This window comes from Ochotona curzoniae, unplaced genomic scaffold (genome assembly GCF_017591425.1).
Source record: "Ochotona curzoniae isolate NIBS_2020 unplaced genomic scaffold, NIBS_Ocur_1.0 contig_3819, whole genome shotgun sequence".
NCBI lineage: Eukaryota > Metazoa > Chordata > Mammalia > Lagomorpha > Ochotonidae > Ochotona > Ochotona curzoniae.
The window spans coordinates 44,434,290-44,506,378 of record NW_024466004.1 but is presented as its reverse complement, the minus strand read 5'-3'; positions in this window follow the sequence as shown (position 1 = coordinate 44,506,378).

The window sequence follows — 72,089 nt, the reverse complement described above, 5'->3', positions numbered from 1 at the left end:
AGGGCCCAGCATGGCGGCCTAGTGGCTAAAGTCTTTGGCTTGAACACACCGGGGTCCCATATGGGCGCCTGTTCTAATCCCAGCAGACCTGCTTCCCATCCAGCTCTCTGTCGGTGGCCTGGGAAAGCAGTCAAGGACGGCCCAAAGCTTGGGACTCTGCTCCTGTGTAGGAGACCTGGAAGAGCTCCTGGATTCAGATCGGAGCAGCTCTGGCTGTTGTGATCACTTGTGGATTGAATCATCAGATCTTCCTCTCTATTTCTCCTCCTCTCTGTATATATTTGACTTTGCAATAAAAAATAAATAAACCTTTAAAGAACCAGTAAGACGCTGAGGAGCATCATCTGGAAGTGTTAGAAATATTACAGTGTCTCTTACATTTTTTATAATTTCGTAAAGATTCATAAATTTGATGTAAATATTCTTAATCAAGAAATTCACATTACAACATTGAGTTGAAAATAACCTTTAAAAAACAGAAATATTGTACTCATGTAACTTAGTTGACATATTTTAAAGACCCCTGTGTTGCAAATTAGGTGTGTGAAATGCTGTAGATGATTTCAATACAGAGTGCAACGTGTGCAGAGGAGATGGGAGGTTTACAAAGATAAAGCCTATGGCCCGACTTGTAAAAGGGAAGCCTGCATCAGGTCTAGGAGTGTAGGCGGGGAAAGAGTGCTCTAAAAATTCAAATCCTATTAGACTGTTGTATCTTTTTTAATTGAAGAAATGAATCTATTTATATTCTCCATGTACCAGAAATGATTTTTGTCTTACTTGTTGAATTTATGTTTACATATTTTGTCAGAATTTAAATATTATGATTGTTGTCGATTATTGCTTTACTTTTGCTAAAATATACTACACAAATGTGGTATAAAGAAAATCTTTATCCAAAGAACATGGTATAGTCCTTACAGAAATGTTTATTCCTTTTCAGTTCAAAAAGGAAATGAGAACCAGAAGGGGTGTTAATACCTTTGTCTTTCTGTTATTTTGAGCAATGCTTTCATCACTGTATTTCAATTGACTTAGCAAAACAGAAAACTCAAAGGTATGTTCTACATTGGGTAAAAATTCATGTTGAATTATGTATTCCTAAATGCAAAAAAAAAATGAAAATAATCATAGACAATTTAATTTATTTGCATGGAAACTCAAGATTTTCAAATTATTTTCATATTTTTATCCATTAATACTAAAGCTATTTGAAGTGAAAGAATTATTTCACATATCTTTAAAATATATGGGAAACCAAGTTTCCCTGATTATTGCAGAAATGTCAAAGTTTTGGGGATTTGTCTTGCTGATTTCAAGAGACAGTGCCTCTGAAACAAGAATAAACAACTACAGAGAAAAGGCTTAGGAAAGTGCATAAATTTCTAAATAACTGATTGTATTAGTGCCTAAACTTTTGATCTGGAAGAATGGAACATTGAAAAAATAAACAAAATATGAACAATATAACACAGACTAGCTTTTTTAAAGCAATAAAAGATAAAGAATCAAGAGCAGATATTTGCAAGTGCATACAGATTCAACATAACCAAATTTAAAAACTGTTAGTAACAATATGAAGTATTACAGTCTGTGAAAACCAAAAATAAACACCAAGAATCATGATAAATAAGCAGAAAAAAATGGCAATTACATGTACAGAGAAAAGAGAGTATATAAACCTTTGCAAATATTGAGTTAGAAAATTGTCCTTTAGAACCATTATCTACTGAAATTATACTCATAAAATAGGCAGAGAGCTATCTTAAAATATTGTTATATTAATGTTGACTTATTGTCTATACATCTCCCTCAAGCTGACAGAAATATATAGGATAAAGACTATAGAGAACTCAGAGTAAGATTTCTTGATGTTCACCAGTGTCTAGTTGATTTATTTGTGGACACTATTGTGAGTCTGTCCTGATAACATGTGCTGTAATGATCAATGTGAATGAGATGTAATTCCTGACTGAACCGATATAAAAAGCCTGAAAGTGAAATATTGCAAAAGGGTAAAGTCATTTTTGCTTTTGTTTGAAAAAAAATACAACATACTTTACTGCCTTTGACCTTTTCCTGTTTTCTTCTGCTTAGCTTTTATATCATCCAATTCTATAAAAACGATCAATTTTAAAGTGCTATAAAATAAACCAGCATATCAAGTAAAGGATGAAAGCATTCAATAGAAATAAATTTGTAACAGAACAAAAGAATTTGTAAATAATATGCTACTACATTATTTTTTAATTATTTCTTCTTATCAAGATTTTAAAGAAGTTTTAATATGCTCTTTAAAAATTCCTATCATTACATCTGAATTTCAGTGGTTATATACTTCATGGGATTTACTTTATTTAACTAATCAAAAGAAATCATTAAAAATAAAAGGACACTAATGATTATTTATTTCCCATTTATCTTCATTGTATTATGACTCTTTTAAAGGGAGAGACTGAGATGATTAAGATATTTGCTGAAAGTTTAACCCAAATAAATTATTTAGTGAGGTCTTTCTGATAGTTGCATCTCCCTGTATCTCACCATAGATAAAATGAATAGACAGATAGAAATAGACTAGACATATATGATGTGTACTATCTCAAATTCTTCACTTAATCAATATCTTTCAAAATAGAAATGTATGGGCCATTCTGTCAAAGTTCCATCATTTTGTTTCAAGAAATTGAAAGGCTAAAAGATTCTGTGAGGAGCTAAATGTCAGCAGGCAGTTTTTCTGAGAGCCAGGACTGATGGCATATTTCCTCAAATTTTTATGGGGAACTGTTTGTTATATTAGGCTGTTTCCATATTGTTACCATATTTTTTTTTAATTCTACTTGACATGCTAATGTGTGTTTTCCTGAGGTGTGAAAATAAAAGACCTTCTATCACTTGCCTAACATTAACAATGACCCCAGATTTTACAGTTCATTGATTCTTAACCCCAGCAGTGTTCTAAAATCAATCATTACGTATAATTATTGTAAATATAAATATTCAAGTGTCACCCTCGGAATTTCCAACTTAGTTGGCCTAGTTTGCAGTGCGCAAATGGGTATTGTGATCAAATATTGTAGACATCATCACTGCATCAATAGCAGCATTAGTGATAACACATAACACACATTTAGCAAATATTTCTATGTGCCAGAAATATGGCAGCCCGTTTCAGCCTCAGAAGAAATACATTTTGTAGGCACTATTATTCAGAAATTTCAGATGAAGAAAGACAATTAGGTGACATAACAAGTTCACACAAGAATGGAGAGACAGAGATAAACATCACGTTTATTGAACTCTGTGATATAAACAAAGACTCTTCCAAATCTCACTGTGTTTCATTGAGAAGAAAAGAGATTTTTTTGGATAAATAACAAATGGATGCTATGTTTATTCATGTTAAAGAAAAAATATAGGTGTTAAGTGTCTTCTAGTTACAAAGTTAGTGAAATATCTGTTATGCTACTCCCGGTGCAGTGTTTTTTCTCAACCATCAATACATCAAGACAGCTGAAAAAGTTCTCACAAAAAATATAAATAAAATAAGTGGGTATGTTTACATTATTTCATAAAACATGTTAAAATCCATCCGTATGTTTTCACAGTGCACATGTCCCATGCACGTTTTGGAGATCACTTTCTTGTGTGTCCTGATTTAAAAAAAAAAAAAAACTAGTTTGCATCAAATTAAATTTGTTTATTTTTCAGTCCATTTTTATTTGTAACTCATGTATTTTAAATCTTTTTTGAAAGTTAGTGAGGCAGAGTAAGACACCTACTCATAGTTTCACTTCCTTGAAGGCTTTTTTTTTTTTTAATTTATCTATCTATTTACTTATTTAAAAAGGCAGACCAAAAAGATAGATAGATATCTTCAATTTTCTGATTCACTCCACAAATGGCTAAAACAACCAAGAATGGACCAAGCTGTAGCTAAGCTTAGGCCAAGGGCCACGATCTCCATTTGGGTCTCCCAAATGGTTTGCAGAAACACAGGTTCTTAGGTCATTTTCTAACACTTTTCCAGATGCACTAGCAAGGAGCTGAATTGGAAACAGAGAAACCAGCACTCAAACTAGAACTCCAATACAGAGTAATGTCTTGGTAAACATAGAATACCACATTGTCCCAACCCCATCTTGCCCACTTCCCAGCTTACTGAAACAAGCCTGAAGATCCTGATCTCCCACATGGGTAGCAGGGATTAAAGTCTTTGAGCCATAACAGCTAGCTTCAAGTATCTGTGTTAGTAAGAACCTGGAATAAGGAGCCACTGGCAGCCACTGAACCCAGGTACTCGTCTGTGGAGTTGGCATGTCTCAATGATTAGGCTAAATGCCTGTCATCCTCTCCCCATTTCTCAGAAAAAACTTTAAAACACATTCATACTTTCTATTCTTTTACTTTTAAAGATTTATTTATTTATTGCAAAGTCAGATATACAGAGAGAGGGACAGACAGAGAGGAAGATCTTCTGCTGATTCACTCCGCAAGTGACCGCAACGGCCGATGCAATGTCAGTTCGAAGCCAGGATCCAGGAACTTCTTCCAGGTACCCCATGCGGGTGCAGGGTCCCAAAGCTTTGGGCCATCCTTGACTGCTTTTCCAGGCCACAAGCAGGGAGCTGGATGGAAAGTGGGGCTGCCGGGATTAGAACCAGTGCCTATATGGGATCCTGGGGCGTTCAAGGTGAGGACTTTAGCCGCTAGGCCACGCTGCCAGGCCCCATACTTTTTATTCTTAGCAATATTGGTTTTCTCTAAGAATATGAACTTATTATTCCTAACTATCAGGTGAAAGCAACTGACAAACTAGATCTTTCTCAATAATGCAAAGTGAGTTCATGAGAAAAATATTGCGAAACTAAGAATTCTTAGTAAAGTGGCTGAAGGTACAAGTTTCAAAAACAGTGGACTTAATGCTTAAGGAAACACCAGAAATAAAATTGGGCTAAAGTTTCTGTCTGTGCTATGCCTAATGTGCAAGGACTTAACTTGACCGTAACCCAAGCACTTATCGACAATGCTATCAGTAAACAAAAGTCAAAACTGGAACTGCTACCAACACCAGGAATCTAATGTCAAATCTATCTTCCGTGACCACCAAATGGATTCTACTCAGGATAAATTTACTAAGTGGAATTGTTACCGAACCATGTTTATGTGAGGAAAAACAAAAGGGAAGGGGATGGAGAATTTATTGGCTTCTGCTTTAAGGAGCTAGAACTTCCAAACTAAGCAATTTAGAAAGCTGGTAAGAATTCTCAAAAGACATTGAGAAGCTGGAATAATACAGGGAGTTAAAGAGTCAAAAAGGAATTAAGAAAGAATGATGTTCGTTCATAAAAGCAGCTGGAATTTAATATATAAGTGTAATGCTGTTCAAGGCTAAATTTTATAAATATGTATTTATTTATATTATATATATTACATATATATATACAGAGAGAGAGAGACAAACACAGTCATACCTTTCTACATTTGCAGCGCTTACAGCATTCTGCCTTCACAATATTGCAAATGTAGAAAGGTATGAATCTATTTCATACATATATGTATATATATATATATATATATGATAAGATTTCTCTACAACTCTTCTTTCGTTTTCTCTCTATTCCTCTGCCTCTCAAATAAACTGAAGAATCAAGTAAATAGTAAAATATTAAAGCTAGGGAAACTAATTATCAAAAGTAATTTAGAAACAAAATAATTTAGAATAAAATATTTTAAAAATGAATGAATATCAAAATATAACTTTACTAATTTGCATAATATCCTAACTTCATTGTTTCTTTATATTTTAGTATAAGAAATCTCTATTTCTTACTGTAATAAGCTAATTTGAGAATAATCTTCCATAATTATTCAAATAAATGGTGGATATAATTTAGAGTAGGCAAATTAGGTCAGAGATTATGAGGAGAAATTAATAACTTATATGCAGATGATCCTTCATAATATAACTTATCTGGGGAATATTTTAGGTTAGAAGCTTTCATTGCTCTGGAGGTCTGTAATGGCATTAAAATACATTTCTTGATTATAAAGTAATTACATTTTTTCAGCACCATAGAAACACTTTACTGAAAATGTAAAAATAAGAAGGCATTGAAAGGTTTAGAACAGATACCTAAGTCTTTCAAAACTATCAAAAGGCAATCACTGAGTCCAATATTCAGCCAAAAAAAATCAGAACATTTATGAATAATATAGCAAGTAAATATAATAACTGAGATGATATTATTCCTTAAAAATTATGTGAGAATACATATTTTAGAGCAATGAGAAGGTAATATGTACTAAAACATTTCAAAGGCATGCTTCACTAAAAAATTGAAGAGCCCTAGAATGGAAAATATTATTCATTCGTCCCACAGCACTTGATGATAATCATTTAGGTATGGGGTCAAGTACACGGAAACAGCTTTTCTTATTCTTTCTCTCTGAATCTTAAATAAGCAACCGCTATAATACCATTCTGGATTTCTAAAACAAAGCATGGCAAATACTATCAATAGTACTATATTATTTGATCTCAAATATTCTCACCAGTGAAAAATAAGAATAATGTCAGATGAGTTATGTGTTAGTGTGAGTGTGGTAATCTCTTCACAGTGTGTCTGTATAACAAATCTTCACCTTGTACACCTTATGTAAATATAATTTGCATTTCCCGGTATTCCTCATTAAAGCCAAGGGAAAAGCAGAATATGCGATCGAATGCAATTCTGTGGAAACCAAGCAAAACAGTAAAGCTTGGAAAAAGATTTTGATACATCAAAAACATTATTCTTATCTCTCTTTACATATACGATGAATAAAGGTTGCATTACCTTAAGACTTAACAAGGTAACTTTAGAATATATCTTAATTTTTCTCAACCTTATGAGCATGTATAATATGACATATACCTGTAAGTCCAGTACAGACTTTTGATGCAGCGCAGTATGCCTCCTCAATTTTTTTATCTGAAGAGCAGTTGACATAATTTACCTCTGGCTTTTAAGGTATATGCAAAGAATTTGAGAGATCTTTGTTCCGCTCTTATTCATTTGTTTGCATCAGAGTTCTAATGCAATGGACCTCATGATGAGTTATATGGTTAAATTTTCTGAATATTATTCAAACTAAAGTATATCTAAATACCACATCTCATATTCAAACTCACTGTTGATGGGTATTTAAATACAAGAGTTTTATTGGATATTATTGTGTGAATTATGCTGCCAGTGAGAGTTTGGATTCCATCATTCTTTGAGGAAGAGAGAAATATAAGTAGAATTATGTATAATGCTTATAAAGACTACAGCAGAAAAACGTAGAAAAACGCGAGTGAGGATCCTCATGCTGTGTTTGGGATGACGTATACTGCTTGACTCATCGTGTAACAAACCTTCCTAAATTAGGCATTACACATTGATCAGTGGTAATGCGTTAGATGTACAGCCTGCCCAGGAGAATTTTTTTTTTAAGATTTATTTATTTTTATTGGAAAAGCAGATATACAGAGAGGAGGAGAGACAGAGAGGAAGCTCTTCCATCCCATGGCTCTCTTCCCAAGTGGCACCCAATGGCTGGAGCTGAGCCAATCCTAGGAATCTCCTCCAGGTCTTCCATGTGGGTGCAGGGTGACAAGGCTTTAGGCTGTCCTCGACTGCTTCCCCAGGCCACAAGCAGGGAGCTGAATGAGAAGCGGTGCCGCCAGGATTAGAACCGGCATCCATATGGGATCCTGGCGCTTGCAAGGTGAGGACTTTAACCACTATGCTATCGCGCCAGGCCACAGGAGAAGATTTTTAACTGATCAGATTCAATGCCACATTAATGGGAAATGTATTTTCCAAACTTTCAGGACTTTACCTTTCTGCTTTCTTTTCAGAGAACTCTGTAAGGCAGGTTGTCCATTAGCAAATGATGGGTTAGATGATAAAGAAAGACAGGGGATAAAGACAGTGGTGTTGAGGGCAGTAAAGAATGAGTAACAGATCTTTTTTTAGTACATCTTTGCCTTTTTTCTGCTTCCCTCTTCTGTTTCCATTAAAGTAATGATTCACTTTTAGGGAACTTAAAGATTTTTCATAAAGGATGTACCTTTTTTTCAAAACAAGGAGTATAAAAATCTTTATAAAATCTTATTTATCCCTGTCATGATCAGACACACCATTCAGAGTTCTGGAAGTCTCTAAATTTGGAAAGTAACATAATGAAAGTAATGTTTGAGGATGACAATATCTTCAGAGCAATCTGTTATGTCATTGGTTGATTGCAACTCAGAGAACGAAAGCTGTTAACTTTCAGAGAAGCACGCGAGATTACCAGGAATTATTCAGTTTGGGTTTGAGTTAATGTGAGGAGGAATTCAACTTTAAGAGATAGTTTACAGGTAAAATAGTGAAAAAGCAAGCAAGCAAAAGAACTTCCTATTTACACCGCTATCTATATGGAAAAAAAGATATATAAGTTAAAATAATTACGAGGTTTGCAGACTGGATGAATGATGCCATGCCAGTAAATGTAATTGCAAGACAGTCCTGACTTGAGTCTCTGTGGGGAACTGGGAAGTGTTTTTCAGTTGGTTCCTATCCTTTATGACTATATAGCCCATAAGTCTGCTGTCTCCATTTAAATATTCCATCTGTTACATTAAAATTTTAATACATGCAATGCATGTACTTCAAACAAATTAAAGTGATTGTTCTCTCTCTGTCTCTATCTCTTTGTTTCAAGTTTAATTAATAAGAAACATTTTCTTTTCTCCTCTGCGTCAGGCCTTTTATTTTTTCTTCTTATTTTCCCTTCCTGTTCAAACAGTAGTACAGAATACTGATGAGATAATACTGATTTAAAAACTGCTGTTTTTTTATTTTGAGCACAGAAAACCAGATCTGCATTTTCACCAGTGTTCTGTGAATCTGACATCAGCCTTGTGTTGATTATTGGTAGTTCATAGAAAAAGAATAAAACAGATTTAATATTCTGAGTTCTTCAGGACTGGCAAAAGAAGAGTTTGACAACAAACCGCTACATAGCAAAAGCATTGCTGGAAACTATATTATTTTTATTTCAAAATTATTTTTTAGTTACATTGATTTATTTTCATTATGGCCCTAAAAAGTAGAAAGATTTGGAGACATATCTTCGATATACTTATTTTCTGCCAAGTTTCTGGACATCCCAAGGCTGAACCAGGCCTTGGGTCAGATCTGAGAGCTCAGTCCAGATCACCCACAGGACACTCAAGTATTTTATTCATCATCTGCTGCCTCTCCAAGTGTGGCAGGAAGATGGTTTGTAAGTGCACGTTAACTCCACTGACACAGTTAATTTCTTTGCCATACACTCATTCTAGCCAAACTAGATATTCTGTGTAACGATAGGTCCAATTCTTAATGTAAATACTGATCAGTTAAATTTGTGGAGGAATTGAGAGGAAGATTCAATGGATGTGAATGTACAGTTGGTTCTTATTTTGTCTTACAGAAATGTGTAGGTCATTAGCAGGATGATACCTGTATTAAACTAAGAATGATTTGCTGTAGCATGAGAAACTCTGCACCTGTTTTGAAATAAATTTCAGACACAGCTAACATTCTTGCTTTAATTAACCTCTGTCGTTTTTCAAAGTCGAAATCAAATTGATGCATGAAGATAATTTTGTAGCATTCCAATTTAGAAACTTCTAAATTGTATATGGATTCTTTCCTTTATTTGGCAACATTTTCCAATATCTATCACTTTTGTCTTATTCAAAATATATTTAGAATTTGAATTGAGCAGATGAAACACAAAGAAATTAGCATTACGATTAAAGCATTTTGCTAGTAATGGACGATTTACTGTCTGAAATATTTCTGTTGCCTTCCAGAATTGACAGAAGCAGCACATTCAGTAGATTCCTGTTCACTTCAATATAAATAGTCCAGTGGGAGAAATTCAAGAAGGTTGGGGTTGAGTTGTGGCATTCAGTATGGAACAGCTGCTTGGGACACCTGGAACCCATATTAGAGTACAAGTTCAAGTCTGACAGTTCTTTCTTGTGTCATCCTCCTGCCAATGTGCCTGGAATGCAGCAGAGGAAGGCTGCCATGCTTGCATCCCCCCCACCCATGCTGGAGACATGCATGCAGTTCCCAGGGCCTGGCTTGAGCCTGTTATTGGCTGCCATTTGTAAAATGAAGCATTAAGAGAAAGGCTGTCTCTCTGACTCTCTCTCTTAAACCCCCACCCCCACCCCCGGACTCTCTCTGTGGCTTTCTCTGTCATTTCATTTTCAAGTAAATAAATCTAAAATAAAATGCAGTTGCCCATATGCATCTAAAAAATTGGCAACCAAACAAGAAATCAGGATCTGGTTATAGGCACAAGCTGATTTAACAGAAAAAGATGTGGCAGCCGTGAAATATTTAATATATTTATTCCTGTATAAAATCTGCTATTAAAACAGAATATTTGGAGCAGTAGGTTGCTAATTTTTGAATTGTTTGCAATACCTAATCTTATGATCTACAGTTTGAATACGTAAATAATAATACAAATTTGAATAAAATTTACCAGTTTATCATGGTTAGGCATGCTGTAGACACACATGCATGCACACTTTAAAGTCACCCATGGATGCAGAGAGGAATATGTCACAGGAACACAGGGGTATCTGAGATTTTAGCCAAGAAATTAAAGGTAAGAAGGGCTTAAGAGATACTCATTGCAGTTTTGGCCTACTTCACAGCTGTTCTTAGTCAATTAAACTTTTAATATTCATATATGTCATGTCATAACAATGCGCCAAATATTGCTAAGTAATACTAGCAAATAGTGTATTTACCTATATATTATTTATGTAAACTTATTTATTCATCCAATCAACAGGTATTACATGCGAAGTGTTTATGAAAAGCATATAAAAATAGATATGAGTATGATGTTCTTCCTAACAACAAAATGTTTCAATTCTAATGGGAAAAATTTTAATGTATATTTAATCCAGTCACAATAGATTATTTTTTTCCAATATGTGTGCATACTGTCCTGTAATTTTTTTCTAATGTGCTTTTAATCTTTTTTAATTGAACTCTGAGCTTGCAGATGTCAATTTAAATGATAAATGTTGCCATATTGGAGAATATCTTTCAAGGAGGAAATTGCCCTGAAAAGATTTGAGAATATTTCATGATAAGTCTGATGGTCCAAGTAGCTCTGTTAATATTCAATCACAAAATAAAACAACAGACTCTCGTACCTGTAAGTATATTCCGAAATTCATTATCTAAATCTATTTCACAAAATTGAAAGCTTAGATTCAGAAGATGATGTTTGCTGGGTGATTCATACAAATTGCTAGTGGTGTATCTTCACACATAAAAGTAAATGTATTTCATATCTCATAATGATTTCTAAAATATTGAATGATTAGGAACAGTTGCAAATTGAAACAACTAACAGAATTGAGTGGGGATTTTTTTTGGCAGTTCATGCATCTCATGAATACCTGATAATCAACACTGTGTTCTTTTTGAATTTGGAAGCTGATATGACCAAAATAAGTGAAACTAAATTATTTTTTGAAATATTAATTATAAGCATGTTGACTTGTTTTCTCAATAAAGGCACAACTCTAGTGCTAGCTACATGAATTTTGATTGAAACAAAGAATTAAGGTCCCTAATTAAATAATGAACGCACACTATGGGTTATACATTAAATGAAAAAAATCCTCTGAAAAAGTTACAAGATTTTGAACTAAGCAACATGCGGGAGTAAGTAGAAACGAGACACAACACTAAAGACTTGCAACATGTGATCCCACCAAACTTACAACAAAACGGAGTGTTGAATAAACGTGGAGATACATAAATAAATAAATGTGGAAAAGAATTTAATCGAGATCCTTTAAAAATGTAGGTATAATCAATTTTTAGTTGAAATAACAATGCTATTTTGACGAAAAGTCTGAGGGGAAAAGGAGTAGTTAGGAGGAGAGTAAACATTTTATGTGTACAAAGGAGACTCCTTATTTTTCTTCCCACAAAAATAAATATTTAGGTTTTGAAGAGTTCTATAATTTGCATATACAGAATGTGAGGCAGGAGTTGGATAGATAAGAGTCTGTAGCATAGAATATAATGCATCAATATTATTCTTATTATATCAGTAACTGAAATATTAATAATAATTTGTTCCCATTGCACATTAATATAATCAAATTCCTTCCCTTAGCATTTGATTCTGTAATCACCAAGAAAAGACATATGAAAATACTGATCTGTTGAAAATATTGTCAAATAATTTGTACACACAATTTAATGTAAACGTATAAGTTGTCACTTTGTTCATAAAAAATCAATTTTTTAAAGGAGATTATTTACTTGAAATGCACAGTGACCAAAAAAAAAATAAAAAAAAGAAAGAGAGAGAGAGAGAGAGAACGAAAGAGAGAAAGACAGAAAGGAAGAAACCTTTCATCTGTCCCTTCAATCCCCAAATGCATGTAACAGCCAGGTCTGGGCAAGACTAATGCCAGCAGGCAGGCAGCATTCTATTTCAGTAATTTTGTGTGTGGTAGTGAACCAAGCTTCAGGGTCATAGTTTACTGCCCTGCCAGTCTCATTTGTAAGAAACGTGATCAGAATCAGAGCGGCCAGGACTTGAATAATAACTCCATTGTAGTATGCTGCTTTGCAAAGCAGCACCCACACAAATAACCTTTTTATTACTCATTTTAACATATTAGTTTTCATTTATTTGAAATACACACATGTGTGAGAGACACACAGTGTCAGTAAGAGAAAGCTTCCTTCTGTTGGTTACTTCCCCAGATGCCTGTAACAGTGAAGTCTAGGCCAAGGTCAAACCAATAGTCTAGAACTCAATCCAGGTCTCCCACGTGCCTGTCAGGGACCAACTGCTTGGCTCATCATTGGTTGTCTCCCATGTGTATGTTTTCAGGAGACAGGATGCTAGCAGAAGAACTGAAATTCAGGCCCTTTACGTCAATATGGGATGTGGGAGCAATACAAGTAATACATTGACCATTGTGTCAAATACCTACCCCCCATTATTTGATTTCTTGAAAAAGTATTTTCAAGTGTTGGCTCTCCAGTAACTCTTAGGTGTCAGTGATATAGACTTTCAAGTATGTGTCATCCTTGCATCATAAGTGAGACAGGCAGCCTGGGTAATAGCAACAACAAAAATAACTCAAGCTGACAATTATGATGAGATTTTATTCAGAACAGAGTCAGGAAGCACTCTAAGTCAGGGAATCATGTGCTGCTTGTGCTGAGCCCCAAAGGGATCACACAGTTTGTCACAATTCCTAGGAGGAAGTATTCTGGTTAGAGAAGAGTTTATGTGGAGTAATGAATACCTGAGCTAGCAGAAACTATAGATATTAGAATTTCCCCAGAGGCTCATTTGTGATTTTGTAAGCATATTAGGCTCTTAGTAACTTAATGCATTTGGTTGTAGCAGCCAAATCACGTCTTTGCACCTAAAATAATTCAGTCCCTAAACCCACAGAACCACCAGCTAAACAGCATTGTGTGAGACTTTGCTTGAACATCAGCTACTGCCTAGAGTCAGCCTCCCTGCCTTCCTTCCTCCTTCCTTCCTTGATTCCTTCCTGTTTTCCTTCCTTTCTCCCTTTTTTATTTATGATTTTTGATGGTGTTTATGATTTTAGATGATAGTTGATTAAGGTGGGAAGTTTCCAGGGTTAGGGACAAGTGACTGTGATCATTGTTTCCAAACTGTCTATCTCCTCTTCCTGCTTCTGGGGCGGGGGCGAGGGGGCGGATAAAGGCAGAAGCCATATCCAGCCACCAATCACCCCAATACCCGGGGATGGTGAACAACCACCCAATATCAACCCAGGGTCCTAACGTGGTGGATGCTCCAAGGGTTCTGCCCAAGTGGATGTAATAGTTCTGAAATGCTGTCTATTTTGCCTAACCAAGGATGGGGAAACACTTCCAATGTCCATTAGCTGACACAGTAGACTTTAGTGTCTCCATTACCCCAGATATTTGCTGTAATCGTTGGCTAGGGTAGTTGTCCAGTATGTTTTGTTCTCCCTTCTCTGCTATGGAATTAGATGTCTTCTGTTGGCACAATGGGCTACCACCATATCCTCTATGTACTGATGCCTGCTATTCACTGCTCTATCACTGACACTGAGGAGGCCCTCTCTCAGGTGGGTCCAAGAACCCTGCACCTGGGGCTCATGGACCCAGTACCTACTAACCCCAGACTGGCATGGCTCTTCTCACCTTGGCATCTGTTTACAGCCTGGCTATGTCCAGCCCACCTCTAGTTCCAACTCCTACAGGTGAATGCTGCAACTTAGCCCAGACAAGCCAGACCCCTGTCCCAGCCCCAGTGTGAATTGGCTGGTGTTACGGCCAATTCTGAAACCTCCTACACCCTGTTTTGCTTCTCAGATCTGCCAGTGAATGTTATGAACAGGCCCAGCCTGGCTTGCACCCAGACCTGACTCGTATGTATGCTGGTGGGTACTGTAACTTGGCCCGGTCTGGGTTGCTCCTTGCTTGGCTCTTGCTCTCTCCTGTAGGGACTGTGTCCTGAAAAAGGAGTTCCCCAAGAAATCTATCAGATGTGCTCCAAGTGGCAGATCTTGTGCACACTGGTGGGTCCTGGCCCAGCCCACTGTACGCTTTCCAGTGCTCACCAGTGGGAACTCCAACTTAGTGCATTCTTTTAGTTCCCCAAGCAAAGCCTGTTCCCAGCCACAGATATTGTGCATGCCAACAGAGATTGTTGTTCCACATTGATGAGTCCTCTTACTCCCCCATACCATCTTCCTGCCCCTCCCCACCAGACCTGATTCATTCATTTCATATTTCCTGTTCCCTGTTACAACTCTCACTTGTGGATTTCATGATTTAGCTTGGCAAGTACAGTGGCCTTGTCCATGCAAGTCCCTCAGGAATCATTCTTCAACTGGACATGAAACCTCAGGTCCCTGCTTGCCCTCACCTGTGCCATCCCTCAGACCCCCTGTGACCCCATACCCTCAAGTTGTCAAGGGCGTCTCCTAACACCATTGTCACCCAGTACACCAGGCCTGAGTTTTGCAAATGGCTAGTTCTGAGTGGCTAGTAGAGCCAAAATCCTGAGCATGCAGCCCAGACAGGGCTGAGTTCTGTAGGCCGTTCTCAGAAAAAAAAAAAAAAAAAAAAGGAAGTAAGTAAGGAAAAAAAAAAAGAAAAGGAAACACTATGGGCAAAAGCTTGCTAGAGAGTTGAAGTATGGAGCAAAAGGGGGGATTTTAGAAATGTTTAAAATTATTTCACTGAGATGCACACAAACACAATTTCATGTTCTAATCCAGTGATTCTCAGACAGTGCTAGGGAGTGGGCTACATGAAACAAACACCGGTCTGTCATTTTCTTCTTTTCACATGACACTATGAACTCTGCATAATAATCTCATAAATTCAAAACTAATTTTGTTCATGGGATGTGAACATCACTAAGCCATCTACACGTAATTAAGTCACTAAATGAGTAGAAAGAAAAGGACTGTCAAATTTATGTGGAGTTACTTCTAAATACTGCTGTTGATATCCGCTTACTACATAGGCATTCGTTTTGTCAAATGTTCTTGTTCTGTATCAAGTGGCATTTTCAAAGAAAGCTACTGGAAATCCTAAAATTGAGAAACGTTTGCTTACTTCATTTTTTAAATAACAATAGCCCTTGCTAGGAATTAGTTTTACTTGATCAGTGTAACAGAACAGAAGTATCTCAGTTTGTCAGTTTTGTTTTGTTTATTTGAAAGTTAACAGCAGAAGAATGAAGAAACAGGAAGAGATGTGTAATAAGAAAGTGACGGAGATATTGATCATCAATCTGCGCATACAATTTTCAAATGTTCTCGACAAGCTGGTTGCACTGCACTGGAGTAGGAAGGCCAGTACTCACAGGATGGTAACAGGGACCCAAGCACTTCAACAATTCAGCCTACATCCGCTGTCTCTCGTAGTCCTGTTAGCAGGAAAAGAGATCTGAAGCAGGATTGGGGTTGGAGCCCACATTCTCTGATAAGAGATGGAAGCATGCAGAGTATCTCTTGAATCTGGTGTTTAGCAATGCTAATTAGTAATATTCCAGTTTCAGGACATCTTTCCTTTTAGCCTATATTTCAGCCTATATCTGTATTAGAAATTAATGCCTTGTAGACAAACAACAGAAAGGGTTAATTAATCATTTCGTTTTCAACCTTACTGATGCTGATGATTGCACTTGACCTGGCCCTGGAACTGCACACAGATTTGTACATGCATAGATTAAATAAAAGATATTTTGTGCTTTCTTATACTATTTGTGATATTGTTTCTAAATGAATAGTCTGAGGCAAAGCATTAATTCCAGGTGGACAAGTCCAAAATATTAATTAGTTCATTTGTGCATTAATAAATTCAAGCAATATGCAATATATATTAGTATTGATCAGAAATAATAAAGTTTTTAAACATTTCATTTGTGGGGCCCGGTGCAGTAAACTAGTGACCTGGGAAAGCAGTAGTGGCCATTGTGACCTTATTCTTTTATTGGAAAAGCAGATAAAGGAGAGACTAATGGTAAGATTTTCTGTCTGCTGGTTTACTCCCCAAGTGGCTGGAGCTTCTTCCACTTCTGCCACATGGGTGGAGTGCCCCAAGGGCTTGGGCCATCCTCTTCTGCTTTCCCAGACCACAAGCAGGGAGCTGAATGGGAACAACATTGATCTGAACCAGTATCCATATGGGATTCCCACACTTGCAAGGTGAGGAGTTAGCTACTAAGTTACCACAAATCTTTAAAAAGAATTGTCCCATAAAAGATTATCTCTCTCTCTCTCTCTCTCTCTCTCTCTCTCTCTCTATCTATCTATCTATTCCAAGGGACAAAAAATGAGGCAGACACTGAAAGAAATTTTCCATTCATCATTTAGCGCTGAAGATGGTTACAACATTCATGGCTCAAATGGCCAAATTAAACCCAGACTGAAGCCAGGACCCAGCAGCTTCTTCCAGGTTTCCCATGTAGTTGGCAGGGACACCAAAGCTTGCACCATCATCTGTTGATTTTCCCAGGCCATTACCCAGCACATGAACACATGCTCATAGGGGATGCCAGCTAGGAAGGCAGCAGCTTTATGGCTAGGTTTGCAATAATAACCCCAATAATAAATTTCTGATTGAGGTCTTTGTCTCCTCCCAATTTGTGAGTTTATTTAAAATACAATGCAGTTTCCCTTGTGCAGTTGATAAATCTCCAGACCAAAAGGAAAGAATGAAATAAAAATTATCTGTTTATGTTTAGAAGCAAATGTACCAAGGTGTTCAACAAAGTAAAACACCGTGTTTTTTTTTAAAGAAACTCAACTGTTCATTTTTAAAAAGTTATTTTTCACTTTTTTATTTATATATAGGGAACACTTTTCATGCATTTCATACAGTTTTATGAGCATAGTGACTCTCCCATCCTCTTTCTTTTCTTTTTGTTTTTAATTTTCACATAGAAATGCGTTCAATTTAGTTTAAAATTACAAGCTCAAGAAGACTGCACTATGAAAACATTGGCTAACTGTTATGGCAGTTTCTTCCACAAAAATATTGTATTTTGCTTTTATTCAGAATTGACCACAAGTTTGTGTGCAATAATTTTAATGTTTTTATCAAGTTTTATCACTTTGCTAAAGTGATACATTTGAATACATTATTAATTTAGCTGCACCATGCTGAGTGGGCAGTATTGTTATGCCTCCTAAGTTGATTACGACACACAAGAAGTAAGCATCACAACAGGAAACACATCGGACACAAACCATTTCTTTTACATTTAATTGACATAATATACTAGTCTACATAATTATATAAAAAAAAGCCAGTGTGCATGTATTTTATTTCAACGATGTCAAAACTAGTGCTAGAGGAATAACCACGCTAATAATAAATTACCATATGTCATTTGTACTGAATTGAGTCAGATATGCTTAAAATGTGTCATTATAGAACAGGGGCATGTTGGGTTATTAAGGTGGGAAATGAGATGTCATTAATGGGGACAATGAAAAAGAAAACCAAATACAAATGTATTATTCAAACAATGTAAAGTAATAAAATATCTCAGGTAGAGCAAAGATTCAAGCAAGAGTAGTTGGAGGAACAGGGTTTGTGAGAGCAGCATTAAGAAGTATATGCATTTAGCAAGGATAGGATGTTTAAGAACAGACTTAAAATAACCTTGGGTGGACAAAATTATAATAATGATTGTCGAGAACAATGTGAGAACATTTAAATTTAAAAATTCTTCCAGGAATGAATTGAGAAGGAAAAGCAACATTTATGAATGCAGTTAATGAAGAAAAATAAAATTCAAAAGTGTTTTGTTTTGGAGAAGACTGTTCATTTTACCAGTTATATACTTCAGACAGTAACTAGAAAAACCAATTTTTGAACTGGTAGTTGAGCCAGTGTCCACTGATCTATTCCTTTATTTGTTAAGAGCCACTGGTATTGTCAGTGTTCTACCTGACCATTTATGTAATACAAATACCTGAAAAACACTTGACAGTGTAGCCCTGTGATGTACTTCATTATCTATAACACTGGAATGTATTTCTGCTTTTTATTATTTTAAGTTAAAGGCAAAATGAAACATTGCTTAAGATTGCGTATATTGAAAGCAGGAAAATAAAAACATGGAGAATGATTGCTCTTTAATAAGATGTGGATACAAAACTTCGACTTTTGCACTGCTGTATATAATACTACAACACATTAGTCACATAATTGTGGTGATTCTGGCTTTAAAAAAGCCACCCAATCACACCACCAGTTATATAGGAACATAACACATGGAAGAGTGTTTGGTTCAGCAGATAAAATGCTGTACATTTATACTTGCCTGATAACTTTTAGTAACTGAAAGAATGCAAAACATAGAGTGCAATCTAATTCCTACAACTTGAGGCTTTATGTAAAATATACTTTGATTTGGAAATCAAAATAGAATCATTCAGCTAATGAAACTGATATTGATCTGGTAATGTGAACAGGGAATCATGAATGTAATTAATTTCAGTAATGTTAATAGTAGAAGAATCTTTCTAAATCTAAACAAAATAAGACTTAGGTACTTTACACAAATGTAAGATAACAACATTTTTCTTTCATAGTGACTTTTGAACAAGTATTTATTTTAAGCATTCAATGTAAAATTCCTGGGGATTTCCATGATCTTTCAAACAACAGCTAACACCTTAGAATAAGCAGCGAAGAGCCTGTGTACTGAGTTATTGTAATGTACAGTTATTCCAATAGGTACATACCACCGTGTGGAGTAAGGCAGGAATAATTAGATACCAGATGGTGACATCAACTGCAAAAGAGACTGCCTATGCATTATGCATGAGAAGTGACTTTATTGTCACTTTATCCATTTGGTACCATTATGTTGCTCTTGGACCTCAATCCATGTCTCAAAGAAAAAAACCTTCTTTGGATTTGGAAATTTCCTGTTCTGAACAATTTGTAATATCACTTTGGCATATTCTGATCAGTTATCTCACTACTCAACTTGTAAAAATTTCTAAGAGCACGTTAATTTTCTGGCAGCATTGTAGAACTGTGATAATCCATTCTCCACATCTTCTGAGCTCTCTGGGTGTAATTTTATGTGTCTGCCTGCAGTAAAAGTTTGAGATTACTATCTTTGAAAATTGAATCTGATTTATGATGATTTTAGAGTCACATTTCTGAGCTGGGATACTTTGAAAATGCCATTAGTAGATATGTGTGCAATCATTTTATGACTTTGGACCACAAAAATGCATTTTGTTTTCATTTTATGTACAATGAATTTCAAAGTGGAAAAAGAGATGGAGTATAACGTAATTATACAGTAGTTTTCATTAATATTGTTCATTCTTCAATGTGGACTCAGCAAGATGGTTGTTTACCTTGATTTGTTTTGGATTAGAGCAACTTTTATGATTTTTCAAGGATACAGTACCATCAAGGGCAGGTTGACCTCCCATTCTCAGGGTCCATGATTGATTTTAGGTTACTGTCACATCTTGGAAGAAGGCAGCAGAATTTTAGGAAATTATCCCAAAGTCTACATATTTTAGCAAGCAAGAGTTGTTTGTTTGTTTGGCTGGACAGAACACTGTCATTACAAAATATATCATCTTTATATGAATTTTATCTCACACCTTTTGAGAATGCCTTAAATAGCTAACAGTGGTTAGTTTCTTTAAGTTCTAATTTCAACCGAGAAAGCAGTGGGGGAAGGAAGAAGAACATGGAGTAAGGAGGAGTATTGGTGAGCAGAACTACGAAAAGGGCAAGGATTGATTGATCACTGCCTATAAATCTTCCACCTCAGTGCTGGCAGTGGTGTGTGGGAGAATCTGATGCTCTGTATCATGGACTGAGCACAACCCTGGCTTGGAAGTCTGAATCTGAAGAAGGGCATTGGATGGAATCTAGTGGTGCTGCAGAGTCATCTTTTGCTGTGTTGACAAGGTGAACTAACAGCTAAGTAGCAAAGTCTGTACTTTTATTAAGTAGGGCTTTGGGTCCAATTCTCACCATCAAAATGATTCTACCACTAAATTTTAAAATTGAGGATATATATTATATTTTAATTGCAGAGAGTTGTGAAGATACTTTACAGCTTCCATGGAGTCCACATCTGGTTTCCCACATTGCTGATATCTCATTTAGTTTAGTGTATTTGTGATAGTTAACAATTATCTGTTATTAGGCACCAAATTCAACATGTCAGGTTTCCTTAGTTTTCTGTAGTAGTTTCTTCATGGCTCAAAAGCCCTTCCAGGACACCATGTTACATATAGTAGCCTGTATCAATAGATTTTGTGTGGCTGCAAAAGTTTTTCAGACCATTAGTTTTTGATGACTTTGATAACATTAGAGCTTGTTCCGTATTTCACTAAAATGTCCTTAGATCATGTTTTGCTTGATTGCTTCCTTGCAAAGGAGTGAAGCTTAAAATAACCCATAATCCTAGCACCAAGACATCACACATGCTAACATTTTGGAGATCTCCTACCTTTAATATTTACAATCTGAAAATTTCAATAATGTATTTTCCTTTTTTTTCCACAACATTATTTTCTTCCCATTTCCATACCATTGGGAAAGGAAGTTAGGACATGTAGCAACATTCTGACATAAGTGTGTCATGTACTTAGGAAGTATTTTCTGTTACTGTAACAAAAAACCTAAAATAAAAGTATATAATAAGATAGATAATTATTTCTTTCTCAAATAGAAGATAAGTGAGAAGTGACCTAGGAATTTTCTCCCTCACCCAAGTCATCAACAATGTGTTTCATTTAGTTGGTTCTACTGTAATATCTGCTGTCATTTCAAAAACCACAGTTTTTAGCCAATTTTTGGCCACAATTTTAATAGATCAGCAGTGTCTGAGAAATCTGAAAATATTGTTTTATTTAATTACCACAGATAAGCTGGTAAATCTAACTAAGACATGTGTTCTTTGATTTATTGGGGATTAACCTAATCATTTAATATATTGTGCATTATATTTTCTTATTTAGCAACATTTTACTATTGCAAGTATATTTCTTATTGTTCATCAGTGAGTTTAATAAATTATCTAAAATCTCTTATGTATTAAATTTGAGAAAGACATGCAATTATATATCAATATATTATTCAGAAAATCAACTTATAATTTATCAGGGACATTACAAAACTGAAAAGTATGAGCCATTGCTATATCCAATTTTAGTGATTTATTTCATAAAATTTGGAGCTATGCATGAAAATGTTTGTACAGTATCATTTATACATAAACTTCAACAGCAAGAATTTTTGACTATAGAAAAAAAAGTTAAAAATTCAGTATGACAGTTGATTCTACAATCATGAATAATATTTTCAAAGGATAATTGAATGTAACAGAAACATATTTATGCTGTAAAGTCAAAATGAGAATGTGCCTTATAAAAATCCAGGATGAGATGTAATGTGCAGAAATTCATAAACATCTCATGATACAAGTCTACATTTCCTCCAGCATATTTGAGGTTCAGCGCTAATGAAGAACATTTGGTGGTAAATAATAAGTGCTTTCTTGTGGCCATTTAATGAGGTTTGAGACTTCAGCACTGACAATTGAGGAAGGACATGGAAGAGTCTGAACAACTCACATGAGAATCTGTTATATCGTGTTTTGTTTCACAGGTTAAGAAAATAGTCAAAGCTGGTTCTTCGTCCTGGATATAAGAGAACTTTAACAATTTTCTGGAAGAATATCATTAAAGCTAAGTTTATTTTGTATAAAATCTTTTTGAAATCAGTTTTAAGTTCACATTGCCACCCTTTTCCTTCAATTTTTTTTCTACTTAGGATCTCTCCTTCCTTTTTTAAAATCATTAATCTACTTTCTGGCATATTTATAAGCCAGAAATATAAGGCATAGATTACTAGTAACGTCAGTAAGTTTACTTTTCTGGTGTGGAGTTCAAAGATCATGCCTACAAATATTATCTCCTGGTTAGATTTTTAAAAATTGGAGATGCTAATAAAAATTTGAGTTTTTCTAGCGCCATATAATTATTGATGTAGAATAAAATTAAAGACCCAGGTTTACAAAACTGATATAAGAAAATGTAAGGAATACGCTTCAAGAAATTGATATAAGTGATGAATTCTTGAGTAAGACCCGTAAGTCACAGGCAATATACGCAGAACTAGACAGGGATTATACCAAACCCAGAAGCTCCTGCACAGCAAGAGAAAATAGAGAGAAGAGACATCCAACATAACTGGAGAGAAAACTTGCAAATTATTTATTCAACACATGATTAATATTCAGTACATATCAGCAAAATAAAACTCAACCCCCACCCCTGAAATAGCTAGCACAGTTAAAAATGTACCAAAGATGAGAATAGACAGTTCTCTAATAAACAGATACAATTAGACAACACGTATATGAGAAAAAATGTTCCTTGTACCTGGCCACCAAGGAAATTCAAGTGAAAACCAGAATTACGCATTATCTATCCATGTTACAATAGCTGTAATCTGAAAGGTAGAGTAATAAATTCATGAAAGCATGAGGAGAAAAGAGAAGATTGATATGTTCATGATGAGAATGTAAACTGGTGAAAGCACGGTGGAAACCAACATGTATGATTTCTTTTAAAACTAGAAACAGATTTGGGCCTGGTGCTGTAGTGTAGCAGGCTGAAGGCCTTGCCTTGAACATTCCAGGATCCCATACGGATGGTAGTTCTTATACCAACGGCCCTGCTTCCCATCCAGTTCCCTGCTTGTAGCCTGGGAAAGCAGTGGAGGACGGCCCAAAGCCTTGGGACCCTGTACCCATGTGGAATGCTTAGACAAAGTTCCTGACTCCTGGCTTCAGATTGGTGCAGCTCCAGCTGTTGAAGTCACTTGGGGAAGGAATCAACAGATGGAAGATCTTCCTCTCTGTCTCTCCTCCTCTCTGTATATCTGACTTTTCAATAAAAACAAATAAATTTTTCTAAGATATATATATATATATAATTTAATATTGGAAAGGCAGTAAATAAATAGAAGAAGGGACTGAGAGGAAGATCTTCTGTCCGATGATTCATTTCCCAAGCAGCCGCAGTGGCTGGAGCTCCAATCTGAATCCAGGAGCCGGGAATCAGGAGCCATGAGTAAGAAGCCAGGAAGCTCTCCCAGGTCTCCCACAGGGGTGCAGGGTCCCAAGGCTCTGAGCCATCCTTCACTGCTTTCCCAAGCCACAAGCAGGGAGCTGGATGGGAAGGGGGGCTGCCAGAATTAGAAACGGCGCCCATATGGGATCCTGGCAATTGCAAGGTGAGGCCTTTAAATACTAGGTTACCATACCAGGCCCAAAAATAAATAAATGTAAAAGAAAAAATGAAAACAAAACCACCACCACTAGCAACAACAACAAAACTTGGCATCGCCCAAGATGTCCCTTTTCCAATGAGTGACAAACATGTCACACACACGTAATATCATTTTGGCTTTGAAAAAGATTGGGATTCTAACCTTTTCATCAAAATGATTAGAAAATTAGGTCACCATGTGGAATAAGCAGGACACCGAAAGATGAATACTTCATGGTTTGCTTATGTGCAAAAGAGAATGTTTATAAATCCAAAGCAGAAACAAAGGGAAAGATCAGTTTATATCTATATTACTGCCGATGCCATGATCTTTTTTAAAATTTATTTTGAATAATTATCAAACTATTAAGGATTACATACTATTATTATCTAAATAATTTTGTGACTACTTAAAAAATGTATGAGATGTGAGGTTGAATATCTTGTCATATAATTTCATTTAAAACCCTTGCCTACACTTCTTAAAAATGGTCTTTTGATTTTATTTGTTGAATTATGCTTAGTGAATCATTAGGTCTTTGCTATAATAGAAGTTAATAATATCTCACCTCAATAATAATAACATTATATTAATAAATAATATAAGAAATAATAAAAATTGGAAATGATGAAATATTAATTAAACTTCTATTTGCTAATTTAAATACACTGCCATATTTTTACATGTGGGGAGATTTTTCAATGTTTGATAGCTTAAAGATTGTTTCCAGTTTTTGAATGCTCTTATTATTGAATAGTTAAAACCATTTCACTAATAATAATCTAAAATTTTGTATTTGTGGACTTATTATTTTAAAATTGATTTTTTGAAGTTCCAAGCCACGCAAAAAGAGGAAGACCTTTGACTCACTATTTCATTTCACAGATAGCTTCAGTGGTCTGGAACAGGACAGACCAAACCCAAGAAGCAGTTTTTTGGACATCATTTGCTGTTGTGTCAGTCTATTAACAGGAAGCTGAATCAGAAGTGAAACAGCTGGAACAGGAAACAGTGTCCAAATGGAATGCCTGCATCCTGGCCAGACTCCAACACTACCTGGTGCTCTGGAGGACCAGGGTAGTTGTGTGACAGACTAGGCTAGGTCTCAGCTCTTACTGAACCATGTGTGAGTGGTATGTGGGTATGGAAGAGCCATGGCTGGGTTGAAACATCCAATAGTAAGAACCAGATTGGGTTGAAGGCCAGTCAGGAAAAGCCACTGTTCCTTCTAGGACAGGAGGCAAACTGAGTAGGGCTGGCTCATGGACCCAATGGTATGCGCAAAATCTGGCACTGGGAGAGTTTCTGATGGAGGAGCCTGGACAATTTCTCTGGCAGGACACAGTCCCTGCAGGTAAGTGTAAGAAGCACAATAGGAAACAGCCCAGAACAGGCTGCGGACATTATCCCACTGGTATACGCATGGCATAATTTGGGAGCAGACCAGGCTGAATCTGTTCACATCACCCGCTGGTGAATACAAGCACCAGAACAGAGTGTGAGTCGAGCCAGGTTCAGTTGCGACACATAGCAGTACACATTAAGGAATGCCAAGGCAAGATGAGCTGTACCAGATGTGGTTACAGTGCCCAAACAGCACATGTGAAAATCGGAGGAAGGAGGTAAAACCTACAGGGGAATGTGGGCTCCCCTGCTGGACAACTACTTCCATTGGAAAGCTTGAGTTGGGATGGGGGCAGATCAGACTAGGAAGGGCTATAAAACCTGTGGGCCTCATGTAAGCTAGATTGGGGAAGGGCCAGATTGGGCTGACTGTTCCTACTGATGCAATCTACAATTAGAGGGGTGAGGGTTGGTTGGGCTTTGCCACATCAGCAGATGGCACAGTCTGGCACTGGGGGCTAATTCTGGTGAGTTAAATGCCAGAACCACACGGAGAGTATACAATCCAGAAGTTGGAGTGGCCTAGTAGTGAAATAGTGGGCACCTCCCACGTGGGTAACTGCTCCCACTGGAGAACATGAAAACCAGTACAGGGGCAGGGATCGCTAGACAGAAAAGCACCTGCCAGTATGTGTGTTGGCTAGATAGTAGGTTTGTTGGGTTGAACTAGGCTTCAATGCCAGTTGACATATGTGAGAGCTAAATGGGATGTGGGACAGACTAGACAAGCTTCATACTGGCAAGCATGGGAACCGGGGTAGGGAGCAGATCTGGTGGGGGTGAAGGGGAGTCACCCCAAAGAGGCTCAGCTACCACTGGTTTGTGTGAGGACCAAGTATGAAATGGATAGGATCAAGCTGGACTACAACACCCGTTGGTTCACAAGGAAGACAGGGCTGGAAACAGAACAGACCCAGCAATAGCAACGACCAGCATGTGCATAAGCTGATTGGTGCGACTGATGGTGTTGGACCCTGTACTAGCCAATTCACGAAAGAATCAGGTCTGAGATCATCTCAGATGAAGTTTCTTTGGAGATCCCTCCACCTGAACTGCTGATCTTAGAACCCCAATCATGAAGAGACTGTCAGCCAATGGACTCTGAATAAGTTTCATTGCGATTGGGACTACGAGATTGGCAGCAATCCAGAACTGATGAATTATCAAAACTGTTTGAGCAGCACCCTGGGAGCGTGCCTCCCATTGGGGATTTGGGATGGGTGGTAAGCTGTTTGGGGCTTTTCCCTTTGTTTATCCCCTCTCCCCAGATACAGGGGAAAATGATAATATTAGTGTGGAAATAATGGTATTACCCACTTTTTCCCTGTAGCCCTTGACCCTTTGTACCCTAATCAACTAAGTAAAATCATTTAAAAATAATTAAGAAAATAAAACAAATGCAATGCTTGCATCACAAGGAGTGGCTTTACATTGTGCCACAGTGAAGAATTGCCCTCAAAGGGCTAGAATATCACCTCTAAAAAAATACCAGAATTCAATGAAAATGTATGTTTGACAAAGAAAGAAAATATGAAATGACACTATTAAAACACCATTTTCTGTGGAGATATTTTCCAGAAAATATAGAAAGCAGAAATGTTCATAGTGACATATTTGATATTTAATACGTAATTATGATGTTCTACATTTTAAAATCAATGATCTCGGTCAGATCAATATAGTGTAAGTACAGATGTGTTGGTGTGAGTATGAAAAAATACAGTTTTATTGATCCTTATAGGCAGCCATTTTCCTCTACACAAATAGTGTATCACATCATAACAATTTATATACACAAAACTAATAATGATACTAAAATTAGTCATTGAAAAAAATTACCATTACTGCTTGAAATTACAAAGCCTCTTATGGGCATTTACTAAAATAATACCTACCTGAAATTGACAATCTTAGTAAAACTTCTAATTATGCAGCATTTAAAATGGCAGTGTTTCATTTTTTACTTCAGTCTATTTAAACTGCAGCCTGCAGCTCATATTATGAATTTTGTTCACAAATAAATGAAAGCTACTGACATAGTTGACATAAAATGTAAATTTTACATTACAATAAATTAATCAGATGATTTATCCAGAGTATTCTATTTTTTCAAATTTAATGAGCTTTTTCCAGTACTAATATTCAAGGATGAAAGCATATCACCAGAGAACAATGCTGTCAAAGTGTATTCATTTGCATGAGACGATACATTGTCCACTTACTCATTCACCTGTGAGTTAGTATTCTGCATCCTGGAGCGATTTTCAGCCTCATTGTAACATGCTCATAGTAGATGTACAGAAGTACAAGCGGCATATTCCCTCAGCAATATGTTTTAGAATTGTAGCATCCTTGTCTATGTTCCTGAACACCTGTTTATCCATCACTTATTATAAAGCACATTATGTACTTTTTTTGTCTAGAATTGTACTTTTGTCATATTTATTTTCCCAACTTTGTCTTCCATTCCTTTCCTCTCTCTCTTACACATGCACACACACCACAACCTTTGTATTTTATACACATCATTCTAGTACTCATTTAAAATTTATCTTGATTTCATACAAATATCACATATGGTTATATTTTTATTTAAAACACACTAAAATATTTTTCCCCTGATCCCATAACTGAAAATAGATATTTGAGTTTCCCTGATAGTTATTTGTATGACATATTAGCATAAGCTATTAATTGTTATAAGGGTCCATGGAGCCTCTGAAAACCAGTTACACCACCAACCACATGTCCTTCAAATTCACTCAGATAATTTGTGTCATTTAAAATTCAGGTTTTCAAGATGTATTTAACTATTTTGAATTCAGAAGCCTGGAAATCCATCTGCATCTCTGCTGCAGGTAGTTTGACCTTAAGTATTTTGATCATCATTTGTTATCTTCCAGGAATCTTAGAGGTGGGTTTCAATCTCAGGAACTCTTATGCATGCTGTGGCTGTCCCTACTGTCAGTATTACTGTGTTAGATCATTGCTTCATTAAATATGTACATTTGAGAGATTGGAAGACAGGGATAGAGACTAGAAGGTGCTCACATTTATAGTTTCATCCCCAGATACTTGTAATTTGCAGACAGGATAGGCCAATTAGGAAATCAGGAGTTAGGAACTCAATCCAGGTCCACCACATGGAAGGCAGGAATCCATTCACTTGTGCCATCATCTGTTGCCCCCATGCTGCGGATCAGCAAGATGTTAGAATTAGGAGCAGAGCAGGACTGGAACTCATGCCCTGGGATATGGAATGTGGGTATTCCAAGTCTTAACATGCAGGCACAATACCTACACATGTCTTCTTTTAAAATAAGAAAGTATTATGAGAATAACCTACATTTGCAAATGTCTTCTTTTATCATTCCTCAAAAGCACACAAATCACCAGGATTTCATTTTTCTGAAATGTACTCCTAAACCTTGCAGCTGCTGTGATGTTCACTAATTTGCAAATTATTTTCCAGTGAAATTATGCCATTAAGCCTGGAGTTTAAAAGGGGCACCTCTGTGGTCTGCATTCTGGTACAGCTGGTCAAGTAGGTTCCATATTAAGTTGCAGTTGGTCCACGTCCCATCCAGCATCCTGTTAATGTCCCTGAGACAGCAGTGGAGACGGCCTCCGTGGGATGTATTACTACTGTAGGCCTGACACGCCCCTAGCCATCATAGGGATTGGATGAGAGACCATTCTCTGCATTTCTGTCTCTGACTTTCAACTAAATATTAAACGTTTAAAGGAAAGAGAAAAGAAAAGGAAAGAGATTCTCTAGAAATTCATGGAGACTTTTTGCCTCGATGATGTATCAAGGATATTGCAAAACTGAAATTTTGAACCTGAAGGCTACAAATAGAACATAGCACTAACAATATAACCACAACCTAGTCAGTAGCTATGGATTTTCATATTAAAAATTAAAAATCTATTTCATTGGGAGTAATATATTCGGAGTTGATCATAGTGGCTTGATTTAGAATGATAAGTTGTTACATTGAACTGTTTCTTTTGATTGTGTCAAGGATCATGGTCCTATTTGCATTTTTGTTGTAGTTCTTCCAAATAATTCATTTTGCCTATTTTAACAGATTCAATTTTGTTGATGTCAGTGATCTGTGGGGAGAAAATGCTCAGCTCTGGAATTTTAAAAAAATCCACCATAATTACATGCACTTCTGTCCATGGAGAGTTAACATATTGTGTGTGAATATTTTCTTATGGGAGTATATTTACTAACCTCAATTGAGATCTATTATTCTTTAAGTTCCTATGATTTAAGTTATTAAAATTTAAATGATGTGTAAATAAATGGACTGATGATCAGACAAAATCAAGGCTTGCTGAACAAACACATACGCCAGGGAATGAAAATAGTGGTGGATTAAAACAGAAAGAGCACATAACAAATTGACAAATTTCATCCTAGTCAGTTCATTTGAAAAGCTTTTATGGATGATGTGTTATAAGTCAAAGAGTTTTATAAAGCAAATAAAATCAAAATTAAAAGCTATAAATGAATGAAAACTTCTATTAGAAGAAATACTGTGCTGATATACACACAGCTGATCACACTCTTCAAGAGCAAAGCCTTGGAATTGCCTAAATGCCCAGTGGATATACATGATCTTATACCTTAGCTGAATCAACAAAGGAAAAACAAAACATAACAAACAAACAGGAAAAAAAAACAGATGCCACAAAACCACTGCATTGGAATTAAAATTACACATGTGCAAAGATGTCAAAATAGTGGTTATAAAGAATTCAACAAAATTCAAGAGAACACAGAAATGATTAAATATTCTAGCAGATTTGACAAAGATGGAAGTAATTAAGCAAAGTCAAACAGAAATATCTCAACTGAGCAGCATCCATTGTTATGGTGTGTTGATGTCTGACAAGATTTTATTCTACTGTGATTGCAACATCTATATTTGTCCTTTAACTAAAACTATTTTTCACATTGTGAAGTATTTTCCTTTAAGTTGCAATTAAGGTATCCCAATCGGAATAGTGATTTTGGGGCTACTAGGATTGGACATTTAGTCTGCTGGTTCGGATGCTCATCCATGGCCCACACTGAAGAACCTGGTTTTATTTCCAGCTCCAAGTCCTGCTCCAAGCCTCCTGCCAATGCTGATCCTGGTATAACTGTGATGTTTCAGGTGATTGGACCCGTTTACCAATGTGGAAGATGTGTATGGAGTCTGACTCAAATTACAGCCAAGACAATCAGCACGTGGGAAATAGTTCTCTTTCTGTCACTCTCTCTCTATCCCTTTGCCCCCTAATTCTCAAATTGATAGGCTTTTAAATAAAATGTAATTACTGAACTACGTAAATTGCAAAAAATCTTAAAAAGATTCTGAATTAAAAAATAATGTATAAAACTAAGTGGAAGTGATTTACCTAGAGATAACAAACAAATACACTTAAAAATAAGTAACTACATTTTAATTTATGGAATAGTAGGAATTCATGTAAGTGTTTCCCTCATTTTCTTGTTTTATAAACATTTATCTATTTTTATTGGAAAGTTATATTTGCAGAGAGATGGAGAGACAGAGAAAATGATCTTCCATCCATTGGTTCACTCCCCAAATGGCCACAAACAGCTAGAGCTGAGCTGGGCAAAGAAGCTTCTTCTGAATCTCCCTCGCAGGTGCAAATTCTCAAGACTTTACCATCCTGTACAAATTTCTCAGACCATGACAAGGAGCTGGATGGGAAGTGAAACAGCCAAGACACAGTGTCCATATGGGATCCTGACATGTGCAAGGGAAGAACTTAGCCACTTAAGTCAATGTGCCAGGTCCTTCCTTGTTTTCTGATGTGACATTATGATTTGAAACAGTGTAACTTCACTGGGGGGAAAGTGGTCATTTGATGTTTTTTTCTCTATCCAACTGCAATATTTAAATAACTGGCGATATCCCAGTTTGACTGCCAATAATTATAAGTCATAATTCACTGCCAATATCAAATAATAGTGATGGTTCTTAGTGTGTTAAAATTAGTTAGAACTTTCTGTTCATTTTGTGTGATTTTTCAAAGTTTCTAAAGAAAAAATAGAAACAGAAAACAGTCTTGCTAATGTAGCATGTAATCAGAGAATCATTATTATATTGAATTTACTCATAGTGTAAATCACAATAATGAAGGGAATCACATTGTTTTCAACAGTTTAACTGCCAAGATGAAGACATCTAATTCTGTAGTGGGCAACAACCCAAAGGTATCTCATTTTCTGAAGAGTTTCACAAGCGTTCATTGATAAACTAAGACTACTTAGTGTAGACTTGAGGGCACAACTAGAATAGAATGTTCTGAGAAACTCACCTTAACAGTCACTTTTTTACAAAGGAAAACAACAGGAGTAGGCATTATGATGTAACAGGTTAAGCCAACACTTGCTTGAAAGTTCCCATCTGGTGGCCAGTTAAGTTCTGTTTGGGGAAATTGAAACATTCTTAGAAACAACCAAACATTCGCTTTTTCCCAGTCTACAAATTTCTCCTATGTTGTATCCAAAATGCCTTCAGCAGATATAAGGAACTGAAAAGTTACTTTCATCTGATGCGTTTAAAAATTGAAAGTATTGGCCTGGCCCAAGAATGTAGTGGATAAATCCTCACCTTGCATCTGCCAGGATCCCATATGGTCACTGATTCATATACCAGCTGCTTCAATTTCCAGCTAGCTTTCTGCTTCTGGCATGGGAAGGCAGTAGAGTATGGTCCAAAAGCGTTGGGATCCTGCATTTTAATGGGATACCTTGAGGAGGTTCCTTGTCCCTTGCTTCAGATCAGCTCAACTCTAATCCCTTGCGGACACTTGTGAGTGAGCTAACAGATGGAAGATCTCCCTGTCTCTATCTCTTTCTCTCTGTATAGCTGACTTTCCAATAAGAATAAAGTAAAAAATATAATAAATCCTAAAAGAAAATATGTAAGTGATCACCAAAATTTTATCATTTATTTTTTTAGATCAAGGAACTGGCTTGTGTTCTGACTAACTTTTTCACTTTTTAAAAATAATAATGTATGAAAATGACTATGGCTATGGTATTTTGTGATTTGTAATTTGTACAAATTTAGTTTGCATGATACAAATTTGTATACAGAGCAACAACCTATAAATCAAACTACTACAGCAATCATGACTTTAATTTAAAGAAATATTGAACTTTATTTTTATGATTTGCCATGATTTCTTAAAGTTTCTCCCAATTCTATAATGACTAGCTTAAAACATTGTCTATACAGCTAATAATACCAATATTGCTTCATAAAGTGGCTAAGAACTTGCAATGTAACAAGAATGAAAGCATATATTTTAAAAAGTTAGATAATTGATTGAAAACTTTTGGTCTTGAGATCATTACATTATTTTTTCTTATTTTTGTTTTGAATGGTAGAGTGACAGAGGAGAGACAGCGGCATCTCCATCTGTTGATTCCTGTATCAAATGTCCCAAACAGCCAAGCCTGTGCCAGATCGAAACAAAAATGTGTTTAGTACCTGAGCCATAACCTGCTGCCTCCCTGAATATTCATTAGCATTAATCTGCATTATGTAAGTCAGGACTCAAACCTAGGCACTCAATAAGCAATGTATGCATTCTTAGTAGCATCTTAACTAAATACTGTGCAAAATCCATGCCTTATTTTTTTTCCCCCTTGTTTTCACTACTGGATGAAAATTGTTTTGAAAAGCCTAAAACACAAATGGCTGGAATATCATTATAAGATGATCATGTTACACAGAGAAGTTGACTACATAGATGGATGTCATGTGGCATTAAGTGACAGTGATTTGCTGTATACTGTTTGCAGAGATGAATGATAATTCTGTGGGTTGTACAGATGCTTTATTCAATGGTGCATATCATAATTTTGAAAGTGCCATATGATTTGGACAGATTAGGAGGCCATACTGCTAAGGATATGACACATGTAATCAGATGTCAAAATTGTATCCATTTTCCCATATTTTGTTTTCTGGCATTCTAGACTCTTAGATTCATTCATCCTTATAAAAAAACAAGCTTGACAATTTGGAACTTAGAATTTCAATGTGGAAGGAGAATGCTAACCTTTGAATTACAAGTATATTGTGTTTTTTCACTTCAGATAAACTACCATGAATTTTACCCCAAGTTGTGCATTCTTGCATATCTCAAGGCAACATCCTTTTCATGCCTTATGGTAGACTTTGTATGCAATGATCACTGCAAACCTTCCTGCACACAGGTCGTGCAAACATTGTACAATGGTGTAAAGGCCCAAACAGAATTAGAAAGAACATCTGCTGAGGGGGATATGTGATTTTCCACTCAATTTGCTCTGTCAAGAAGATAAAGCATTTTATTCCTTTGAAGAAACCCCAGGCATTGGTGGGTTTAGGGTGTAACTTTCGAATGTTGTAGAATGTTTTACACATTACTGACATCTCCATCTCTGCATTGATTATATTATCACAAGAAGTTATTAATATAACTTGTGTTAGTATTTTATTGAATTTCTCATATCTCTATTATGTGCATTTCAAATAAAAATTCATCATTTTCTAAAAATACAGATATTGCCATGACACAAGAAAACTATATTTAACGTTAATGGCCATGCTGAGATAAATGGCAACAATCTTTCTGATTAGATGTCCATTGCAATTCTCTATTTTGAAGTCAATTTATAAGTATTTAGCTCAGTAAAAATGTCTTTTTTCTTAATAAAACAATTATCACTGCAAAAAACGTTAATTCAAGAAAACAGGTATATAAATGTATTCTGTTATCTTCAGCAAACAAGAAATTACCTTATAATTTATCATAAACAATACTGAGAAATAGAAAAGCTTTTTTGTTTTATTCTTTGAATATACTTTCTATTCTTTTAAATAAAAACCGCAAAGCAGTAGAGAAGGCAAAACACAGACGTTCATAGCTGAGACATCAGTGTTTGGTGCATCATCCAGTTACATGTGTGAGTTCTCCAATTCTGAATCAGCTTCCTGCTGGCGAATACCCTGGAGGGGAGCACTACTGACTAACTTACTTGGGTACCTGGCACCTACTTGGGGATTTGAATGGAATTCCTAGCTTTCACATTGACGTTTGTGGGCATTTGGTGCTAGAATCAGCAAATTTCAGATCCCTCTACCCACTCCACCAGGTCTCATTTTTAAGTAAATACTAATTGATCCATCAATTAATTTTAAAAAGATAACCACAATTGGGTTTCTTTTTTTTTTTTCATTTTCATGTTACAATAACGAAGACTTTGTATGTACTATTAACGGAAAAAGTTTCTATCTGTGGGGGATATTTTACTGAAATGTTTCCCCTTCTAGAAACTAATACTCTATCAAGCACCTACAGAGGCAGTATGTAATCTGCTTTATTTTAGTCACATCGATATGCAGTTATTTTGAAATTCAATTTTAACCTAAGGACTTCAGACCTAGTTTTCTGATTTTATTGAAAATTTCATGGGTATATTTCAAATAGATATTACAGTTACTTAGTATGAAATGACATTTAAATTTGCAGTAAGTGTTTGAGCTCTTAGAAAAGCATAATGTTATCCACAAATCCATTCCAGAAAGATGAAACTTCTGATTTTTAAACATGTTCATAAATTCTCGTATTGGTGTCTTTTAGTTTGTACTATTACCCTTCCCTGTATAAAAACCCAGAACTATTACACGTAAAGTAGCTTTCTGTTTCAGAAAACAGTACTTCTAGCATTGTCAACATTCCTCAAGCAAATGTTGAGTATAACAGATGGATACTTTTCTTGAGATTGACTGTAGTTTTCCTATGTGGATCCACTACTCTACAATGACAGAAATATTCAGTTTGGAAGATCTATTGTTTATGGAAACAGAAGCATTTATCAGTATGTGAATGTCCACCAGATGAGTGATAAGAGTGTGTTGCCTCTCAGTTGACTGACACAAGCTGTAAAAACACTTGGTGCCCTTGTCAGTCATCTGCAAAGAGCCAGCCTTTACATTGACATTCACAGCACACCTGTCAAATGTAAAGAACAATAGGTATTTTGAGTAATCAACATGAAGTTAAAAGGAATACAACAATACTATTTTACCTTGTATCAAATTATTCAGGATATAATCTTATTCATCCCATTTTCCTCTTGTTTTTAAGATTTGTCAAATCCACAGTTCATGCAGTAGTTCCCAAGTTTTAGTTGCTCATTTAACAGTTTTACATTCTATGTCATAACTAAGTATTACATACATATAGAATAAATACAGATATATTGTTACAGACATTTTAATATATTTTGTTAAGTTGAAATACACCCTTTTTCCTAATATACTAATAAATATTGTTGTTTAGAAATAAAATGGCACGTTCAACATGTAGAAACTGAAATCATCTTCCATGACCTGATTACACAGCCATTTACATAAATGGATTGGCCCCATAATAAAATAGAGAGGCATTTTTTTACATTAAGACCTAATTTAAATTTTAAATTTAGACCTAATCATGTTTGTATATGTTTACATGACAATGATAATAAAGCATCTCACAGAATAATGACAGTAAAAGAACATTCACTGAAATGAATACACAATGACATTTTCACATTAATGTACACTTTTAAACATGATATCACATCTAAACAAAACCTCTAGTACACTTTCAGATCACCAGCATGATTCGTCTGTGATACAACATTTTGTCTTAACTTTGAACCTTCCCTATCAGATTGTCCCATGTTGAGTTAGAGCTGCAATTTGAAGCAGATAAGCCTATCTGAAGTCCAGGCTTACTTTGGATTTTTATTCAATTTTTCATAGATCTGTTACAGAATTCCTCTTACTACAGTATTCTTGGTTTATGATCATTTCAGAAATGTGAAATTTTGGAAGAATTCATCATGTGTCGCCCCTACTGCACTCCAATCAGATGTCATGAGTAAGATTACAGCCTCGGAGACCTGCAAAGCAAAGGAGAAAGGGGGCAGTCTGAAGAAACACGTATGTATAACCTGGACAAGAGTACCATGAATGGCTCGTTATTAACAACATTTATGATAATGTTTACCACTATACTTATTTTATGTCACATAAAGAATAGAAATATGTGTTCATCATGAGAATCATTGCTAACATTAACTGAATTGTATTGTGCTTTAATCAACACTATAAAATTCTAAAGACCCATGAATGAATCCCAAAAAATTCATCAATTTAATAGGTAAACAAAATTAAGCACAGATGAGTAACATAGTCAAGGTCCTAAATGCAGACATAAATGGAATTTAGAGACTGAATTTGATGTTGGTACAGAGATAGACTTGTTAGGGAATACAGGAACCAGAGGTTCCCTCCTTGCCATCTGGAAACCTCACAGAACCTGAGTAAAGTCAAGAGGCCAGCTTGTATGAAAAACGTTGATGCCATGTGCTACACCTTTCAATCAACATTTTGCTGTGCTATTGTAACTGATCTAGATACCAGAATTCCATGTCTCCTGGGGGTGTATTCTTTGTGCTTTCTGTTTTCTTTAATAGGTGTCAATCAGAAATTTAACTTCAATTCAATCAGAACATTCAGAACAATCATTTATCAGTGCATCTCCTGGAAAAATACAAGAAATTTCCCTCTTTAAAACCTTTAACAGTCTTAGACAATCAGGCTTCCAGTATGGTCTCCTTCAGACAGCAGACTCTGCTATTCTTTCCAATAACTTTTTCAGTTGGCTCACTCTTTCTTGTCCATGCCGCAGTCTTGGGTCATGAGAAGAAACCTGAGTAAAGGAAATGTAGACGCCTGCAACATCTCTAGGGGCTCTCAAAAAATTGTTGAGAGTCCTCTCTTCTCTTCTCCTCTCCTCTCCTCTCCTCTCCTCTCCTCTCCTCTCCTCTCCTCTCCTCTCCTCCCCTCCCCTCCCCTCTCCTCCTCTCCTCTCCTCTCCTCTCCTCTCCTCTCCTCTCCTCTCCTCTCCTCTCCTCTCTTCTCCTCTCCTCTCCTCTCCTCCCCTCCCCTCCCCTCCCCTCTCCTCTCCTCTCCTCCTCTCCTCTCCTCTCCTCTCCTCTCCTTTCCTTTCTTTTTTGGATTCCTTGTGCTCTACTGAAGTCCATTAGAACTTTCAGCCAGCTAAAACCTGGTAGGTGTGGTTGCTGGTCTTAATGATTAAGAAACCTTACTTGCTGGATCAGCCATGATTAATCCCTCTCCTTCTTTTTACAATGTGAAGGTTTTGGTCTTGTTCTGCCTAGTTGCCTTTCACATAAATTGATCCAATGGGTAAAACTGGAGTAACTGAAGATTTCTAGTCATGGCATTTCCCTAGTGATGCCTGAAGTCTCTCTAATGAAGCCCAGATTCTGACCACACATTAGGATATTAGATTCAAATATTCACTCTTCTTTCTGTCTCTCCCCTGCCTACTTGGTATTCTTCCCCACACAACTTCTCATTTAAAATTGTAAGTCATAATTACAAAGATTGAGAGAGGTAGGATCCAGGAGAAGATAGAAAGACTCTTTCATTCCCTTGTTCACTCCCCCAAGATGCTGAAATGGCCAAGACTGAGCCGGTAGAAGCTAAGAGCTTTACCTGCATCTCTCACAAGGATTGCAGGACCCAGAATATTTGTATTATCTTCAGCTGTTTTTTCTAGTCTATTAGAGGCGGCTGGATCAGAAATCAAGCATCTGGAACAAGAAAGTAAACTTCCATGAGATGTTGTATTGCAAGTGTTGACTAACCCTGTTTTGTCACAATGCTGGCCTCATTCTTAGTTTCAAGGGTCAGGAGGGGATGACTCTCAGATCCCTCCACTTAAGCTAGTAAGTGTGAGTCCTTATGCATTCACACTTTTTAACTCAACAGATATGTTTCTCCCTCCTCAGAAGTTTATATTTTATTTAAAACATTTTCTTCAGCTCTTGTCAACAGGATTGTCTCAGTCTTAATTACTTTGCAAAATGTAGTTATAAAGGAGTAATCATTATCTGCCTATAGTTAGCTGAGTGATTACGATGGCTGACTAGATCTGGTTCACAACTTTGGTTACCATGTTTAGATTAAATGGATCATAAAACACACCATAAAGCTATAAAACATGCAGCAATTCTTCTACTTACGTAAATGAAGCACGGTCAGTGAAATGTGGCTCTATAGTGGACCCATCATCTACGGCTTTTTATATGACACCTTGTCCTTCATTTTATACTGATTCTGTGATGCTGGGGTAATAGGGATGAAGTTAGTAGGGGTGAATGTAGTCTCCTGCATGCAGTGATTGACCATGGCTGCATTGGTACTGGAACAAAGAATGTGTTGCCCTGCTCTATTCCATTCTCTTCATGGCTCAAATCTCCCAAGGTGGGATGCCACGATCCTCATATAGATAAGGATGATCCGCTCATGAAGAGCCTATAGTCCTGGCTATGACACCCTTATCAGGGACAGACAACTGTGCAGCAAACATGAAATAGACACATGTGTGTGTCATTCTGGCCACATGGTTGTGACTGGCTGAAGAGAAACACAGAGGGTAAATGCTGCATTTGTCCTGCCAAAGCCAACAGGCTCAGGAAACAGGCTGGATTCTCTAAAGAACAGCTGACAAAGGAACAGTCCAGCTAAATGTTAAATAGCCTGGCATTTCCAAGTTACATGAAGTCCAGAGTGTCAGGAAGAGGAGACAATCTGTGCCTACAAGGCTCAGAGAGTAATTAACCAAGGACAAGACTAGCCTATAAATATGCTCTTGAAGAATACTACCTAGTGACTCCTCCAGAAAGCCTGGTTTCAGATTAGAAAATATGCTTTATAGATACAGAAAAGATGTCTTAGAGTTCAATTATACCAAGGTTTAGAGGAAAGAAAATGGGATTGTCAAAGTTAAGTGCAGATAGGAGTGCCTATTTCTGCTGGCTCAGCCCTTTTGCAGATAGGGGTGAAGACCCAGTGTTTGAGTTTAGCCAGGTTGATACTGGGATATGGAGCTGGCTGCCTTCTCCTATTACTCCCATGTTTGGTGACAACCCTCTCCTGGGAGGAGCCGCCATCCACATAGTGGTCAGGAAACACTTGCACCTGTGATCTGAGGACCAAAATTCTCTCTTACCTAGAGGCATAGGTATGAGCATTTGCTTTTGTGGTTTGACCTTCCCTGATTTGGACTCCATTACACCATATTCCCAGCCAAGGAATTTGAGGCAAACCTCACAAGGAAATAGGCAGAATCTTAGGAACACTTGTTTCTTTTCGTCTTAGTTCAGATGGGTAATAAGCCATCTCTGGAATAATGGAAGATTGGGGTTCTTTTGATCCTCAGACATTAAAAAAAAAAAAAAAGATAAAACAGCTTTACCTGCTTAAAAATGCCAGTTTAGCAAACCACTAACTCAAAGAAGGTCTACTTAAAAGCATGAGATAAAAGATATAAAGACATCAGGGCTGTGCATTTTGACATGGTGCACAGAGAACTGAAAGACCTTATAGAACTTAAGCAGGCTTTACTCAACGCCTGAGAATTAATGAACAAAGTTTCCCTATGACCAAAGTCTTCAATCTATACAAAGCATAGATAGAAACGATGACTTTAAGGGTGCAAACCCATTTAGGGGACAAAATAAAGACCCTGGGAGGTATCTTAGTAAATAAGGTGATCTGGTATCCAAATGGTGACACGTCTGCTTCTGATCCATGGCAGCAATTGTCCTCCTGGTGTATGAAACCGCAAAATTGACTAAATCTAATACTGTACACCCCAACCCGAAAAGAAGCCACAAGCTGGCACAATCTCTCTTGAAAATACCAGGCATTGCTGATGGAGGATATTGCAAGCTAAGTATTGTTTCACTTTTTGAATCACTGCTTGTCTTCCAGAGGAGATGGATAGCCCAGAATGTGACTGGGAACATAAAGTTCTACAGAACTATGCAGCCAGAGAGGACTCCATTTGGAGGTCCCAGACTGAGTTCTCTGTACAGACAAGGGTTTCTTTGTTGAAATAGGCATTCACCAGGCTGGATTTGCTGTAGTGGTCTTAAATGAAACCATCAGGGACTCTCATATTTTTCCTGGAAAACATGTTCAATTGGCAATGACGATAGCTCTGACGTGAGCCCTCAAGCAAATAGTTAGATTCCAAATATGATTATCTAGTTTTCCATGTTCATGCAACTATGTGGGAAATGAAAAAAAGAGGAACTCCTCACCACAAACAGGTACCCTATATCATGAAATAGGTGAATTATTTGTCTTCAGTGTTTCCCCCTTGGGAAGTGGCAGCTGCACGTTGGAAGATGAGCGAAATGGGAGGATTTGGCAGCCAAATAGGTAGTCAGGAAGACTCTCTGCCTTAATGCTTTAGAAATCTACTTTTTGGGGTAAAACCCTTACAAGAGATCAGACCCAAAAGGCATTTCTTGGAGTTTGTTGTCCCCAACCCCATGGATGGCTTCATCTGAAGAAATAAGATGTAAATTGCTTCCTTGTGCCAAAGAAAGCAATTAACATTGTCTATACAGCTTTCCCCCTAGAGAGGTAAGTCTTTTTAATTGGTACAGAAACTGTTTACAGGAAGGACCTCCACAGGAGCTTGTGGAGCATGTTATGGAAACCTGTGAGCTTTGCCTTATGGGAACAACTGCTTAAATTAGAGGATTCATCTCAGATCAGAGTCCAAAAGAAAGGATGTTTCCAGGTGGGGATAGCAACCAGATTTTGCTTACATGCCTAAAGGACATACTTGCAGGTATGGGCAGATATCATCAATAATTGCGTGGATCAATCCCTGAAGAACTGAGAAATGCTGAGGTAGATGAGGTGAAATAAATCCCAGTCTGAACTTAAGGTCCTACAAATTTACAATAGCCTCATCTTCAAGGCAACTCACTTAGGGAGTCCACAGAAGTGAAAGTAGGTAATGAGAATCATTTACATTGTGCCTGGAGGGCCCACTCTTCTCATCCTCAATAGACACCTGAAGAAGCTACCTCTGAAAACTCACCTTATCTGGATCTCTCTCCTGCCCACATCCTTACTTTATATCAGCAATAACCCTTGGGAATTATGTTTCACTCCTTTTGAAATGCTCTGCAGGGCCCAGCGCAGTGGCACAGTGGTTAAGGTCCTCCCCTTGCATGCCCGGGATCCCATATGGGCACCGGTTCTAATTCCGGCGGCCCCTCTTCCCTTCCAGCTCCCTGCCTGTGGCCTGGGAAAGCAGTCGAGGATAGCCCAAAGCTTTGGGACCCTGCACCCGCGTGGGAGACCCAGAAGAGGCTCCTGGCTTCGGATTGGCATAGCATCTGCCCTTGTGCTCACTTGGGGAGTGAATCATCGGATGGAAGATCTTCCTCTCTCTCCTTTCTGTATATCCGCCTTTCCAATAAAAATAAAAATAAATCTTTAAAAAAAAGAAATGCTCTGCAGTCATAGTTTCTTTGCAAATCATTTCTTAATGGGGAGTGAAACCTCACATATGATCAGATCCATCAAAGCACTTGCAAATCTCAACAGATTATGCAGTACGATTGCCCATTCTTCACATTACCACTAGTGCTTGCCTATTTTCTTTTTTTCAATTATCATTCCCATCTTTTGAATTCCAGAAGGATAAATACTTGTGATGAAATACTTCAAATATTTAAGAATATATGATTTCTTAAGATAAAACACAAAGAATAGATTATATCAGTACTTTAAACAGTGAAGTATATACCGCAGTAGAGCTAGAAAGAACTACGCTACTTGATTTTATCACTGAGTTGTCATCTTTGCAGTTGAGTTGGCCTTTACCTGCATCTGTTTTGCTCTTGCTTCTCATTCTTTAACAAAGGCCTTTGCTTCATAGTGCTGTACCCTGGGACAGTGGTTGCTCCGTTTCAAAGTTGCCCATAGTATATCTGTAGTGAAATTAAGAGTTAATTGAGTTCAAGGGAAATCTTTACCATCTGAATTCCACAAAAGTTTCTCCTTTCTTTATAGCGGATTTTCCCTGTTTTATTTAACTACACTTTGTAATGGCATTTCTTCTGTAACCAAAGGCTTCCCCAGATTTTTTGCTGTAATGTTGCTATCCGATTCTTTCATAAGACAGGGACAGACTTAATTGTGTCATTTGTTTCATTTGTCAGATGGAAGAAATTTCATTACCCTTAGCCATGCTCATCCTCTACCTCAGGGTTCAGGACTCTGCTGCCTTCAGCAGTATAAGGCCTAAAAATTCACTTGACCTGGCTCTGCTAAGGGAATTACATGTGGACCTTAGAATTCAATAAATTCTCAGCAACATAATTTTTAAATTGACACTTTCATATGGCCCATGAATGATTCTTTAAATTTCCAAATGGTTGTTGGCAGAAAAAAAGTCTCATCACCTCTGCTCTACTTAGAAGTGACTTGTCATCATTTCACACATTCCTGATATCAAAACTACAGGGCATAAATGCACTTTCACAGTTCAAGCTCAGTTTTATCCTGATGTCACCTCTACTGAATCATACTGTCAAGTGGATATATACACACTAAACATATGGTATGTGCTTTCTTGAATGAATCAAGCTTTGCCTTAATTTCATGCAACTATATTCAACCTAATTATCTCACTTAAAATTATTTCTATTGTCTATGAATAGAGAAAGCAAAACAAGGCATTCTGCCTTTTTTTAAAGTAAAATTTAAACATAGCTTGTACAATTTAACACTGAGGAAGAATCCAAATAATTCTTTGTGGAATTTTTTTCTTAAAATATGATGCACTCACCGACTCTATTTTGCATATTGTAGGATGGAAACAAAATATTCTCTTAGAAAATCTAAGAATCCCATTGTTCCATGTACCGAAAAAATAATTATAAAACAGGAGTGATGCTACACTTTAGTCTTCACAACTCCACCGACATATTCAGCATGATGATAGCTGCCTAATGTGCTGCCACTGAATTGGAAAAAAAAATAATAATTTGAAATGCGGAGGAACAGACAGATGAATCTTTCATCTGCTGGTTCACTCTCCAAATGCCTGCAATGTTCTGATTAACACAGGAAGCCAGGAGCACAAGCCTGACCTCTCACATAGGTGGCAGAAACTTGGTTATATTAGCCATCACTGATGCCTTGCAGTGTCTGCCTTGAGAAGGGCAAGAGCTAGGAGCCAGAACTTGGAATGGAACCTACTTCCTCCAGTGTAGCACTGAGGTTTCCTAACTGGTTTCTTCATCACTATACCAAGGGAATTCTTCAAACTTTGTAGTCATACTCTAAATGATTTCTACCACCTGGAGAGGGAAGATGTCCTTCCCAATATGCTGCTTTCTCTTATACTTGACTCTGTATCTATACCATGTAAAGATAGTAAAGTCTGTCAATCAGAAGTGAGTTTTTTAAACATACAGGATTATTACATGAGATACACACAAAAGAGAATAGCAATTTAATGAAGTAGCATTATTTGCAACTGTGCAATCCGACATATATGTAAATTAAATATCTGTTACTCCCAGATCAAAATAATTAATGAAATAATTTCAGCTTATATATCAGAATTGCGGGTTCTCTAAACAGAACCACAAATCCATTCTAGTAGAATTGTGTGTGCAAAACTATGACTATTTTGTAATTTACTAAAAATTGAATTGAACAAATGTTTGGCACAAATAAAATGGAAAATTTAATATAATGCTATTTATTAAAATAGGGCTAATTTTAATATTCTATATTCTTCATTTTCTAGGAATGAATAAATGGCAATTCTAACAATACCTGTGTGTATTTAATCATTAGAAAGAAATCCTACACAGTCATTTTTCCTCCTCTGTTTCATTAACTGTATCAAATTAATTTTATTTGCATTTTGGCAAAGGTAATTTATTGCTTTGTAATCCAAATATTCTATTTTTCTTGACTAATATAAACTGGATTTTCTGTACCTAGAAATTAGACTAGCTCACATTTGTTTTGCTGGAGTTTAAATTTATACTGTTTCTTATTAGAAAACTTACTTAAAGTGGGAAGAGTATTTAATATAACAGTTTGACATACCTGTGCTGCACTGGGTGCCCAGGTTTGATTCCTGGCTCTGGATCATGTCTCCATCTTCCCAAAAAGCAGATTCTGGAAGTCAGTAGTAGTTGTTCTGAATTTGTGTCAACCACGTCAAAGACCTGAATTGATTCCTTGGCTTTTGCTTCTGTTTTTAACCTGGGTCCAGCATCAGTTGTTGTGACCTCTTAGCGAGCAAGTCAGCAGAGGGATGTGCTCTTTTTCTCTATCTCCTAAATGAAAAAATAATAAGAAGAATTTAAAAACCAAATGCCTAGAAAAAATGGTACTGATTTTAAACTAGTTTGTTTCAAGAAAAAAAATGCTACATAGGAATTTGTTGCTATTAGTTAAGTCTACGTATGCATTTTCTTCCACTTAAATACAATAAAGATAAAATTAGTTCTACTTAACAAAGTTAAGCAACGGTCATTTTCAAATGTGTCAGGCACAAATAGGACAAGTATTACTCTTTGGTTTTGTGAGTTGTTAGCCATGCGTAAGTATAGAAGCTTAGTTATAAAAATACATGTAAATGGGTCCTGCCACATGGCCTAGCGGCTCAAGTCCTCGCCTTGAATGCCCCGGGATTCCATATGGTTGCTGGTTCTAATCCCGGCAGCTCCACTTCCCATCCAGCTCCCTGCTTGTGGCCTGGGAGAGCAGTCGAGGACAGCCCCAAGCCTTGGGACACTGCACCCTCGTGGGAGACCCGGAAGAGGCTCCTGGCTTCGGATTGGCATAGCATTGGCCCTTGTGCTCACTTGGGGAGTGAATCATCGGACAGAAGATCTTCTTCTCTGTCTCTCCTCCTCTCTGTATATCTGACTTTCCAATAAATAAATAAATCTTAACAAAAAATACATGTAAGTTTAAAACAAGAAGGCATGAATATAGGAAGGCATACATTAACTATATATCTGAGAATGGTTATGAAGAAATCAATATCACTTATTGAAAACTACAGAAAATTTGGGATAGAAAAACTTCAAATTCCTCCTTTCTACTAATCAGTTCTGTGTTCATTGTTATTCAGATAATTTGGCACTGTTTCCTTACAAGCAAGTGGATAAATCTGTAATCTTGAAATACTTAGAAAGGATAATAACACTACTGTGTGTGTATTTGTACATATACATATATAAGGCACTCAGCAGTATGGCTCACATTTAGAGATTACTCACTTTTATAATAATAATTGCTACTATTTATGCTTATGCTGAAAAGCAACATTTGAAGTAGAGAAACAGACAGATACCCAACAACATCTGTTAGGGCAGGTTGGATCAGATGGTTGGATGGAGTAAGGTCGCAACACCTGTTGGCAAGTATATGAGCAGAAGGGTATTTGGGGCAGACTGGACTAGTATGCCATAATACTGGCAAGCCAGGGCAAGGGGTGGGCCCAGTTCGGGTTACTGTGGGCTGCCCTGACTGGGCTATAGCTCCTACTGGTACGTGTGAGGGCCAAGTGTGTCCAGGGCGGAACCAGGCCAGATGGTAACACCCATTGGTTCCAGTGGAGGACACGGGTGGAGACAGAACCAACCCAGCAACTGCAACCACCAGCTGATCGGGGCAATGGACTGTGCCGGGCCCTATGCTTACTAGAACACACAGGAATCTGGACTGGGAATACCTCAAAATTTCTTTGAGGATCTCCCCAGTCGAGACACCGGACTCAGAGTCCTAACCAAGAAAAGACAGAACAAGACAAGCAACAACCTCAGCTATCTGTTGGCAGCAAAATACTGGGCAAATGGAGACTCTAGAAGGGACTGTGTCAATCAATGGACTCTTCAACGACCACATCGTGCTTGGAGAGGCGAGACTGGTAGCAATCCATGAATGGTGAACTATTGAAACCACTTATCTCAGAGCATGCCCCACATCCGGGACTTAGGGTGTATGGGAAACTGGGTGGGGCTTCTTCCTCTATATCCCCCTTTACCTCAGATACATGAAGGAAGCGGTATGGAAGTGATGGTCTTGCCCACTTCCCTGTAGCCCTTGGACCTTTTTTACCCCAATTAGATATGTAAGGATTGTCAAAATAAAAAATTAAAAAAAAATGAAGTGGAGAAACAGGTTGAGTGTCTACCCATATTGATGGAGTTTGTTCTTTTTCAAATAGGTAAAAACATAAAGAGTCAAAATTTCACAATGAGAAGAGTAAAAGATAAAAATTAACCACATTATTATGCACAAGGAAAAGTTGACTATTTGCAAACAACTGGTCAGATAAATTAATAACAATTTAGCTAAAATAAATTTTGTAAAAACAGTGACCAAAAAAGTGGAAATCAGGATCAGACGAACTTGTACTTACATAACCACGAATGGACATTATCAGCTACACCTGCATCTTGAGCACAAAGCATTTGTGACAATAAGGTAAGAAGGGTTTTGTTCTTTCTTTATGATCCTTGCAGCAAAGATTTAAACATATATGTGTAAAGATTTTTAGGCATATATTTACTGTATTTTATGAGAAACAGAGGGAGCCAGCTAAGAAGAAAAAAAAAATGCTGATCCATATTTACAAATTCCTAAGAAATCATGAGGAAAATAGTATAGGCCTGCTGGACAGTAACAGTTTCTGTGAGTGACTTAATCCGAATCATGTGCTTATGCTGTGCTCAGCCAGTAAGCAACACTGATTAAGTTTTATATTTAGTAAATTTTTTCACTTAATGTTTCAAAGGTAACACCAACTCTAAATAAATGCTTTACCGTTCTTAAAGACAACAGCAATTGAGACAAGAAACTCATGAACACAGACCCTTGTCCAGGAAGGACATGAGACAAGTTTAGGTCAACTTTACATACTAGCAGCTTATGTGAACTCTGTCTCAGTTACAGCAAAACCCATGATTGACTGTGACATCACATACTTCCTTATTAATAATACACTATTCTCAAGTAAACAATGATATTCTTTGGAGAATCTTTTCCTGACTGCCATTTAGGTTGACAAAAGAAATGCAGAGTGGGCTCAGATGTTTGATCAAAGTATAGATGATATGAAATGATTATGGTTAATAATATCTATATGATTTAGGTAATCATAGTAGCATTACAAGCGGTGAACTGAATTGATGTGAGACTTTATAAAGATCTGGTATTTATTTTTCTTTTGACTGGAATGTTTTTAGTTGTATTTACATGTTCTTGATATAGGAAAAAATTAATGCATGATTTCATTTATTTGGGCATATTTCTTGCCTACTAGAACAAGAGGAGAAAGGAGATGGGCATTTGGCATAAATGTTAACAAGCTGATGGGATACTATGATGCTAGCTAGAGTGCTGGAGTTCTGCCACTAACTGAGCCCTTCAATCCCACTAAGGTACATCTTGGAAGGTAGCAGTTGATGGCTCCAGTTATGTCTCCATCATTCAGTGGGGAGCCTGAGTAGAGTTTCTAGCTCCTTGCTTTAGATCCAACAATTGTAGGGATTTAGGAGAGAGAACCAGCGGATGAAAGGTAACTGCTTCTTAATCTAGCTTCAAAATAAAATGAATATAAGAAAGTTTTTAAAGCATGTCTGGTGAATTCTGTGTGTTACAAGAATGATAATGCTAATTCATTTGTGGTTTTTATTGCAGAGGAAGCAGGAACCAAGAATAATAACAAAAGCTAATGATGTGAAGTGACTCATAAAAAGTTGGGGACTGGAGATCATCACATGGTATGGTGACAGTTGTTCTAGAAATATCTGAAAATACAATTGAACAGAGACAGAATAGGTTGAAAAAGGAGTGTCACCAATTTTAAGAGAAATTATTCTATTGCTAAACAGAAAAGAAACAGGAATGTTTGAAAGCATGCTTTAGTCCTTACCTCATATTACCATGCTATGTAGGCTATGTTCTTCTAAATGAGACTTTAATGTAAGAACATATGTTGTGGCAATATAAGAACATAGGATTGTGGATAGTTCCTATATAATCTTAACCTGCAATTGGAGTGAAAGGAAGTAAGCACATTCTTTAGTGGACGGATGGACAATATGGAGAGATACTAGTCTAATATAATGTAAGACAAAGATCTAAAAATGAAATATGTAAGCATGAATTCAAATTGAAAATAGAATGGGATATACTGATTGATTCAGTTATTGCTATTCTACTCAGAATAATATAAAGATAAATTTGATACAACAATATAAATTGGAAAAAGGAAATACTGAAATGCTCATCAAGCTTATTTGATATAATTTTGGTACTACAGATATTCAAATTAAATCAATAAAAATGATATTTTGTTAAGCACAATTTTTAGTGTTGGAAAATGAGAGGTTTAAATTCCTGAGGATGATCATTTGGTTGAGGATGTGAGCCTGAAAAAATTGCAATGAATTCCCAAGAATGAAAAGGATGCTGAAGGAGATATTGGTGAAGGTATGGTAGAAACACTTCTGTGGCAGTCTGAATCAGTTAATGCTGGGACATCTGAAAAGATATACCACATATAATGCTCAAGTGTTCATTTTAACCAATGAAAGGAAAAGTGTAGAACAACACTTTTTTTTCCCTCAAAATGACTTAAACTCCTCAGCGATGTACACTTGGAGTTGAGCAACACATGTGTGAGTTTATAGTAGACACAGTAATTTCCCAGGAAAAAGGTTTGAGATATTAGTAAATAAGGAATGAGCTATTCAGCATGCTCCAGATTAGGTACTGTAATGTAGGTTTATGCTCACATGGAACCACCATAACATAGCTATTGCACCATTTATCGCTCAGTCCCAGAAGCTGTGGGTGAGGATAAAAATGATTCCAGTTAAAGAACTGAATCGGTTGCACAGAGAAATATAATGTGATATATAATTGGCTATATTATTGGCACGTGATATAGTTTGAATACTTAAAAACATACTTTGTTCATTTTAATGTAATTTACAGTTGCCTAAGCATGTCTCAGAGACTCTGACTAGGGGCTCAATCAAATATTTATGAGAAATAACTTTTTCATATCATGTATAAAACATAGTTGAAAATTCAAAAAATTTCAAGGAGACTTCTACATAGGCAAATATCGCATACAAAATAACCAGGAGAGTTTTAAAATACATGAAGAAAAATAATACAACGTGAACATATTGCCAAGAAATTTTCAGCATTATTTTTGAAATAAAGAAATGATTTCTGAGTAATCTTCCTTTAGCAGAAGACTTGTACAATTGAATGACATCATAAAATAGCTTTAGCAATGGAGTAATCAGAGAAACTATCTCAGCACACATTTTTTAAAAAGAACTAAAACAAGCAAGAGAACAAAATCAACATAACTAAACTTTCACTGAAAGTAAGAACTTTTAAAACTTATACATGGATAAGCAATAATTAAAATTATACCTTAACTAGTCACAACAATATGATCTTCTGTAAGCGAACACTGATGTTCAGTATTACTAATCAATAGGGAAACACAAAGCAAAATCTCATTTAAATTTGAATGGCTATTTTCACGAAGGGCAACAATAACAAATGCTGGTGAGTATGCAGAAAAGATGAAGTCCTTACATACTGTTGTTGGGGATGCAAATTTGTATTTTGTTACACAGAATAGAAAAGTGGTTCCTCAAAAACTAAAACTAGATCTACCACATGATCCGGTCATTCCAATAATGGATAAGTACCCAAACAAAATCAAAAGATCAGAGAAAATGATGTTAGAACCCAGACATTCACTGTAACTCTAATCAGAATAACTAATATGTCAATTCGTCCTAGCTACCCATGGCTAGATAAATGTAAAAAAGGAAATGCCTCATATATACACAATGAATTCCTATTAAGTCACAGAAAAAAGGAGGCTGTGTTATCTTCAGTAAAAAGCAGAAGGAACTGAAGATCATTATATAAAATAAGTTAAGCCATTAGTATGGAACATTAACTCAAAAATTAAAGGCAAAAAGGACTAGTCTGGCTTTCTTTAGAATAGTAATTACAGAGTGATTTGAAAAAAATAGAGTTTAGTGGATAGAGAGAAGTCTGATGATAAATACCAAAAAGTGATCAGATGGAGATAACAGATTCTTGTGTCCCAGAGTGCAAAGCAGATATTATATATGAATGGATTATGTGTTATATAAAGATTGCAAATAGAAGAACTTGTAAGTCCCAAGTCACAAAGTAATGATAATAAGACAATGGGGCCTCTTGAAGGTAGCAAGGATTCACCAAGCATACACCTGTTACCTCTCAAAGCATGATAGCAGAAAGCTGGAATACAAAATGAAACTGGGACTGAATGCCAGGCACTCTGATATTTTGAAATTGCTCTTTTATTCCAATTTTCAAGAACTTTTTGAAGCACCATTATACAACCATGAAGTCACAATAGTTTTCTTTTTAAAAAAAATCTTTATTTATTTTTATTGAAAAGTCAGATATATAGAGAAGAGGAGAGATAGAGAGGAAGATCTTCCATCCATTGATTCACTTCCCAACTGATTGCAATGGCCGGTGATGCACCGATCTGAAGCCTTCTGGGTCTCCCACATGGGTGCAGGGTCCCAAGGCTTGGGGCTGTCCTCGACTGCTCTCCCAGGACACAGGCAGGGAGATGGATGGGAAGTGGAGCTGCCAGGACTAGAACTGGTGCCCATATGGGATCCCGGATCATGTTCAAGGCAAGGACTTGAGCTGCTAGGCCACAGTGCCAGGCCCCATAGTAGTTTTCATTAAAGTAATTATGGAAACCACAAGAACTTAAAAATATATATATATGAATATATATCTCATTTGAATGCCTAAAATTCTATTACAAAAAAGGCAATGCCAAAATGCAAATAACTTCAGACAAAATATCTACGTAAGTCCATTTTAAAATATCCTAAAATTTGCTTAGAAAAATACAATATGTTTTTTTAATGAAATATGAAGGGCATGATATTAACTTGTGAAATATGCTTGCTCTTATTAAAAATATGCAAAGCTGGTATGTTACTGCGTGCAGTTTGGGGTGGTTTTATTCCACTGGCTGGGCATTTTAACATTTTACTTTGCACTTGCAGAGTATATATTTGTTTAGACTTAAATGAATATGCAAAAATAATATGCATGACCTATAATACCAGTTTTATTAATAAGCAAACTAATATTTTAATTGAAAATACTTTAATTTTGTAGTGAATGCTGCAATGATTTGAAAGATTTTCAATCTGCAGTTATTTTTGCGTATGTTCAGTTTTATGAGTGTAAATTAAGAGAATATACCACATGCTGTAGTAAATGCTAGTTTTGATTATGACACATATCAAGTGCTTTCTATGAATCTGTCTACTTTAAAATCATGTGTAATGAACTGAGCAATTGAAATTAGTCATCCTGGACAATGATTATAGACATAATTCTTCTATTGTAAAGAAGCAATCAAATAAAAGCAATATAAATCCCCTGAGAGAGGAGATATGATCACGTTGGAATGTTGTATTGTGATGGTAATTCTTATGAAATCAATATTTGAGAAATGTTTGCACACCAGGTACTAAATGAATTATTGATTATAAAAGGCTTTTAAATAGTTTTCCAAGGTGATCAATTGGTAATGCATCTGCGTAATATTCAGCAAAAAACTGTTTTCAGGCTTGCAATATTTTTTTAAATTAGAGAGAATTGGAGATCAAGGTTTTGTGTAATATTTACCTGTACATGTAAGACATATCAACTTCTACTATATGAACAGCATGGATAGTCATTTTTAAAACTAATTAAAGCATGTGTTTCATACCAGGAAGTGAGCTTGACCTAGGTACTCCATCAGTGAGAGAGGAAGATGCTCAGCTCTTACGAAAATCAGAGTTAAATATATATATATATAAATATATATATATATATATATTTAAATATATATAGTCAAGGAGAATTACTCTCGTTAAGTGTAGGATGGCATGGCAAATGAAGTCTGGAGATGCGGCACCTGACTTTATTGTACGACAGCGTGACACAGAAAGAGAACAGATGGAGTAAGTGGAGTATGACAAAAAGGTAGATGGCAATTTTTCTCTGCAGTTTCATTCCACAAATGCCAGTAGCAATGGGACTGGGTCAGGTTAAAGTCAAGAGCCACAACTGCATCTAAGTCTCTGCTTTGAAACATCATTTTCTGCTTCCCGGGTGCATCAGCAGAAAGTTGAACTGCAAACATGGAGTAGCTAGGACTCAAACTAGCAATTTCATGAAACTTGCAGGCGCTCCCTAGCACAGTCACCCCATGCACCACAACACCTGTCCTTCACAGCAACACATTGGGTAATTCAGTAGCTTTTCTGTCCTCATTTTCACTCAGAAATCCAGGGAAACAGCTGATGATGACTCAACTGCTTGAAACCTTTCCATTGATGTAAGACACCCACATGGTGTCTAGCTGTGGCCCCATCACAATCGTTACAGTCATTTAGGAAATGGGATCAACAGACAGAATCTCTGTCTCCAACTCTTCTATAACTCTGCCTTTCAAATAAACAAACTTTGAAGTGAAATAAACATAACACTCATGAGATGAGGAAGACCGAGCAAAAGGCATTGAGAAGCAGGTCCTATTCAGTACTCAATCTATCTATATGTTTAATAAGAAACTTATTCAACAGGAAAGTCAGACATCAAGAAAAATATCAGCTTGAGATATGTGTATATAATTATTTATAAAATGTCTGATTAGGCCTTATACTCTTATTCTATGCATATAAAATTTCATCAGAATTATTGCAAGTAGACAAATGCTCGCCTTACAGCATTTTTTAAAAACATTTGATCCATAACAGTTTCATAGCACCTTCTTAAACAATAAAGACAAAAATTGAACAGTGCTTTTCAAAGACAAATTTATACACATATGATGGGGATCGGAATTAATGCAGTGAATAAGTCATTACATCATCTCTTCTTTTCAAATATCTATCTTGAACTTAATTGTTATTCTTTTACTTAGGATTGTGTGACCATAGTCAGCCTAGATTACTGGCCATATTGTCTACTTTTGCCCTTTCGATAATGGTAGATACATTAACTTTTGATGATTGGCGACCTCTTTAAATAACAATTTATTATTAAAATATTGAACTTCAGAACAAAAATCAAAAGCAAGGTCTGTAATTAGTGAGTATAGGAAGTGTGGAAGACTAGCCTTAGTAACAGAATTCTTAACCACATTGGCTACGATTGGCATGTTTCCAATTAGCACTGTACTATAATATTAGTAAGCAGTATCATTTGATACATTTTATCAGTGACCTAGAAGAATAACTGTGTAGGTTGATTAGCCCTTTAGAAGAGAAGATTATAATTCAAATTGACCTTGACAAGTTAGAAGTGTAGTTGAAAATAATGAAATATCTGAGGTCAGGTATAAAGCAGGAGCTACAGTAAGGAATAACATGATGTATATGAGACAGGGAATGACTAATTAGGCATGAATGTGACAGAAGTGAACCTAGAGTTCAAAAGGGACATGGATTGAACATAATCCAACTCAATAGCATTATCTTAGATGTATGAGCACCGAATGGTAAAATGTACTAAAATACATTGTTATTCTGATTTAAAAGTGTCAAATTAAATCTCACTTACACTTTACATTGATCAACATTAGGTTAAAACTTTGAACAATTGACATATGTGTATTTTATAGAAGTTTCAATAGATAAAGTAAGGTTTATTAGCAAATTCAAATTTTATATACTAATAATGTTACTTCAATAGTTTGATTGCAAAAAGAAGTGATTTAGTATCTGTCTTCAAGTATACTAGTGGTGATGTTATGAATTGTTAACCAGCTGCTTTCAACTTTCATGGCCATCAGAACCCATATCAGAATAGAAGCAAGGATGATATGAATTGGTGGTGACAAATCACAGCTTAAAGAAAAATGCAACCTGGCATGAACCAAAACCTTTAGTTCCAATATTTTCTTTTCTACAAATCGAAGAGTGGATTTAAGCCTGTAGACAATAGGATCTTAGTAGAAACTGCTTCTACTGCAATTCCTTCTTACCCTAACACTGATCATGCAGTCTGAAATATACAAACATCATTAAATACTTTATTGTTGGCCACTTGATAATTGTTTCTTTTTGTTTGCTTTTCATATGAACATATGAAAACTCTTTTGTTTGCAAGTTCATATGAACTTTTTCGTATGAGCAATAGTTTATCAACAACATCAATTTAAGTTACAAAAATAATAGATTATACAAAATAGTAAATTGAAATTTTTCTGTTCAATTCACTTTTAATTTTGATGTATGAATTATTAGTTGATTTTTTTTCCTATGGTCACATATCCACTGCTCAATTTTGATCTCAACAAAAGATCTAGAATTATGTCACAACAGAATAAATAATGTCACTGGTTCGATTTAAGAGACACCAAAACATGCCTAAAACATCTCCTCTCTTTGAATATGCTGATTTTTTCCTTACATTGAAAATTTTCAGCATTAATAACCTATCTTCAGGCATTTATTGAGAAAATTTTGTATTGATAAGTGGGTAGAAGGATGTTGTTATCTGAGAAGTGTAGTATGTTTAATTAGCCATACATTTTACATACATCATTCCTTTCCTAATTAAAATTGGCATTTTATTTTTCTCATTGGAAATAAACATCAAAGAGTATTGAGAGAATTATATATAAGGAGACAATATTGTGAAGACAGGAAATGTAAAAGGTTCAACTTAGAAAGCGTTATTTTCTAGAGAGCACTGTTTTTTTTTTTTTCAAAAAGATTTATTTTATTTTTATTGGAAAGGCGGATATACAGAGAGGAGAGACAGAGAGGAAGATCTTCCGTCCGATGATTCACTCCCCAAGTGAGCACAACGGCCAATGCTATGCCAATCTGAAGCCAGGAGCCTCTTCCGGGTCTCCCACGCGGGTGCAGGTTCCCAAAGCTTTGGGCCATCCTCGACTGCTTTCCCGGGCCACAGGCAGGGAGCTGGAAAGGAAGCGGGGCTGCCGGGATAGAACTGGCGCCCATATGGGATCCTGGGCGTGCAAGGGGAGGACCTTAACCACTGCGCCACGGCGCTGGGCCCTGGAGAGCATTGTTTTGTGATCTCCATGAAGGCAAAGAGGTTAGGCAGAGTACACTTGCAAGTGTCCCGAAAAGATGTTCAGCAAATGAAAAAGTGGATCACTCAGCTCAAAAGGCATTATACAGTCTAATATTTTGCTAAGGGTCACACATACTTATAGATATGAGACGGGCATGTCACATCATGTCACTGCAGTATCTCATTTTCTTTAAAATGATGATGGAGTATTAGCTAGTAAAAATGCTTGCAAGACTCCATGATGGTGTCTCAGAATTTTAAAGGAAAAATTGAGAAGAAAACAAGGAGATAAAGAAAAGTCCTTGGATATGCTGCTTTTTCTCTGCAATCATGTTAGTAGAAGCACCATAAATCGTTTTCAACATAAATGTCAATGTTGAGAAAGAGAGTGCCCTGGCTTTCTATTTCATTCTCCAAAGCAATTAAATCTCCTAGCTTTAAAACATCTTCACAGTTTATTAATGTAAAATTAAATTGAAGGTTGTTTGACAAATTTTCATATCCTTTCATAATGACTTCTGGATCTTCTAAACAATCATCTGGAATGTTAACATCCTGTTCTTGGAATACGTGAAATATCACATGCTTGTTTCGTGCTGTTTTTGAGGTTTCTTAGCATAGAATTTGATAATCACTAAGTCAATCATTCAAATTGTTCCAAAAATATTAAATATGAACAGAAAGGAGCAACATGGATATTCAGAGCAGGAGGTTCAATCTATAAATGTATCCTCTATGAAGTTTAATATTTTTAGGGAAAGCAGGTTCCTGAAGTTGTTCTAGCGAGTGATAGATGTCTGTGGTCAACAAGAGTGAAAAGAATTCAAAGTAATTAAAAAACACCCTTCGGAAGGGGTGCTTCATATACCAGCAGCAATTAACGACAGTCACCCTAATATTCCTGTCGTGTCCCCGTTACTCTCGTCCTTTGTGCATGGAAAATTCTTTCTTGTGCTTGATTGCGCAAATAACTATTCTTTTGCACAATAAGTTCAGGTAGCTTTCCTACATATACCAGTGCCTGAATGTGCACATTTCTTTGCCTGCATGTCCACATCAGGTTTTAATTATTGTTTACATTTCTGTTCCCTGAGCTAGACCTCTTCATAAGGTCATGTTCTGTTTTATGTATTTTTATGTCCTTATAAAAATAATAAATAGCCTTCAACTAAAACAGGAATGAATGGATAGTGTTTAAAATGATGAATAATTCAAACAATTTCCTTAGATCCAAACAAGAATTTCATGAATCTTCAACCTGAAAAACAGTTTAAATTGATCTTTATCCAAAGTAAAATGGTATCACCCACATCCATTCATGATTTAATTTTATCTTTACCTTGTTGCATGTTGACTTCATTTACAGAACAAACTGGTTTATAATAATCAATGTCTCTCTCTTTTTCTTTCTCTGTGTGTATGTGTGTGTATGTCTGCCCACCTATGTCATTTTCTTTACAAATATCAATGTATGTGTTATACAGGTACCAGATGGAACATTATATTTCCTTCATTACCATGATTTAAGAAAAAAAAAAGTCCTAATATCCCTTTTCCTACATACTTACCGCCTGAAATAAGAATTTTGTGAGCCTCATCCAATAGTGAAAAACTGCTCAATTATTATTATTGTAATTTTAGTAGAAGATAGTGAATCTCATCAAATGAAAATATTCTGGTTACCAGAAAATGATCAATATTCTGCATTCTTTTTTTCTTCCTCTTCATATTCTTTATAGGTTTTTGGTCACAAAAATATGTTATAGCATTTTAGAACAATTGTCAGTTTCAAATGTTAAAAACTTAAAACAAAAACTAAACAATGCATTTGAGAATAATTAACCCTTTTTAATAAAAGGAAAGGGTTATATTACACATACATTTTTTTCTTGGTTAAAACAAAAGACTTTCTAATTATTGTTAGTCCCTCTATGCTATTCTGAAAGATTGGAGAGATTACTAGCTATAGACCAAAGGAATCCATGTGGATTGAAATGAAGAAACAGTGAGATGTTTATTGATTACCCTGCTTAAGAAAAAAGTGGTAAAATGATTACCCATTGTCTATTGCAGGCCAGAAATTGACAGGAATTAGTAAACCAACCATATTCTCAGCCTCATGAAATTTATTTTCAAATTAAATTCTTAGACACTTAAATTTGTATTTTTATAGCACTTGGATCTGTGAGACTGTAATTTAATGAACATATTTGTGTATAAAAATATTTCTGGAATTCACTCATATATATTTTTGTTCCCCTCCATGTTATAATTTCTGAGTTGACCTAAATTTATACTCACTACCTTCTTTCTCTTTTCCATGAAATGATCCCTTCAGAGGTTCTATTTTTTTCTAACGTACACCTCTATAATTCCAATGTTATGATTGCTTTTCTTATTTTAACTGCTCAAATTAAGATCTTTTTATTTCCTATTATGAAACACTATTAACTCATTTGTATTAACCCTGGTGATATATAAATTCCTATTACAAAATAGAAAAAAAATAATGCTTATTTATTTTAATCAGAAAGGTGGACTTACAGAGAAAAGGAGAAGCAGAGAGACATATTTTAACTGGCTCCAATGGCCAGATCTGAGCAAATTTGAAACCAGGAGCCAAGAGCTTCCTCTGGGTCTGCCACTCAGTTGCAGACTGTGATCTGTTCTCTGTTGCTTCCCCATGTCATAGGCATGTCAGAGCTGGGTGTGAAGTGGAGCAGCTGGGATGGGAACCCGTGCCCACATTAGATCCTGTCATTTCCAAGGCAGAAGATCAGCCAACCTAGCCATTGTGCACGGCCCAGAGAATTGCAAATTGTATCTGCATCGTTAAATAGTATCTTTAAGTGAAATTAATGTTCAAGTTGAAGTGTTCCTTATTGGTTGCTTCTTTGTACAGTACACTATTTTGAAATTAAGAGTCCTTAAAATTTTAAGTAAATATTTTTGTTAGTTTTTCACCACTCTTTATTTAAATGTTCACCTGTCAAGAGTTGTTGTGTTGCTTGAAAAAAAAAAAAAGGCTCTGCTATTTTGCCCTTGGTCATGATATCCTCCATGCATTGGTCTCTGTCTAATGAGTTCTCACACATTCTTCAAGTGTAATTCATATTTACTGCTTTTGAAACCATAGGTAAATTTTCTTAACTTTATGCTCTTTATAGTTTATCGATCTTCATTCAGTGCCTTGGTTCATAATTACAATGGCATGTAATTTTCTTAATCAAATTATAGGCTCCTTGGAACCAGGAACCACATTGCACACCTAATTTTATAAACGAATAAGCCCTTGTGCAATGTAATTTTCACATTGAGTTAATGAATGAATATTTTTTCAACACTAAATGAATTGATTTACACAAGTTTGCATTTTTGTGACTATTTTCAAGGGATCATGAAGTTTCCAACTCTTATTCATACTCTAGAACATGTTTTGTCGAACTTTGTGGAAAGTTATGAAATGATTCAGGATAGATGGGATAAGGATGAGAGAAGCCTGCTAATCACTCATACTGACGATTTTTAAACACACATTGATGGCATTTTATTATATTGAAGTTACTTATACCACATTTCCTCTCTGGAAACAAGATAGAAATCTATTAGCTACAGAAGCTGGAAAGTTAAGGCCCTAGTCTATTTTCTCAGCATATGTTATATACTCAGTGATTTAATTTAAATTTAATGCTAACCCTTATAATTTTATATAGAAATAACAAATAAGAGAATATTTAAATATAATTAGGAAATGCTCTGTGATACACTACTTCCAGTGTTCCTAAATTAAAATATGATGTTAATAAAAATTTAACCATCTTCAGGTTCTAAATAAAGATGCAATAGCCTAATTGAAAATAATTTTGTCAACTAATATTCACCATAAAATATAAGTGGTGTGAATGATTTGTGCCAGTATATACCCATGGGCCCCAGTAGAAATGCTCTGAAAATGCATAGAGACAGGTGACATACAGCAAAACTCAAATCTATCAGCTGTGATGAATCAATAAATCACAGAAATCTTGTTTTACATGATGTTTTATAATTTTCTCCCACTCAATACACAAGAAGCTTGCTAAATTTTGTTGATTTTTCACTCTCCTTTGGCTTCCACAATACATAGGCCTCTTGAATTTTACCGATCTGTTGTACTATCACTGGAATTGAGGATCTACATTTTTATTGCTAGAAATTAATTTCTCCTCTTTTCAAAACTCCAATTATTATAGTAATACTTTTGGCAACCTCACCATATATATTTTTCACCATTATTTTTAATTAGAAATTAAGCAGGTAATAACTGTGTGTGTGTGTGTGTGTGTGTGTGTGTGTGTGTGTGTGCAATACAGGAAAAAAAAATCTGAAAACACTGCAATAAATGTTATGTGAATAATACATTGACAAAATATATTTAATCTCTCTCGCATTTCTCTACACCTTACAAAGTTTCTAATAACTAAACACTCTTTTAATTGAGAATATTCTCTAATGCAAATGTGTTAAATGACACCAGAATTGCATCAAGCATTTGGTAGTTTGAAGCTACGCAGAGGCTCATGCCAAGCTCTGTCTACAGTAAAGAATGCCTTTGGTAGGACTCTTATATCTGTATTCTCATTCTATTTTTGTTTTATTTTGTTCATTTTAAAATGTATAGTTGATATGAGGCAGTTTAATAGTGAAAGCAGTAGCTATTATGAATTACTGTTGAGGGGGCAACATTGTGGCACAGCAAGTAAAACAGCTGTATCATCCCATTTGGCTGTTCCCCACTTTTAATCCATGCATCTAAGAAAGCAACAGAATATGGTCCACATGTTTAGTCCCCTGCACCCCTGTGAGAAATCCACAATAATCTACGGACTCCTGGCTTTGATTTAGATCAGCTACAGCCATTTGGGGAGTGAAGCAGCAGATAAATATTTTCTTTCTTTTCTTTCCTCTCTTGTCCTTTTAATAAATGAATATATCTTTTAAAAAATTATGGCCAAGCTATTCATCAAAACTGAGACTGGGTAAACATAAAATATATTTTAATCATTGCTGGTTGTGTATTTTTGTGAAAGAGGAAGGAAAAGAATGATTTTTGCTGTTAACATTCTTCATTCATATTTATGATTAATTGGCTAAAACCTATAATAATGTGATTTTCATTCACATGGATTATATGCTATTAATTCATATTTTCAAAATCCAAACATATGCTGCTGTACAGCACCTTGAAAATTGCCTTTCATAAATAGCAAACAGCCAGTCAACATTTATTGACTGAGGTCATTTAATTAAAATATATGAGTTGGCATGCAGTTTCAATGATGCAATTTCTATTATTATTATTATTTCTTAGAAACAGGAAAAAGATTCACTTCACTTAAGCAGAGTTGTATTACATGTCCATTGTGTATATTTAAATAGTGTCATCAGATCATTTGCAACTCTATAACAGGTTGGTGTTCACAGTACTCTACAATTTTACATGTGGGGACCATGTGGACAGGAAGTGAGGAGATGGTAGTAGATGAACACTAATTAAATAGCAGATCATTATCCTCCAGGTTGGCTCCACTAAACCTTCTTTTTTTTTTTTAAAGATTTATTTTTATTATTTTTTTATTGGAAAGGCAGATATACAGAGAGGAGAGATAGAGAAGAAGATCTTCCGTCCGATGATTCACTCCCCAAGTGAGCACAAGGGCCAATACTATGCCAATCCGAAGCCAGGAGCCTCTTCCGGGTTTCCCACACGGGTGCAGGTTCCCAAAGCTTTGGGCCATCCTCAACTGCCTTCCCGGGCCACAGGCAGGGAGCTGGAAGGGAAGCGGGGCTGCCGGGGTAGAACTGGCGCCCATATGGGATCCTGGGCGTGCAAGGCGAGGACCTCAACCACCTGCGCCACAGCGCCGTACCTCACTAAACCTTCTAATGTAATTCTCCCTATGAAAATTTATGTTTACAAGTAAATAAAGTATGGACTTCAGAGAATAATGTAATGTTAATATTGATAATTGTAACAGATAAACTGCAAAAGAAGAAGAAATGGTGGAAAGATACCTGAAAACTGTGCAATTTTGCAATATTTTTAATTTCTGAAATCTTTGAAATAATCTTTCTATATATTTTGCATAAAATACATAAAATAGAGCGCTAACATTATCTGTCAATACAGTCCTTAAGGAAATGAACCTGAAAAACATCGTTTGCCATCCAACACATTACTTTTTAAACAACTCTTTTGTGATCTTCACCGGAACATATTTTACAGGTCCTTATATACTAATGGATTGCAACTGTGGCTTAGGCTTACCTTAACACTATCATTTAATTCATCTCTTCATTTACAGAAGATATTTGTTTCACTGTCATTAAGCAAATCAGATATGTAATTTAAACAACAAATAATTTCTGCCTTTTTAATCTTGTTCCTGCTAAAACCAATTTATTGCAAGAGTGTACTTTGGAAAATAAAATAATCTTGATGATGTATTTAAATTATGCAATACTCCTCACAAATTCAAAAATTACTCAAGATCTAAAAGTTGCACTGTTTTCTGTCTTTATTACCTTAAGGACATCAAGGAAGGCTACAAAAATATTCCTAAATATGTGTATTTTTATTTTAATTTGCATATTAGACTTTCCCCTTTACTTGTGAAACACCGTTTAAAAACTTACAATAATAAAACTGAATAAAATCAGTTTCTTTCTAAGGTAAGCTACTTTGTTTTTGAAACTGTTTTAATAGTTTTTTTTTGTTGTTGTTGGGCAAAGTTTTGGAATGTGTCTCCATATTTCCTAGCCTGGCTTATCTGAATGTTTTTACAACTTTGTGTACATGTCAAAGGTCCTCTGCGGGAATTCTGTGGGAAATATGCAGACTGACCTGCACATAAGGAACAAGGAAAACATCACAGCATGATATGGTATGGAAGTTAAAATGAAATACTTGTGACTCTGTGCATGATTTTTCACAAACTTCCATAGGAGGTCCATGTTATGCTGACAGAGGAGTCAGATTTTTGTGCTTAGCGTACTGTGTATACTTAGATGATCTTTGAGCCTGATTCTCAGCTCAGATTTAGCAACTATTGAATCATATATTAAAATTAAAACAATATTCTAGACATTCTTTGGTAATTCGATTTTCTCCTGCTGTAACACAAAATAGGAGTTGGGAAATATGTCCCTTCCTATCTCTGCTAGCTTGGCAGTAAATGGACGCTTATAAATGTGCATTCAAAAGTTGATGTCAAATTTACTGTTGTGTGATCAACTGCTAACATGATCCCTGAATGCTGACTTTAACAATAAAAAGAATGTTGATAGGAAGTTATCAGCAGTTCTAACTGCAGCATTCTCTGAGTTGTATCAAGATATTCTTTTCTTTACAGCATACAGATAGTACTTAATATCTTAAATTTTGTATAATCTGAATATTGTATATCCTGATGATTATGAAGAGAAAGTATTGATTTCAATGAGAACAGTTTAGAAAACCGTCCTAAGCGATCAGTGCATGCGTGGACTACAGTATGATGTTTGTCCTATAGGACAACTTCTAGTAATATTGCTTTCAGAGAAGACCAAAACTGCATTAGAGTTGAACAAAATGCTTCAAAAGTATTTTACAATAATAACTTTATATCTAAATAAATATAGTTAAACATTATTGATGTCATTAGTCATCATGGGAATGCCAACTAGAACTCTAATTAAATATTCTTACCACCTATCACAATAGCTCAAATGAAAAAGCAGGAAAATACTTAGTGAAAGAAGATAAATTTGATATTAAACACAATGTTTTTCTTGAAATGCATGTGAAATTTGTCCATAGGATACTAATGCTTACAAATGTATAAAAAATGTACAATTATGTGACAAAGAAATACAGAAAATCAAATGATTTTCATAGAAAGCACTATGTTGGTTATCTATGGAAAATAGATTGGACAAGACAGACTTCTAGGAAATGAGAAATATTTAATAACTCCATCTCAGTTACAATATAACAACTTACAGTAATGCATAAGCTTACCTGTTAATTCATTTCCTTTCCTGTATGCAAACTGTAATCGTGCCATAAGCCAGGTGTTGAATGCATTCAATGGAGTTCTCCTCTGGCATAGTCTGTGACCATCAGTGTCATTGTCGAAGGGCTTAAAGCCCAAGGATATGGCCATGGTTACCCAAAAAGTCAAACTTAACTATATTGTAGCTTTGGTTTATTTATAAGATTAAGTGTATAAATAAAAGTTATAACCTTGGGTGTATATTGAAGAACAAAGCTAAGACAGCCAAATTCAGCCATTGAGCCAAACACATTAAAGAGCCGTCAATGAAAAGAGGTAGAAAATGAAAGTAACTCCTAAGTGTATTTCCATGAGTATACACTGAGCATCTCTGCATTTATTTTTCTTTTTTTTAAGATGTATTTATTTTTATTGGACAGTCAGATATACAGAAAGAGGAGAGACACAGAGAGAAAAATCTTCCGTCCGATAATTCACTCTCCAAGTGACTTCAACAGCTGTGCTGCGCCGATCCTAAGCCAGGAGCCAGGAGCTCTTCCAGGTCTCCCACACCGGTGCAGGGTCCCAAGGCTTTAAGCCATCCTCAACTGCTTTTCCAGGCCAGAAGCAGGGAGGTGGATGGGAAGTAGGGCCACAGGGATTAGAACCAGTGCCCATAATGGGTTCCCAGCATGTTCAAGGAGAGAACGTTAGCCACTAGGCCATTGTGCTGGGCCCTGCATTCATTTTTGTAAGCACTGATCAACCATTGTGTCTTAAATAATGGCCAGTCTGACATAGAAATATAGAGTAATAATTTTTTCAAGAGCAGTAATTATGCTTATTAATCAATTACTGTATCATGAGAATCTTGTTAACTATTTGATCACAGGGGTTGAAAAAGAACCTTCTTTATTACTGTTAGATCTTTAAGATTCCCCAAAAGAAACATAAAGTATCCATTATGTGCAGACTCCACAGGGGAAAAAAAAACATATATGGCTATAAAACAGGAGAGCTTTGCTATGGCTTACTGAATTTTTGATCCTTGTAGGTCTATCCATCCTCCAATCATAAAGTTGCCCAGACTTGTACTTGTACCATATAGAAAGAATAACAACAATAACAGCAACAACAACAAAACGTACAAGTGTGGAAGAAAAGAATATAAATTTAATACCATGGGCTTGTTTCTTGAATGCTGTAGACCTGTGTTTCTCCTTAAGAACATAATAGAGAAAAGGGAAGAGGATAAAAATGCGATGTTGAGCACAGTTGGTGTCAACTAGTTGGGTTGCTGAACTGTTTCCTTGATTGGATACAGTAATGTTGGGTGTCCTTCAGTGAGAATCTGTAGAGTGTGCCAGACATTGCTCTACAGGGCACACATGATTCCCTCACTTATGTGTAACAAAAACTCTGTAAGAGAAGTCCCATATTTTACAAGTAGAGAAACTAGGAGTCAAGCATAAATCACATGCAGTCATATTTGAGAACAAGAGAAGCATTTTTTTTATTATGAATATAATGATCCACAAAAATGTTCCTCCAAATAAGTCACAGGGCTTTGTAGTCTTCTCACACACTGTCCTCCATGGAGGAGCATTTAGATGTACTTTCAGATTAACCAAAAAATTCCAACTAATATGTTTCACAAAAATCAGAACATTAATCAAAAGGATGGAATATATTCTATTATAGAATATTATCATAAACCATCTTTACTTTGCAAACATGAAAACTAAAATGCAGTTTAAGCATATATAATCTTGGAAACACTTGTTCTTTTCATAACTTACATATAAAATCCAAGAAAGCTGTAAACAGTATGCTTGTTATAAACCACAGAGAAGCCCATTTAAAAATATGCAAGATGAAGATTAGTTTTAAAAGCTTTACTTATTTTTATTGAAAAGGCAAATTAACTAAAAAAAAAAAAATGAGCAACAGAGAGAAAGATCTTCCATCCACTACTTCACTTCCTAAGTGGCCCCAATGGCTGAAGCTGAGTTGATCTGATGCCAGGAGCTTCTTACGGATTTCAGACACTGGCACAGGGTCCCAGCAGTCCTCTGCCACTTCCCCAGGCCACGAGCAGGGAGCTGGATAGAATGTGGAGCAGCCAGGACATGACCTGGCACCCATAAGGGATCCTGGTATTTGAAGGTGAAGATTTAGCCACTAGGCTATCCTGCCCAGACCATAAAGATCTTTTTTTTTTTTTTTTTAATATAGTGAATGGAAAGCTTCTAGATTTCTACACCACCACCAAATATGCCAAATAAAGGATTAAGTGAAAATCTAGTTTGAGAAACAGAAGTGGTTCATTTAGAATCATCTGTGGTACTGTGTTGGCTTAGTCATTATATAAACCAATCTGGACTAAATTACTGAGGAAATGAATCATGAAAAAGGTTGATCATTGGCCTGTTCAGCATGGCAAATCTTTTGTATTAATAATTCATTTTCTAGTTGTCATTTCTGAAATGTTTGGAATCTTGCTTTCTGATCTTTTAACTGTTCTCATTTTGTGAGAAATGTAGAACTATCTACTACAAATGTAGAGACCAGCCATTTAGAACTGCTTTCCAAATTACCATAATGAATAAAAGTGTTTAATAATTGTAATAACTTTATAACCCCCTGACAATCTTACAGATAATTATTATTTTAGACTATAAATACTACCTCCAAATGGCAAACTGTCAGCTACTTTGAATCAGGTAATTGTCAGTCTTCTGCTCAAAATTATAAACCATAGCAACAGAAATTTACTTACCATTTTAAGGAATGCGGATTGGAAACTGAGGAATAGTTATCTAAGAGACCAATAGGCAGAAATGAAATGAAATGATGTCTAAATACTGCATATGAATTCATTCTATACTTTGTGTTTTTATCAGATTATATATAAATGCGTATGTGTATTTCTGTGTTTATTCCACGTATAAAGAATGTGTTCTCTAATATACATGTGTGCACTATATGTATATCTGAATGGGATTAATGTAGATTCATTACACTCATACATAACGTGCACATGAAATTGAAGCAACAATTCATTGCTGTTGTTTTCAAAATTTCTTAGGATGAAATAGTTCCTGTAAATAGCATTTCTTTTTAAAAGTTAGATCACATTATTTCAAAGACCGATCAATATAACTATTTCCAGCAGAGAAATTGGAGATTTGATTTATTTTTTTATATACATGCAAAAATTCAGTAGCACTTCATTATTTCTTTGATCTATAAGATATTTCAGAATAATCTTGGCAGGGTGACAATTGTCAGTATGTATTTGTTTATGTATTAGCATTTTTATTATTACAATTCAGGAAAAGGAAATAAAGTACAATAGTTTTAGTTAGAAAAAGGTCCTGAGCTATTGCAAATTAAGACTAAATTTACTATTATAATGAAAGTGATAATATAACAAATAAATTGTGCTCCAAGAAATTTGCTAGTATATATTGCTAGGTCAATATTGCAATGCTTTTATAAAAGAATGAAGTTCATGGGAGTTGAATTTTTTTAGCTTGTCATAATTCAAACATACGTGTTTGATGCCATACTTCAGAGTGCAATTATAAAACTAATAGAGAATATGTAGGTTATAAGTATGTATAGCTATTTATAACTTTGTTTTGAAACTATCCTATTAACATAATCTGTTAAAATGGAAAAATACCTAATTTTTTTTTATAACTAAGGCATGCAGAAGACTATTATTTCTCTGAGTTTTAGGCTTATCATTGTGTCGCTGATCAAACAATGTACTATATACTTTAGAATACAAAGTTTTACTGAGATCTCAACCTAAGAATACAAACTATGAGGAGAGCTGAAAATGTATATCCTCTAGAAGCAATAGAAATCAATGGTCCTATTATTAAATCCTTCATCTGAATCGTTGCTACAAAATCTAAAATGTTAACAATTACCTAAACACATACCATGATAAGAATACACACTATTAAATGATTGTTGCATTTGAATTATAAATAGAAAATACAAAACAGACAGTTATCATTTAAATGCTGTCCAGAAGATTTACTTAGTATCTGTGAGATCAAGGAAAGAGTAGCTAAACTCTCAGGAATCTATAAACCATGAACAAGAATTAAAAAAAGAAATTAAAAAAAAAGGAAAAGTTTGGTCATTAAAATGCAGCTTGGTGGCCATATGTTGATTTAAACTTTTGAGTGAAAATAACTATAAGAAGAAAAACAGGAAAAATGTGATTAAGAGAAAAAGGTCATTAAACTGAAAGAAACAGAGATGAGAATTTACAAAGAGGGAGAATTCCTGTTCACTGGTTCATTCCTCACCTGGTTGCAATAATCCGATCTGTGCTAGGCTGAAACCACCAGGCAGGAACTCCATCCTGATCTCCCACATGTTAGGCACAGACCTGAGCACTCCATACGTATTCTGTTCCTTCGCCAATCACTTTTCAAGAGGTTGAATCAGAAACAGAGTAGTAGGGATTGTAGTCACCACTGATACAGGATGACAGCGTCAGGAGAAGCAGTTTAAGCAGCTGAAAGGACGTGTCTATAAAATCTTAACTCATAAGGGACACACCCTTGAAGCCCACTTTTCCCTGATACATTCTCTTGGATACAGTTGTGGCATTATTTTGACACCAACTGTTCTCACAAGCAGGGCCAATGCACAAAAACAGGAACCCAAAATGCAAATGAATACCTGATAAAGTCATGAAAGTGCTTCTCCTCTTGGTCTTGTGGTTACAATGAATTGGTAATGTTAAACTGTTTTTGCAAGATCATCATTCATTTCTAAGTAAGCATAATGTCTTGGAGCAAGAGGAAAAGAGTAAGGCATGGAGGTTAAATTATTGCTCGGACACACAGACCCCAAAACACAGTGCCCATTTTGAGTACTTGTTAATCTGCTTTTGATTCAATTTACAGCAGTATCTACCCTAGGAGGCAGAGCGTGATGGCTCAAGTGGCTTGGTCATTGACATCCAGGTAGAAAACTCAACATCGGATTTGGACCAGTTGCTTCAGCCTGGCAAACCCGGCCTGTTGCAGTGATTTGGGAAATCACGCTATGGAAAAAAGCTCTGTGTTCCTGACTTTGCTTTTCAAATAAAATAAAGACAAGTGGAAAGTAGTAAATGGATAGATTGTGCTCTGCTCCTCAAAGTTATATGAAGTTTGAGTTCATTCCCTTAATGGAATACTGGTAGGCCAAGAAATAAGAAAGAATGGTTAGTTCTAAAAATAAAGTTGGGATGATCTCCGGAGAAACAGCCAGACTTCATCAACACTAACATACACTGTGCAAGGGCTTGCACAAGTATACACTCGAAAAATGGTTAGAACAGAGAAATAGCAAACTCAATGTAGGTAAGTTTAGTAGTAAACCTATGTAGAAGCCAGATGCCCTAAAGCTCTTCAAATCTTGCCAAGAAAGTGGTGAGATGGAGCAGAGGCATAGCTGAAGTGGCTAAGTCTGTGTCTTCGATGCCAGCATCCCATAGGGGTGCTGTTGAGCAACCAGACTTCTGCAAATCTGATCCAGCTCCCTGATTATGACCTTGAAAAGCAGTGGGGGATGGTTCAAGTCCTTGACCCTACACTGTTGTGTGAAATCCGGAAGAAAATCCAACATACGGAAGATATTTCTGTCTCTTCTTCTCCCTATAATTCTTTCGATCAAAAATAAAACAAATTTTGGGCCCGGCGCGGTGGCGCAAGTGGTTAAAGGTCCTCGCCTTGCACGCCCGGGATCCCATATGGGCGCCGGTTCTAATCCCGGCAGCCCCGCTTCCCTTCCAGCTCCCTGCCTGTGGCCTGGGAGAGCAGTCGAGGACGGCCCAACGCTTTGGGAACCTGCACCCGCGTGGGAGACCCGGAGGAGGCTCCTGGCTTCGGATCGGCATAGTATCGGCCCGTTGCGCTCACTTGGGGAGTGAATCATCGGACGGAAGATCTTCCTCTCTGTCTCTCCTCTCTGTATATCCGCCTTTCCAATGAAAAAATAATAAAAATAAATATTTAAAAAAAAAATAAATAAAACAAATTTTAAAAACAAAGAAAAAAAGAAGTGCATGTATGGTACAGTGAACATCCAGACATGATAATGTAAATCACTTTAATCACAACAATTTAAGAGCAAATGAGTGATCTACACACTGACAAGTAAACAGTGAAAACATAATTTATTTTCCTGAATTTTTCTGTCATCCCTGAATACAAAAGATAACTTTTCTTTTTATGAAAGCCAGGATACAATGTGTCAGTTATTTTCCACTATACCACATTCTGTTGAATAAAAATGAAAAAATATATGAAAATTTACATGATATCACTTGTATTTAAGCAAATCATTTGAGATATGGATCGTTTTCATCAATGTTCCCAGTTTATATATCTTCTTATTTGTTAAATATGGATGCCATTTTCAAATTGTTGAAATCTGCAATAAAAGTGAAAATTTACTTAGGGTAGAACCCAGGAAGTGAAATTACTTCAGGCAATTAACACATTGTACTAAATTACTTTAACTTTGGCTACCTAAACTTCACATCAAACCAATGAAGTAAGAAAATATGCATTTTACCTTTCTTCTACAAAAGGACTCTTTAATTTTCTCCATGTTGAAATTACTAATGTCTTTTCTGGTGATAGCTTGATTGATATTCCATATGCTGCCTTATTTATTATCAATAAACTTTGGCTGGTATTGTGGCATGGTGGGTTAAGCATTAACATGTGATGTCAGATGCCAACTGTTCTACCTCCGATCCAGCCCTCTGCTTATGGCCCGGGGAAGCAGCAAAAGATGCCTCAAGCCCTAGGGACCCTGCACCCATGTTTGAGACCTGGAAGAACCTCCAGGCTTCTGGCTCTGGATCCAGTCAAGCTTTGGTTATTGAGGCCATTTGGGCAGTAAATCAACAGATGAAAAGTATCTTTCTCACTCCCCACCCTGCCAACTCTCCTGACTAAGTCCACCTTTCAAGTAAAAATAAGTAAATGATTCGAAAATAAGGGCGAATCAGGATTGGAAACAGCAACATCAGTTCAAAGTGGCCTGATAAGTGATGACTGGATGTCTGTCCCTGCTGTGCAAAAATGCATTAACCAAAGATTTGTGTTCTTACTTTATCTTATAGAATGTTGTGGCTACTCAAGGTTAAACAAACTAAAATTAGAATTTGAGGTCTGAATTCAAATTTCGGCTTGGGAGCTTCCAAAAATGTGTTTAAATTCTCAAAAACTGAGTTTTGTTTGACAGTCATGAATAATTATATTGCCATAAATAAATAAATAACAAATCCTGTTACTTGCAAAGTGATATAATGGACCTGAGGTTAATATATAATAACTTTTGCATGGAATTCATTTTTTAGAATTTTTACTTGCCACATTCTAATTACCTAGCAACCACACATTATAGATAATTACAATTCAGACTAGCATTTCCTTGAAAGGAGAGGTTCAAAGGTTGTCAGCTAGTCAGACCTTGTGAATCTGATGGGGAAAGTGAAGGAAATAATCTACATGTCACACGGACGGTAGGTTGGATAAGGGCGGGGAGACAATGGTAACGTATGATAATAAAAGGACTAGTTAAATTAGTCAAGAAAGAACAAACTTCAAAGGAAGAGACTGGTGCAGGAAACTCACCTGTATTCAGGTCTGCTTTATATTTCATTATAATTAATAATTCCTTAACTACTGATGTTCAAGTGGAAGCTCCTTTTCTTCTCTGCAACATTTTAATGAAGCACTGGAAAACACACCCATGTGTGCAAAGTTGAAAACGCCCAACACTGTTGAAAATAATGCATATCAGAATCTGGGGCAGGGAAAAGTGGCAATGTTCCATTTTGGAAGAAAATCACTGCATACAACTGAAAAATTGTGGAGGTAGTATTTCATAAATGTTGTAAATGTAAATACTGATTCTACTGTAAGTTGTTAGGGGCCCGCACCCTGATGCCATTAGGCCGATTCTCTTTTCTATGACCCCAGCAGCCACTGTGGATGCCGATTAGAGATTTCTGCTGTCCTATTTCCAATCAAGCTCCGCTACTTGCAGCTTGGAAAAGCAGCAAAGGTGCCTTGGGATCCTGCACCAACGTGGGAGACCTGGAAGAAGCTAATGGCTCCTAGCTGGTGGTCAGCTCAGCTCTGACAACTGTGGCCATTTGGGGAGAGAACCCGAGGATGGAAGACTTTTTGTGTCTCCTTAAAATCTGCCTCTCAAATAAAAATAGAGATAAAAACGCAGTTTTCAAAATATGATAATGTGATGTGTATTACATAGGAGATGGTTCATGAGCACAATTCTGTATAGACTGGTTTATTTTTAAGTCATTATTCCACAATGCCTTAACACTTATTGTTATCATGCCATGTGTTTCATGATACCTAAATTAATGAACTCCACAAAATGAAATAAATCACTAGTCTACTTTAAAAACAAAAGATGATTCCGTGTCATTCTCACTGAGCTTCCTACAGATTTATGATGGCAAATTCTACCTGAATTCTTGAAATATTTTCCTAGTAGTACATTTTTATTATAAGGCTAGGATTTGTACATCATTTATGAAGATAGTACTGCACCACCAAACATCTTAACATAAACAAAACATCTATTTAACTTTTTACAGG